This window comes from Mixophyes fleayi, chromosome 2 (genome assembly GCF_038048845.1).
Source record: "Mixophyes fleayi isolate aMixFle1 chromosome 2, aMixFle1.hap1, whole genome shotgun sequence".
Classification (NCBI taxonomy): Eukaryota; Metazoa; Chordata; class Amphibia; order Anura; family Limnodynastidae; genus Mixophyes; species Mixophyes fleayi.
In genome coordinates, this window is record NC_134403.1 from 85,125,742 (window position 1) to 85,188,681 (window position 62,940).

Consider the following 62,940-nt stretch of genomic DNA (forward strand, 5'->3'; position numbering starts at 1 on the left):
TTGTACTATGTGCGGTGCTGCGGAAACCTTGTGGCGCCTAACAAATAAAAGATAATAATAATAACTTTGGCAGAGAAGTGTATTTCCAAACATATGCCAGGGGCAAACACAGGATTTCAAGATGGGGGTTTCCAAAGGTTTGCATGGGAAAGCCTATTTAAGAAGTATTGTGGTGGTACTTTTACCGCCGCCATACCTGTTCTGTTATTGTCATCTCAGTGTGTCGATAAAGATTAATATAATTCGAAAATTATTTATTCTTTGAATAAATCTTTTTTTTAATGAAGGCTTTTAGATATTTTTAGGCTTGTATTTATAATTTTGATCTTTTTTTTTAAAACTTTATTTAATTTTTTCCACATTATTGGAACTGAAAGTCCAATATATTTAGCATAGTTTACAGCTACAACAACTCCTTTTTATCGCTGGAGTAGGGGCCTATAGTCCCCAGAGTCTCTAATATACATCATACTAACAGCCACTCATGTCTCCCCCAGAAATGCTGTCATCTGTGTTGTAGGGGAGTAAGGAGGTCCATCTCTGCATTGTTCAAGCTGTGTCACTTGATAGAGATGAAATCATGTACGTGCCCCATTCTTTCTCAATAAAACTGTCTACGACCGCAGACAGCTTCAGCATATCCATGCAATTGCTGATTTCAAGGTGTGATGATTTGAGTCTGAGGGGGTTCTGGAAAAATTCCCTTAAGTGCGCACTTGGCGCGTAGATGGGACAAGAGGGCGAAAGGAGACTGATGTAAACACAATCTATGGGTGAGTGCTGGGAAGGATAAGTGGTCAATTTAGGTAACCGGGGTCTGTAGTGAAGGAATTTAAAGAGTGATGTGGCAGAGGGGGGACCTCAGGGATTGCTTTTATAGGGGAAGGGGGGGTTGGAAGAATATGGGCAGATAGGGTGTGTGTGTTTTAAAGTGTGTTTAGGCAGGAAGGTATGGTGAGTGTGATGTTTTTGAGTAGCATGATATAGGAGAGGATAGGGGTGTTGAGGGTGAGTGGGTGGTGGGTGTGTTTGGTGTGTCGGTTGGAGTATTATCGGTCTGTGAGGTGGTAACCGGTAAGACTTGGTGTAAGGGGTTCTAGTTGTGTGGAGGTAGATGGATTATCCCAGATTGAAGGAGTTAGGAGTGTGATGCAATGGATAGAAAGGTGAGAGTGTGAGTGCCTTAGAGTGAAGTGTAAATATGGGGAAGGGACAGCTAAGAGGTAAGTAGAGACAGTAGGAGTATGTGAGAGGTGACGGGGGCAGAAGGTTGTGTAACCAGGAACAGGTAAATATTGGATGGGAGAACAAACAACAAATGGATATGGTAGATAAACAGTATGCACAGTTGTAAGTTCCGATGAAAATGTGTGCAAGAGGATAGAGATTAGGTCCAATCATCCAATTAGAACAATGGGAAGCTAGGTGCATGAAAGCACAGTTTTAGGGAGAATGTGAACAGGTAATATAAGGGATATAGATAGTGGTACAGGGTGTATAGGTGGAAGGACAGAGTAGGAGGGAACTGAGAAAAGGGTGACTAAAAGGGCGATAGAGGAGAAAATATGGGAAAGAAGGAAAGTGGAAATGGGGATAGAGAAACTAGATAAGAGTCTATATATGGTGGAAAGAACCTGATATTGTAGGTAAATAAATATAGGTAGGGTAAAAATAGAAACTCCAGGCCCATGGTCCTGACCACAGACACACTGTCACCTGCAAATGAGTGGCGGACTGGAGCATCTCAGCTGGTTATGAACAGAGTGTGCCATGCCTAATCTGCGGGACCATCAGTTAAACAAAGCACTGGAGCGGCAGGTGGACCACCATACAGAACCCCTTGACTCTTTGTGTCTTCCTCAGAACCGCACACTAAGTGCCGCCTCGCCCATCCAGATACACGGAGCCTTCTCCTCCAACCCAGGGACCCACTCCCAACCAGGTCAATAACGCACCGGTGTGACACCACCTGCAGGAAACTTCTGCGCACAGGCAACGAAACTAACTTCCAGTTCCACATAATAAACAAATACTTGCCAACTCTCCCTGAATGTCATGGAGACTCCCTGAAATAGGGGTGATCTCCCTCACTCCCTGAAGAGTCTGGCATTCTCCCTGATGCTGAGCCAGTACAAGACGTGATTGGCTTCGCCATCTGTGGCATGATGACACAGTTCAGAAATTCTGTCCTATGTCCATGTATTGATGCCTATGGAGGTGGCATTTTCATGGAGACCAAGATTTAATCAAAGACTGACAGGTAAGACAACATGACTTGAGTAATGGAGACAGAAATGTAAAAGACACTTCAGTTTGTAGAGATTCATTAGCTGATTTTCTTTAACGCATAGTTGCCTACACTCCCAGAATGTCTGGGAGACTCCTGCATTTCTGGGAGACCTCCCAGGGTCCCGGGAGAGCAGGGAAGCCTCCCGGTTCTCTCACCAGCAATAGATTAGTGGTGGGGGCAGGGCTTAATGATGCAAATATCACATCATCTTAGCCCCCTGCTGTAATTGGCCAAAATTGTGACAATCGTTTAGGGGACGGGGCCAAAAAGATGTGATTTGTCAAGCCCCACCCCAGCACACCCATCTCCCCTGGGATCTCCCTGAAGCCAACGAGAGAAAGTTGGCAAGTATGAATAAACAGTGAACATTGCCCACAGAGCTGCCGCAGTTCCTAGTCCCCCGGGAGGTGCTTGGATCCAGCTCCTCTCTCTGCATCCTTCACCGGCCTGAGAATGCATTAATACCGTTCCCCATCCGCACAGACGCTTGCACAAATCCCGCATAACTCTCTCCACTACTCACTGGATCAACATTTAACTTTACTAACAACAGGCAACGAACTGTACCAAAGATATAAATACTGGGTGAAAGACTGTCTAGCCCAGGTGTTGGGGATCTAAAGTGATTGCTATATTGACAGTTTGCAGACTGTCTAAATCTCCACTACCAATTACCCCATTGAGTCGGAATCCTTCACGATATTATAAGGATATATTGACGTGAGCTTTGCCTTCACAATATTATAAGGATATATTGATGTGAGTTTTGCCTTGAGTCTGTTTTGACCAGGAATACTTGAATTAGACACAGTCTATACCATCATTATCTTTGGAGGAGCTTATTTAATGTTTTATTATAGGTGCACCTATTTAATACTGTTTCTCCTCTTATAGATGGCCACTTATGTACATGGATATTGAGTATTATATATATTTTATGATATTTGTTTTAATAAAAGGTTTTTTATATATCCACATTGCAATACCAGTTTTTTGGATGAACTGAATAACTACTGCAATTTGGTTGTTAAATTCCCTAAGATACATATACACACAGACAAAGAAAGAGAGAGACTAGGGTCAATTTGATAGCAGCCAATTAGCCTACTAGTATGTTTTTGGCATGTGGGAGGAAACCGGAGCACTCGGAGTAAACCCACGCAAACACGGAGAGAATATACAAACTCCACACAGACAAGGTATTGGTTGGGAATCGAACTCATGACCCCATTTCTGTGAGACAGAAGTGCTAACCACTGAGCCACCGTACTGCCTGTATAGGACCACTGACACGTTGGATCAGTTGTAGGATATTTTCCTCATTATCTCTCTGGACACTTTAGCTGATATCGGGACGGATAGGTATTTTACATATCTTTTACTCTCATGGTTTGTTTGCTGCAGTATATTTCCGTATGCTAATTAGGTTTCTATAAAATATGCACATTTCCCCCTGAATCAGCATATGAGAGTTTGGAAAGAACTATATTCCCAGTGGATTTGTTGACTCAACTTTACCCCGCAAAAGACGGTTATGAACTATAATTCATATGAGATTGATTTTAGGGGCTAGATTTACTAAGCTGTGGGTTTGAAAAAGTGGGGATGTTGCCTATAGCAACCAATCAGATTCATTTTGTAGAAAGTACTAAATAAATGAAAGCTAGAATCTGATTGGTTGCTATAGGCAACATCTCCACTTTTTCAAACCCGCAGCTTAGTAAATCTAGCCCTAGCAATCTGTTCATGAACTTGTTCAGTTGATTAATTATTACTATTTTGGACAGACATTCAATATTGTCAGCTCTATTTGTATATTCAGTGACCTTTACTATATTTTTAATTACTTTTAATCATTTTTAGTAAATCTGTTGTTTGGAAACAGTGCTCTCTATTTCTTTTTCTCTATCTTCATAAAAGACTGCAGCCTCTACACCGTCCTCTACTGTCACCATGTGGTAGAATTTTATATTGCTGCTACACCTACAGTTCTCTATCAACCTGCAGCACAGTTGTTTTTCTGCCAACCAGCTATCTTAACAATATACGATTTTCTCCATCTGGACATCTTCTCTTATCAGATATGCCTGCCATGTAACAGCAGGTCAATGTTAGGATTACAGAAGCATTCTTTCTACACTCACTCTACCGACCGCTTGTCACTGACTTTATTCTAAAAGCCCTGTTTGGGACGTCATCTAAACATTGAGCTTTTCTCATATTTATGCTGATACAACCTGTCTATCATGGCTGCCAAGGCAAAGTGGTACTCCTCTTTAGAAACAAGTGATATCTTTGAAAGGGGCAAGAAACACCTTAAACGGCAACCGTCCCCTTCGATCCTGCCCTCTGTCAACTCCAGGCCAACAGCCCCGGGATTTAATTCTACATATGCACTTTTACCACGTTAAGGAAAAAATCATGTAAGCTGCAAGGAACCGCAACTCGATCTCATATCACGATAATCCAGCTATTTTCAGACTTAGCCCCTCTCACAATTCAAAATCGCTGGGAGCTCCGGGATGTCACCAAAGTCCTCCACCAACATGGCTACAGCTACCGATGGTGCTTCCCCCTCCGCCTCCAGGTTTTCACTGAAACTAGGCCTTCATTTTCTAAAATCCCCACGGAAGACACAATCGTCCTGGAGAACTGGATAAACTGGGACTTTCCACTGGTTCCTCCCCTTCATCAATTTCAACCACATCCTCTTGCTCCCCGCAGGGCCCTTCACTCCCAGAATGGGAAAAAGTATGACGGAGACTGCCACAGTAGGCGCTTAACAAGTTGAGTCCCCTGATTTCATTACCTTGGTTATCCTATGGACCTGGCAATGAGAAGGTGCATTCTCTTTTAGATTCAAGGCGGGTAGTCAATGGCACTGATAGAGGACACACTTTCTACTCCCACCCCCATGGGATTTACATATGTATAGATTACTTCCTTGTATGGCTGCTGCCCGATATAGAGATGAAAGAGAGCTTATTGCTACCCAGAAAATCCGACTTCTCTTGCTTCTTTTGCAAACACCAATGTTCCCTTAACCCGATCCTCTCCAAGAGTTGCTGTCTGTGAGGGGCCAACTCTACTCGGTTTTGTCAAAAGCACCTGGAAACAAGCGCTAAGAAAACAGCGAGATCTCTCAAATGGACTAAGCGGTTCTTCTATGGGAAGAGTGATAAGGCAGATTCCCTCCTGGCACAGAGGCTGCGGCAGAGGTACACCCACAACGCAATCTCTTCCATAAAGGGTTCGAAGGGTCATACCATTTATCACCCTGACAAGATTGATTGAATTTTACAATATTTACTCTACCCTCTATGAACTAGGTGCCTCTTGTCTGCCACCTCCTGATCTTGAGGGACAACCTGTGCTCCTGTCACCTACTTAACATCTCAGTTCTGATATCAAAGAAGAAGACACCATCGCCACCTTACGCTCAATAAAGGTTGCCTCTGCACCAGGTAACCAACGGCTTCCCAGCAGTATATAAGCTGGTATCTTAGGCCCCAAACTTACCTCATGGTTTAAATCCATCTTGGATGGGGACTCTTTTAAACCTGTCATTACTCATGCTCGGATCACTGTCATCCCTAAGGAGGGCAAGGATCTCTCCCTCTGCAGCAGTTATCGCCCCATCTCATTGTTAAATGTCGACCTCAAGATTTTCGCTAAAATTCTGGTGAATTGCGTCAGTACAGTGACCCAACCCTTATCACCTTGTCCAAGTCAGTTTTGTATCAGGCAGACAGGCTGTGGACAACACCAGACAGATCATTGACTTGGTCTACCATATTAATGAGTACAGGTTGTCCTCACTCCTTCTTTCTCTTGATGCTGAAAGGGCCTTTGACTCATTAGGGTGGCCCTTCATGATGAGACCTCTTGATTCCTATGGATTTCTGGACCACTTTCTCTCTGGGGTCTCCAGTCTGTACCACAATCCTACCGTCTCTGTCCAGGTGAACGGATGCTCTTCTCCCTCCTTTCATATATGAAACAGGACTTGACAGGGGTGTCCATTATCCCTATCCTCTTTGCCCTCATCATAGAACCACTAGCCACTAAAATTCATCTCAACCCAGTTATCCCCAGCATAACTCTACATTCCTCCTCACAGTTACTAATCCCTTGATCTCTTTTCCTAAACTATTCAAAAAGATTAATTTATTCTCAATTCTTTCCAATTTCAAAATTAAGGATGCCAAAACTGATATCCTAGACTTCCATATCCAACCTAAACAAAACCACTCCTGGAAATTACTTTCCCCTTCCACTGGAACTCCTCCCACATTCGATACTTGGGCATTGCTATCACCAGAGAGGTGGAACACCTCTATCAGGCCAACTACCCTCCCACCTGATTAATTGCATTAAGAATGACTTAGCTTGCTGGGACAAACTCATGATCTTGCGGGTTGGCCTGGTTAAAATAAACTTGCTCCCCAGGATAATGTACCCTTTTCACACCCTTCCCATCCGGATCCCCCCTCTAACCCTCTCCATGTTGCAAAAATCCTTGATGCCCTTCATCTGGTCCAATAAACACCTTAGAATCCCGACCCACATCCTCCAGCGCTCCCCCATGGCAGGTGACCTTGACATTACCAACCTACAAAACTACTACTATGCAGCTCAACTAGCTTAATGTGTCCAGTGACACTCTCCCCCTGGGACCAGAGATTGGGTAGACATATAATCAGGTTTGCTAGGAGGCTTTTCGGTTTGCTCTACCCTTTATCTACCCTGGTTACAACGGGCAGTTTTCTCTCATTCACACTCAGCCTTTGCCCTTCCCCTATCCATATGGTCGCAATATGATAGGATGGCCTCCCTCTACCCCGACCATGACCCTCCTCTGGTCCAACCCTGTCCTCCTCCTTAATTACATCTCCAAAACAGCCTCCTTTCCCAGTTCCCCGACCTCACTAACCTTCTTGCCTCCTACAGCATTTGAGAATCTCTGCCTCTCTGGTCCGTCTTCAAATGGTTTCATATCCACACTCTATAACATACTACATGGCCAATACCAAGGACCGTTTCCAACTGAACTGGGAGACGGACCTGGGAGAGTCTTTTGAACAGAAGATTGGTCAGACATCTTTGAATGGACAGCGCAATGTTCTATCAATGTCCACAGTAAAGAAAATGTGTGTAAATTGCTCCACAGGTGGTACTATGTCCTCACTAGGCTGCATAGCATCTATCCACAGGTGAACGATGCCTGCTTGTATTGTGGAGCTGTCCCAAGCTCTGTCCCTTCTGGTCCGCTATCATTTCATTTACCTCTGCTGTTCTTGGTGTCTCCATTTCTTCTGATACCAAGCATGTGTTCCTCCCTTTGCCTGTCCCTGATCTTCACTCTCACACCCATATATTATTCAGACACTTTAAGAATGAACCATTTCTTAGAAGAACCCTCCTTGCAGACACTACATTTGGTCTTCAACCATTTGGTCTGACAATTTTACAAAATGGAACACATTATTAGCATTCTGAGGGGCTCCTCAATTTCCTTTAATAGAATCTGGGACCTATGGGCCTCTTATCATAATCAACCACTGCTTCATTACTAGACGTGTTTCTGCCTCAGGCATACACAACTCATTGCTACTCCTCTTACTGTTCTTTACACCTCTCGAGATTTTCCCTCTCTTTTCTCTCCAACCTTCACAATATTTTACATACTCTTTGTCCATCTTTCCCTCTGCCCCCCTCCTCCCCTCTCTCTTTTTCTCTCTTCACTTACTTTTCTTTTCCTAATACATAATAAAATATACATCGCTACTATCGCTACTTTCCTCTAGTCTTCAAACCTTCAAGCGTTCACTGAAAACCCACCTCTTCAGACAAGGTTATGATATTCCTCAACCTTCATCTTAATTTCTCTAGATTACCCTATTACCATCCTCTACACTGCTAACGCAAGACAACAACCCTCTGACCAACATTGCCACACACACAGCACACTCAATACTTTTACCTTTGCAGTCTAGCTGGTCCATTGTGCAATATGATGTAGCACATGCCCTTGTGTTTCTAACTCCCATTGTCCCATAGATTGTAAGCTTTCGAGCAGGGTTCTCTTACCTCTCTGTCTGTATGTATTACCCAGTATTGTCTTATCAATGTTTGTTCCCAATTGTAAAGCACTATGGAATTTGATGGCGCTATATAAATAAATGTTGATGATGATGATGATACTATTTGTCCCCGGAAAACTGCTATCATTTTATGTATGTACATTTCTACGGCATAACCATTGTGGCCACTGTATGTAATTTTCACGACATTACTTGCCCTTTGCTAGTCAGATATCACCATTTCTGGACTTTCTTTGTATCTCCAATTTCTTTCTTTTGCTATGTTGCCAATAAATAGTATTTAAAACAAAAACAAAGAATAACTGACCATTGACCAGGGCCCTGCTGGCAAGCTCTTAATCTATAGGTCAATGGGAGTCAGATACTTGAGGTTAAAGCTACATATTGCATAATGGTCCAGCCAGATTGAAAAGTAATTCATATGCTATGTGATCCAGTCACATAGCAATATTGGTTTGGGGTCAGAGGGTTGTTGGCTTGTGTGAAATGTGTAAAGGGTGGTAACAGAGTAACCTAGTGATATTAAGAGGGTGGTTTAGGAATATTATAAGCTTGCCTGAATAGGTGAATTTTTAGAGAACACTTGAAAGTTTGTAGATCAGAGGAAAGTCTTATTGTGCGAGGGAGGGAATTCCACAGAGTGGGTGCAGCTAAAAAAAAAAGTCCTGTAAATGGGAATGGGAGGATGAATGAGAGTGGATGCGAGTCAGATCTTGTGCAGAACGAAGTTGTCGAGTTGGGAGATATTTTGAGACAAGTGAGGAGATGTATGTTGGTGCAGTTTGTTGATGGCCTTGTATGTTAGTAGAATAATTTTAGATTGGATTCTGTAAAAAACAGGCAACAAATGTAGAGAGTGACAGAGTGGCTCAGCAGAGGAAGAACGAGTTGCAAGGAAAATCTGTCTGGCTGCTGCGTGCAAAATAGATTGTAAGGGTTTGAGTCTGTTTAGGGGAAAACCAGTAAGGAGGGAATTGCAATAGTCAATGCGGGAGATGATGAGTGCATGAATTAAAGTTTTTGCAGTGTCTTGTGTAAGATATGTGCGTATTCTGGAAATGTTTTTGAGATGTATGTTGCATGATTTAGATATAGAGTCGATGTGGGGGAACAAAGGATAGTTGCGAGTCAAGGATCACACCTAGGCAGAGAGCTTGCGGGGTGGGATTTGTGGTCATGGTGTCAACAGAAATTCATTATATGGACACAAGTATTTGGACACTTGACCATTACACCAATAGGGACTGTAGTGACATTGTATTCAAATTCATATACTTTAATATGGAGTTGGTGCCCCTTTTGCAGCGGTAAAAGCTTCCACCCTTCTTGGAAGGCTTTCCACAACATGTTGGAGTGTTTTGGTGGGAATTTGTGCACATTTATTCTGTAGAGCATTTATGAGATCAGGCACTGGTGTTGGACAAGAAGGCCTGGCTTGCAATCTCCATTCTAGTTCATCCCAAAGATGTTCGATGGGGTTGAGGCCAGGGCTCTGTGTGGGCCACTCAAGTTCTTTTACACTAAACTCATCAAACCATGTATTTGTAGTCCTTACTTTGTGCACTGCGGCACAATCATTTTGGAATAGAAAAGGGCCTTCCCAAAACTGTGGCCACAAATTTGGAAGCATAACATTGTCCAAAATGGTTTGGTATGCTGAAGCATTAAGATTGCCCTTCACTGGAAATAAGTGGCCTAGCCTAAACCCTGATAAACAGCCCCATACCATTATCCCTCCTCCACCAAACTTCACAGTTGGTATAATGCAGTCAGGTAACGTTCTTCCAGCATCCGCCAAACCCACACTCGCCCATCTGACTGCCAAACAGAGAAGCGTGATTCGTCACTCCACAGAACTCGTTTCCACTGCTCCACAGTCCAGTGTCGGTGTGCTTTACACCAATCCATCCGACGCTTGACATTGGTCTTGGTGATGTGAGGCTTGCATGCAGCTGCTTGGCCGTATAAACCCATTGCATTAAGCTCCCGCTGCACAGTCTTTGTGCTTACATTAGTGCCAGTCAGGGCTGGACTGGGACTAAAAATCAGCCCTGGCATTTCAAGCATACAGGCCCATCTCTGTTGATGAGCATGAAAAAAACTGGGTGCCGCTAAGGGCGTGGCCACATTATGTTGGGGGCGTGGTCAAGATGGGGCATTCATACATACATTACATACATTATAATAAAACATTACATTTATCAGGCCCTCCCTATCATGCCACCCCTCCACCCCAGAAGCACATTACAACACCCCCAGTCCACTGTACTTATCTATGCTTCTGATGCTGCTGACATCCATCAGGATGGGAACTTCCTGTAGAATGAGCAGGGAAACTCTTAGTCTCACAAGATTAATAAATCTCATGAGACTTAGAGCTCCTCGGCTTGCTCTGCAGGCTGTGTCCTATCCAGGGACTGGGAGTAGCTATCCGCTCCCTCCTGCTAACCAGAGCTGGACTTAGTCTCAGGGGGCCCTAGGCACTTAAGACAGGGGGCTCCTATGATGTAATATGGTTATTAGACACATTTTCAACAAATACATAGGCAATACTGTGAGCACTACTATTAGGTGCACACAGTTCTGCCTTCACAAGCAGTACAATGGGAAGTAGGACATACCTCCCAACTGTCTTTGCAGTCAGACCAAATCCTGACTAAGCGGGACAGTCACCCACCAAATTCAGGACAGTTGATAGACTGTCCTGGTCTCTCTTACTTGTCTTGTCATTGTCACCACTTGTGGCTGCTGGTGTCTTTAGATCAGTTGCTGCTTGTCTGGATCCTGGAATGTTGGGGGCCCTATTTGAAAAAAAAAAAATGGGTACATGAAAGTTAGAAGACTCCAAACAGCACCGATGTTAACTCAATATAGCACCCACGTTATAAAATTAGGCCTCACTCCAGCCCCAACATTAAAATAATAGTAATTCCCATTTAATAAATAAATCTATTTCCCTCCCTCCAAACAACCTCAGCAAGAAATTAAATAGCATTTATGTTTAATAAAAATAACCATTTCCCACAAACATCCCAGCCATTAAATAATTCATAATCACATTTAATAATTAGACCTCATTTTCCCCAAACAGCCCCACATTCACTTAATAGCACACATTATAGTCATAAACTGTCCCCCACACACATTATAGTCATATACTGTCCCCACACACATTGGTCATTTTTATTTTCCCCCTCCTACAGCCATTGCCTACCCCACCTGCAGACATTTTCAATCACCCCCTCTTCCCCCTGCAGACATTTTCAATCACCCCCTCTTCCCCCTGCAGACATTTTCAATCACCCCCTCTTCCCCCTGCAGACATTTTCAATCACCCCCTCTATCCCCTGCAGACATTTTCAATCACCCCCTCTTCCCCCTGCAGACATTTTCAATCACCCCCTCTGCCCCTGCAGACATTTTCACTCACCCTCCCCTTCCACTGCAGACATTTTCACTCACCCCCCCTTCCCCCTGCACTTTCACTCACCCCCATCCCCCTGCAGACATTTATTGCCCCTCTCCCCCCCCCCGCAGACATTTATTGCCCCTCTCCCCCCCTGCACACATATTCCATTTCTCTCCCCCCCTCCCTGCACACATATTTTGTTTGTCTCCCCCCCCCTCCCTGCACACATATTCCGTTTGTCTCCCCCCCTCCCTGCACACATATTCCGTTTGTCTCCCCCCCCTCCCTGCACACATATTCCGTTTGTCTCCCCCCCTCCCTGCACACATATTCCGTTTGTCTACCCCCCTCCCTGCACACATATTCCGTTTGTCTCCCCCCCTCCCTGCACACATATTCCGTTTGTCTCCCCCCCCCTCCCTGCACACATATTCTCTACACTTACCTCAACACTGACAGCTGCCTCCACTGCAGCTCATTTTTTTTTTTTATTTAATCGGAGTATCACAGGGAGCCGGACCGGCCCATACTGCCATCGGCCCTTCTGGAAGTGCCAGATGGCCAGTCCGGCCCTGGTGCCAGTGGTTTGGGACTCTTCAGCTATGGAATCAACAGAGATTGTCGACTTTTACACATCATTCCGCTTCGTGGTTGAGTTGCTGTTGTTCCTAAACGCTTCCACTTTCTAATAATATTACTTACAGTTGACCGTGAAATATCCAGCAGTGATGAAATTTCACGAACCGTCTTATAGCAAAGATGGCATCCTATCACAGTACCATGCTTGAAGTCACTGAGCTCAACAGAATGACTCATTTTGTATCACAAATGTTTGCAAATGGAGACTGCATGCTAGGTGCTTGATTTTATACATCTCTGGCAATGGGTCTGATTGAAACATCTCAATTCAATAATTAACAGGTGTGACCAATTACTTTTGTCCGTATAGTCTACATAGAACATAATACACTAGGCAGAGAGAGGGGTAAGGATAAAGGTCAGCATACTTGCCTACATTTATTTTGCCACTTTGGGAGATCTCGCGGGGAGAGGTGGTGTACCTGTTGAGGTGGCAGGAAGCAGTAAATTTTGTCATTTTGGCCCCTCTTCACTTCAAAATGATGTAATTGATTAATCTAGCCCTGAAGGCCCCCATCCATTCCGCTTTAATAGGAAGTGGGAGAATGGCCTGCTCTCCCAGGAGTACTCCCCGGAATTTGGGAGTTTCCTGGACTTTCGGGGTAGTGGCCAAGTAGGAGGTTTAGAGTATATATTTTAGAGAGATGTTGGAGGTCTAATAGTAAACTGTGGATATGGATATGTGACTGAAAGTAGAATATTGACCTATAGGTGGTGGAAAATGTGACTGGTAAGGTGAGTGTTGTATCAGAGTGTAGCAGGGAATATTAGTAATAGAACAAAACTTGAGTATGTAGGATAGAAGTGCATTAAAATGCAATAAAAAAAAAACAAATAAGTGAAAGTGAATATATGATTAAAAAGAAATAAATAATACTGTATTGCAAAATCTTGCACTGTTATTTGTATTCAAAAGCATTTTGCTAACATGTTTTATTCAAAGGTCATTTTGGATGTTGAACCCCCTGAGGATGATGCTATGTGTATACTGTTATTAGTCACTGGTGTACTGGACATGTGAGTCATGGCAGATTTTTTTTTCTTGTATTTATTACTGCTACCACTTTGTGTTTCTGTCCACTCTCCCTTAAGCTGCTTTTCTACAGATCAATACCCTCCCCTTTTTACTTACATTGCTTGGGAGGAAGTAGAAGCTGTAACTAGAGTCATCGGATGAAGCAGCATTCATGTATTATGCAGAGGGAACGACTGAGTAAAGCACATACATATATTCTCTGACCAGTTTTAGTATTGGCTGAATGCTTCTCTCTACACAAAGGTAAGAAAAGATCCATTTGTGTCACACATATATCATAGAACAAGCTGTTACCGCTTTGATGATGATGTGCAGGTGGAATTTTACTGTCTGTGCTTTTCCTTTATTTTGTCATATGTAACACCTACTGCTGAAGAGAAACAACATACTAGTGCCTATGGGACGTGTACGTATTATTGATGGGTGATGAAGGACACAAATGTAAGGAAGACGGGGAGAAGAAAGGGTGGGGGAAATGTGTATCTTTTTTTGTAGACTAGAGGAAAGTTGTAATTTTTTCAAGATTACGATTGTTGTGAAACCTGAAATGGATTCTGTGGTAACAGATAAGTGCTTGTAATACTGTGATGAAGTAGAGTAATTCCATGAGCAATAGGGATGTTCTTCTGACTGAATGAAACCTAAGAGTAAATGTATCAAGCTGAGAGTTTGCCAGCGGGTTTGAAAAGTGGAGATGTTGCCTATAGCAACCAATCAGATTCTAACTATCATTTTGTAGAATGCACTAAATAAATGATAGCTAGAATCTGGAGTCCGGAAAACTCTCAGCTTGTTACATTTACTCCCTGGTGCTTTGTAGTAGTAAAAAAGTTTTATAATGGCAATACCAGCAATAGCAAGTGCATAAAAAAATACTGAACCAAATGAACAATCTAAGCATTGATTTGTAATGAAAAGTGCAGTGTCCTATCCCTGTCCCCTGTAGTCACCCACTCTGCTACCTCTATTGCAATGGAGCCAATGAGAAGTATGGAAGGGAGGTTGCAGTGCAGTGATTTCAACATGTTTTGTCTGCGTAACAAGCTGACTTCATCGATGACAAAAGTCTGTTGAATTACTGATTCTGGGGGGGTGGATATAAATACCCCTCAGTGTTAATGCACATTTCAGGGAATCTTATATTTGTGCAGCAGATTAAGTTCAAGATTAGTTTAGTTACGTTTAAACTTTTATTAAAAGAAATGTCCACTTTGGAAAGCAAGGTGTAGCTGTATAAGAGGAATATTATTATTATTACCATTTATTTATGTAGAGCCACTAATTCCGCAGTGCTGTATAGAGAACTCACTTACATCAGTCCCTGCCCCATTGGTGCTTACAGTCTAAATTCCCTAACACAGGCACAGACAGACAGACAGACTAGGGCTAATTTGTTAGCAGCCAATTAACCTACCAGTATTTTTTTGGGGTGTGGGAGGAAACTGGAGCACCCGGAGGAAACCCACGCAAACACGGGGAGAACATACAAACTCCTCACAGATAAGGCCATTGAATTGAACTCATGACCCCAATGCTGTAAGGCAGAAGTGCTAACCACTTAGCCACCATGCTGCCCATATATAGTATTATTTGTCCAAGTACTTAGCTATTAGCAGAACTTGTTTTATCATGTCATATTCAGATTTTCTCTCAATATATATATAATTAAACTTGTTTTATCATGTCATACTCAGATTTTCTCTATATATATAATTAAGAGTATTCAATGGCTCTTAGTATACTAGATATTGTATTCCTACAGAGAAATAAACTCTCAAAATGTACAATGGTAATTTATGATACTAGACTACTTTCTTTAAATGCGTGGAAACTATTTTATACAGGAGATTCATGACTAATACAGTTTACAGGAACACTTGAATTAATTATTCCCTGTGTGTAGAGAGTAAAAATAGAAAGAGAGATGTATAAAGTTTACAAATGTTTTAGTGAAGTGTGTGTGGCGTTCTGGACTGTCTCCTCAAGGAAGTCTGAAAGTTTGTTTGAATCGGGAGAAATGTGACTTAAAGGAACAAGTCACATTCAGTTACAATTCAGTTCTCATGAATATTGTGTAATCCTTAAATGGTCATTTCTATATATTTTTACTTCTTTACTTTTTAATGACATTAGAACACTGTTTGATATATATATATATATATATATATATATACAAGTTAACCCGTGCATGATACTCATGCATTCTAGTCAAATCAAGCTACTTAAGGTGTTAAAAAGGTTCTTGTCATGCATTTGGGGCTAGGCCAGGCCTCCTCAGGGGAAGAGCGTTACTTCCCGACGAAAGCGCCCTTTTTTAACGTGGTTTTGTCCACATGTCACCACCTCATCATTTTTCTCCATCACCTCATCCTTCATCTTTATCGCCACATCTATCCAGATGTCTATCCAGACACAGGGATCTCTCTCAGCGGTCCTGAGTATCACACTCCTCTCTCTCTGTCACCCCCGGCAACCACCAACCACTCCCCACTGTCACCCCCGGCAACCACCCCACCAACCACTCTCAACTGTCACTTCTCCTTCAAGAAATATATATATATTTTTTTAAAATCTTTATAAACACTTTTAACAATTAACAAATTAAATTAACAAATTAAAAACATATTCCCCACACACACTAAAAATTTATTAGGTCAGTGTATAACTCCGCCCAGCAGGTGGCGCTGCAGCAAATTTCAGCCCTTTCTGAGTTTTTTTTACACACACACTAAGAATTTAGTAGGTCAGTGTATAACTTCGCCCAGCAGGTGGCGCTGCAGCTTGGTTTCATTTTTACACACACAGACACACGCCACTAGGCTTTTATATAGTAGATATATATATATAGATAGATAGATAAATATATATATATATATATATATATATATCTCTAATATATAAAAGCCTAGCGGCGTGTGTTAGTGTGTGTGTGGAAAAAACTATTTTCTCAGAAAAAGCTCATCAAATTGACCTGAAATTTGGTATACTGACATTATTTGACAAAAAAAATTATAATAGTGAAGTCAGTTAACTTCCATCATCCCCCTTTCCCCCCGTGGGAGGGGTAGTAAAGGCTAAATTTATGAGTTGAGGGCTCAAACTCATTTTCGTGAGGTAATTTTACCTCATGAACACACATGCTGTGTTAGTGTGTGTGTGTGTGTGTGTGTGTGTGTGTGTGGAAAAAACTACCGGGTGACAGAGTGCTCAAGCTGCAGCGCCACCTGCTGGGCAGAGTTATATACTACACTGACCTACTAAATTCTTAGTATAATCTAATATATAAAAGCCTAGCGGCGTGTGTGTGTGGCGATGAAGATGACAAGAACCTTTTTAACACCTTAAGTAGCTTGATTTGACTAGAATGCATGAGTATCATGCACGGGTTAACTTGTATGTATATATATATATATATATATATATATATATATATATATATATATATATGCTGCTTGCACCAGGCCTCTGGCTTCTAAACCTCACACACCTCCACACTCTTTAAATGAAATTGCTCCTCAAACAATTTAAATAAGTAATTCCAGGTCATTGGAGGTCTGGAGGTCTGTTACAAGACCATGGATGATGCTTAAACTTCTAGTTCAAACTGTTAAGCAGACTTTACAGTGACCTATAGGTGGTTAGACTTTAAATATTCCCTTAATATTCCCCTGATTACTGCTTCCTGGTAGAGAGATTGTGGTACACCTTGTAATCCTGATAGGACTAGTATCCAGATGGATACGGGCATTGGACTAACATAATACACTATCATAGATTTGTTTTCAATATTGTGGGTGCATACGCCCTTTTGTTATGCAACACTCTAAGGACATACTTCTCCCCCTCCCGTTACCTTCCTCCACACATCCTTTGCTTTTTGTAATGAAAAGATTCCTTCTTTCTTTGGTCTTTGTTGTATTTGTTTATAGAGTTTATATTATATCAGAATACAGCAATAATATAATCTTCAATAAAAGTGATTAAGCAAAAAATATTTGTCTAAAGTTGTCGGGCATGGGGTGATGGGTAGCATATCATAGGGGGCTTATAGTACAAACTCTTTATAGTACAAATAGTACAAAGTCTCCAGAAATGTTTCAAGGTCAAAGTCAATGTTAACTAGAGATGGTCACTGACCCCCGTGTTTTGGTTTTGGATTCGGTTTTGGATCTGGATTACCGTCGTGTTTTGGTTTTGCAAAACCGCCATTGCGTGTTTTGGTTTTGGTTTTGTTTGGTTTTGTTTTGCAATTTGTTATAAAAATTACATTTATTGGTGCTAAAATAACATAATTTAGGTATTATTTTGTAGCTACATTATTATTAACCTCAGTAACACTCATTTCCAGTCATTTTTTATTCAATTTTGAACACCTCCTATGTCACAATATGATTTTCATACACTTGAAAAGAAAAATTGCTGCAGTTCTTGCCAGTGATAACAAAAAGGCCATTGTCATGCCTGGGCATAAGACCAAAAATCCACCTCTTAAGTGTGGAATTATTTTTACACGAATCCTGGCAAGAGTTGTCTATCCATTTGTAACATTTTGAAAGCCACACTCAGTAGAGGTAGGGACCTTAACCATCTGGGATCCTCATCCATGTTTCGTCATTTTTCAGCGAGTTATTGGCAAACTGTTGGGAAAATCAGAAACTTTGGTTAAAAAAAAATTAACAACAAGCATTCCAGCATAATCTACCTCCCTTCTCTCATCTACATCCCAGCACCTGCAATCTTCCCCCCCAACAATTGGCAAGTAAACAATCCTCTGCAAGAGGAAGCAAGAATGAAACCTGTCACCCAGTCGCAAAGCGGATCACAGACGCCCTGGGTACTATGCTAGCGTTAGATCTGTGTCCAATGTCCACTATTAATACAGTTGGTTTAAGACATTTAATTGAGGTGTTATGTCCCTGTTAGCAAATGTCATCACTATACCATTTTACTAGAAAAGCTTATTCTCTCCTGTACCGGAAAGTTCCTAAAAATGTCATTATTGGGTGACAAAATGGTATTCTACCCACTGTACACTTAACCACAGATATGTGTACAAGCGGAACTGGGCAAACAAAAGATTATATGACTGTGAAAGCCCACTGGGTTGGTCTTTCGCCTTCCCCAGCATGGACAGCAGCAGCATGTACCCAGGTACATCACATTTTTGAGAAGTAGGCTACTCTGTGTATCAGCAGCTTCACTAAGAGGCATACAGCTGACAAACTGTTCCAAAAACTAAGGGATGTCATTGAAAGATGGCTAATCCTGCTTGGAGTCTCCTGAGGATATGTCATTTCTGATTACGACCCCAATATTGGTCCAGCATTACAGCGGGGCTGAATTCCATCACATTTCCTGTTTTGCACACACTATCAACTTAGTGTTACAGAACTTTTGAAAAATGACATGCAGGAGATGCTGTTTGTGTCCATAAACATTTAGGGTCAATTTGTGGTTTCTGCAACAGCATGTAGGAGAATACAGCAGCTGCAAGAAGACTAGCATTTGAGGGGAATATACTTTAGTCCAGCGAAGTAGTTACCTGTGAAGAAAGTGCAGACACGGTTAGCTTGAGTCAAGTGATTGCCTTAATAATAGATTTTGAAAAGGTGCTACATAAAATTATAGTGTGCAATAAAACAAAGTAAATGTGCTAACTATATTTTAATTGTAGATGAAATACTTAATTTTCTTTGCAAGGATCCCAGACTTATCAACATCTTGTTGGGACGTCTTCTCCTTCAGTTTCTCTGGCAACTGCTTGTAGTAAAAGAAATTGCTTTCCCAAGACACCCAGTGGTGATGCAGATGAGTCCGCTAAACATTTTGATATTTGCTGTGCTGTAAAAGAATTGCCCAAAAACCGTGACAGCTCTGCCCTAAAATCAACTAGTCATTCCCTTTGGAAGGCCATTATCAGCAATTACATCATACTACACAGACTTCTATGATATTGGGATATTGGGATGAATTAGTATTGTTGGAGGAAGATTATCACTAAACCCTGCCACCTCTCCAGTTTCGCAATGAGCTATGGTACAATAAAATGTAACTGCAGATTTAGACCAAGACTGTCAGCCCTATTATTTCTATTTCAGCAATTACAATTAGCAATGGAGCAATGGAGCTCTTCTCTTTGGGTGTTACCTATATAACGCAGCACAATTTGCCTGCAAATTCTACAGACAAGCCTGCTTGTCTTCCTCTCCATCAATGACTCTTAGCAATTGAGCACTCGTCTTTGGGTGTATATTACACCCAAACATTATTAGTGAAAATTATGAAAAATACAGTTTAATCCCTGATAGGCCCTCCACCATCCTTTGCATGTTAATAGTAGGATTGGTTGGAATTATGGTCAAGGTCAAACATTTTTTTGACAAATCCTTCAAACCAGCCCAGATGTCAAACTGTTGTGGTCTGCCCCCTGCGTCATCCCTGCTTGTGTTTGGAAAGTGCATATTGGTGCCAGAACCTCACATGCCAGAACTGCTCCCACTGGTGCCACACTGCTGCAGGACTTACACAATCAACCGCATCCTCATCGTCGGATACCCAAATCTCCCCCACATCCTCTTCTAAAGACAAAGTGTCATCCTCACTTGGTGTATCACCGGCTACACTCGGGCTGTTCAGGCACACATCAGCAGAACTGCTGAAAGGGCCCTTCTTTATGGGTAGACTAACAGAATGGTCACGATTAGACATCCCACTGTTGGATGGACTCTCCACAGGGATTGTTGTCATTTGTGAATCAGAGCAAATATTCTCCTGTAATGCCTCACTGTTATCTTGCAGCTCGGCTTTGACGCGTAACAGTAGTTGTGCACCAATTGTAGGCTGGGTAACTTTTTGGGATCTGCCACTAATAGCCAAAGGTGAAGGCCTCATTCTCTCTTTGCCACTGCGTGTGTAGAATGGCATGCTTGCAATTTTTTTTTTATCGTCACTTAACTTTTGCTCAGTTACACTTCTTTTTCGCTTCAATACAGTAAAATTTTTTTTGGTTTTTGTTTTTTGCACTAATTTGAAAACACTCTGTTGTTTGACATCGCCTTGGCCAGATGACGTACTGGGAACACTAACATCAGGACTGGTGACAGAACCTGGTTGCTCATTTAGATCATATGTGGACTGCTTTGAATCCATTCTGAGCGCAAACCACTGGGGAGTGCTAAAAATTATTTAGTAGATTCTGCTGACAGTTATGACTTTTGACAGCCAGAAATATTAATGCACAATTAGGGAGGACACCCCAAAAACACTGAGGAGTGCTAAAAATTATTTAGTAGATACTGCTGACAGATATGACTTTTGACAGCCAGAAATATTAATGCACAATTAGGGAGGACACCCCAAAAACACTGAGGAGTGCTAAAAATTATTTAGTAGATACTGCTGACAGATATGACTTTTGACAGCCAGAAATATTAATGCACAATTAGGGAGGACACCCCAAAAACACTGAGGAGTGCTAAAAATTATTTAGTAGATACTGCTGACAGATATGACTTTTGACAGCCAGAAATATTAATGCACAATTAGGGAGGACACCCCAAAAACACTGAGGAGTGCTAAAAATTATTTAGTAGATACTGCTGACAGATATGACTTTTGACAGCCAGAAATATTAATGCACAATTAGGGAGGACACCCCAAAAACACTGAGGAGTGCTAAAAATTATTTAGTAGATACTGCTGACAGATATGACTTTTGACAGCCAGAAATATTAATGCACAATTAGGGAGGACACCCCAAAAACACTGAGGAGTGCTAAAAATTATTTAGTAGATACTGCTGACAGATATGACTTTTGACAGCCAGAAATATTAATGCACAATTATGGGGGACACCCCAAAAGCGCTGGGGAGTGCCAAATATGAAGAAAAAATAATAAACCTCTATCCTCCTCTCTGCACTAGCGATTTTGGTTAGAGCAATTGCAAGAACAATATTGTATTCTCTGTCCCTGCTCTAATTAGCCTATGACTACACCCTGCTCTCTCCCTCTGTCAAATGGCGATGGATTGCTGTGGAGGCGTGTATTTATAAAGTTGAAGTATCGCGAGAACCGAGTCCCGAGATCCGACAACGTCACAATGATGTTCGGCCTCGATTTGGATTCGGAATGGGCGGGAGAGTACCGAGCTACTCAGCTCGGTACTCGGATACCCAAAGTTCGGGTGGGTTTGGTTCTCGGAGAACCGGACCCGCCCATCTCTAATGTTAACACCTTTCAGTGCAAGGTTCCCTAGTTTTTGGATTCCTCTAGCCTGAACTTTTGACATCTGGGAGGTATAGGACCCCCTGCATGATTTTGGGACTAATTTCTCTGAATGATTGCAGAGTATGTCATAATTGTGTTTTTTAACTGAAGTTTTCAGAAATACTATGACTAATACCCTTGTTACTTTTGTTTCTTAAGTGTTTGGAAATACTTGTCTTAACATATTGTAGGCTGGGAGGGCACTATAACAAGTAAACCACCCATTTTGTTTCACATATAAATTTTTCTTTGATGTTTGTTTGTTAAGAGTCAAGGTGAACATTGTTGGTGTAGTGCTGTTTCACCTAGTGGTTTTACAAGTCTTTCATTGAAACTATTTTTTTCGTTTTCCCTATTCAGTTACTATTAATTGTAGTTTTTGTTGGAATGAAGTTGGAAATTAGATTGTTTTTGATGTTGGCTGCTTTTCTATAAACAATTTGTTTTTTTGGAGTGCATACTTTCTTTAATACAATGTTCACCATATACAGTATATCTGCACTATACTTCCCATAGTGGACACATTTTTATAAAACTTCAAGTCTATAATTACTATCCTGACATACCATTGTATCTGAGTCTATAGTAAAATCTATTAATCCATGATTGTGTATATCCTTATTATTTTACAGTGTTACTAAACAAAATGATTCCATAATACATCAAATATATAATGGAATTGAATTCTGCATTCTTATAGCTTTTTCATTGACCACGTCATTTTATCTGACAAGCGAACACAAGATGCCCCAAATGTGCCTTAACACTGATATATGTGTATACCTCTTTTCTAAAAGAAGAACTTCGATATGCACATATATATGTATAAGGCAGATAACTCATACTTACCTACTTCCAGTAAGCGACGTCTGGGAAAGGGGCATGGCTAGAGGGTGGGTGGGAGCGGGGCCAAAATGACGCAATTCCCGGTGAATCGCGTCATTTTAGCAAGTTAATTTCGGGATGCGGAAGAAATGCCAGCTCTCCCGGGAGTCCGGGAGACTTACCCGAATTTCGGGAGTCTCCCGGACTTTCCGGAAGAGTTGGCAAGTATGAGATAACTAGGTGCATTTGCACAGAAGTCAGCCTTTTCTGTCCCCAAGACAATAAACTGTGATCAACTCGACATTGTTCCACTTGACATTGTTTCATTTGATTATCGCATAACAGATGACTTATAACCCAAAAATAGTTATTCATTTGCTTAATATATTAATTTTTAATATTCCTCATGGTGTTTGTAGATCAATGTGCTGCCGTTAGCTCAACAGAACTGACATCACGGACTCTGGTTAGAGAGGTCAAGTATCTTATTACTGTTTGTACCTGTTACTGAGTAAACGTGATTAACATCGCTGCATTGATCCATTGATTTTTCACGAAAAACATTGCTGCAAGCTGGTTGAAATTCAAATGGGAATGGAGAGTGCATTGCATTGCTGGATTGTCTGACAAGTCTAAAAACTTACAAGCTTATACATTGCAAATTTAGCTGGTGCAGAAACAGTTGACAAATCTGATACATAGGATATGATAGGGAATATAGAAAAGATTGCGACATTTTATTACATAAGTTTGAAGAAATATGTCTTTCTATAAAAAAAAAATAACCAACCAAAGATGCTGGCATAAAGATGTGACTTTGGCACCATTATCACTGAACTGATTAGGGATAGAATAATTGTGGAATATATAATGAAACTGTCTGCATGCTGTTATTGCAAGTAAAGGAGATAACTCTTGAAATCAACATCTCTATGCTAAATGAACAATCACAGAGTAGCGCAGGACAGTTACATAAAAATGTGGAAGTGTTTAATGTCCAGTTAACACCACCCCTCTACAGTGTATGAATTGCACTGGGCACCACCATCTTGACCAGCAAAAATGCCCAACCTTTAACAAGCGATGCAATGCATGCAACAAATGGAACCACTTTGCTAAATGTTGTGGGTCTAAGCACATGAAGGTAAATAGGCTGCTAAGTGAAACAGAGAGAATGAGGACACTATACAAAGTCACTCTGGTGAAGACCAAGTCAGAAAAAGAACCTACTAGCCAGTGATGGATCCAAGGGAGGGGGGGGGGGGGGGGGTTGCGATCGGGGTAATCACAGCGCCCCTCCTCCCCCTAGCAGGGGCTTGCTGCCGGCGGCTGCACACTATGTGCAGGTCCGTTCAGCAGTGACAGGCAGGGACAGTGTGCTGCCAGCCTCTCAGAGCGGCCGGGCAGCACATTCTCCCTGCCTGTCACTGCCGAACAGACCTGCACATATTGTGCAGTCGTAGGCAGCCTTAGGTGTCAAAAAAGGGGCAGGGCCTAAATCCCATCCCCTCCTAAATCGCCCCGGGTAGAACTATTTTCTAGATCCGCCCCTGCTACTAGAATGTTATATTGTGAGCGCATTCACCTTATAACTGAGCAAAGTGAATCTGTACTAGCCTCCGAATTAAGCACAATAACAGTATCGGGCCTACCTGATTATGTTAAACTTAATTTAGATCTTGGACTAGAAGTGCACATGGTTGGGCAAAAATACACAGAATAAAAAGAATTTAGTCACCTGTTTCATAATGGCACCATTCGTAAATTACCAGGTATTTACCACATGCTACTAGATGAGTCTACAACCCCCTATCTGGATGCCAAGATGCATCCCATCAGAAAAGAAAATGGGCTGCATGACCAAACTGTGGGTCATCACTCCTGTGGAAGAAGCAACACAGTAGTTTTACACCATGGTAACTGCCATAAAACAGATGGCACAGTCAGAACAGGTATTGATTTAGTGCATATTAATAAGGCCTCATCATCCCCTAAGGACTGTAGAAGAGGTAAACACTGATAATCAAGGTTTTCAGCACTCTTGATGCTAAATTCAGATTCTGACATATCCACTACATACTGAATCATCCTTGCTCCCACCCTTCATGGTGTCCATGTTTCAATTGAGCATGGAACAGTTTCATTGCGGCAGTCAGTGGAAAAATCATTGTCAATATCATTCTAGTCTGGGGACTACATAGTAACATGAGTGCATCCTGTCCTGGAGAGGGTACGTGCATTACACCTGAAGCTCAATCTTCACAACTGTAGTTTCAGGATATCAGAAGTCCCTTATGTCAGTCATCTATTAACCTTTAATCTATTAACATTGGAGTCAAGCATGATCCAGTGAAAACTGCAGCCATCTGTCACTTGCTGCTACCAGAGGACAAGCTTGGACTACAGCGATTCCTGGGTATGACTAATTATCTGTCCAAATGTGTCCCTCATTACAGTGAAGTGACAGCACCCTTACGCCAGTTACTACATCAATATGCAGAATGGTGTTTCAAGGATCACTACAGTGCAGCGATTGTTACACTAACCCCCCATGTTTTACAGTACTTCAATGCACACCAACCTGTTGTGTTGTCTGCAGATGCATCACAACATGGGTTAGGTGCTGTTTTTTACAACAAGGCAAGCCCGTCGCATTTGCCTCCAGGGCTCTGAACAAGACCAAATGTAGATACACACAAATAGAGGAAGAGCTGTTAGCTTTGGTGTTTGTTTGAAGCAAATTTCACCGCTTTATTTATGGTTGTCCGGTTACAGTTAAAACCGATCATTGGCCCCTTATAACCATTCTGTGGAAGCACCTTTTCCCGCATACAGATAATGATGTTGAAACTACAAAGATACAATTTGGAAAAGATTTACAAGCACAGTAAAGAACTATTTATAGCTGACACTCTATTCGTACTCACTTACCACTGGATTACAACACAATTCATGAAGACTAATTTGCTGTTATGGTTGTGCAAGTCCTTTCCTCCAACAGGATTGCAGAGTTCTGGAAACAAACCCTAGCTGATGACCTCTACCAGTGTTTAACACCGACTATATTACAAGGTTGGCCATCATCTTCTAGAGAACTCGAGCAAGACATGTGCCCCTTCTTCGCCATGATACCTCTACCCATACTTCAGAGACACTTGCTGAACATTGCATACCACAACAGCTCATCACAGATAATGCCAGGCAGTTTGTTAGCAGGAATTTCAAAACATTCACATAACACATTGGACTTTAGGAACATGTGTCCCACAGTCAAACACTTGCTTGAAAAATGTTCACGTGATGGCACTGATATCTTTACAGCACTACTCAACTTAAGAAATACACCAAGAGATGATCTTCATCAGCAACTCAGCAATTGTTGTCCAGGCGCACCAGAGCAGCCATTTCTTTAACAAAGCATCAATTACTGCAGAAGGTTGAAACTCAGGCACCCAATTTACTGACTAGTATGTAACTGCATGATAAATCACATTTTAACAAAACAGCACATCATCTTGTTCCAGTTCATACTGATCGCACTGTCCGTATGCAAATCCCATGTATGTATGACAAGTTAGCCACTGTTCAAAGAGCGTCCACCCAACCAAACAGTTACATGTTCCAAGCTAGTTATAAATGGATCAGATGCCACCTGTTAAGTATCCTTTTCCACTTGAATCCACGTGCAAACAATCCCAAGTCATACCTTCAGATTCAGGAGTGTTTTCAGACCCTAATGGAAGCTTGGAGTACAGATTAGACCACCTTCCTTCAAAAATACTCTGCCACTCCAGCAGGGGGTTCCACCTCCTTCTCCTCAGCTGGATGTATCATCTCCTCCTCCATGGCTGGGGGCTCCACCTGGTACTCCATGGTTGGGGGTAAAGGGGAATCTAGCAAAATAAATGCAGGAAATAAAATACTATGTAAATAAACAAAATGATGACAAGACTTGAAGTGCAGGATAAAGGACATGCTAAGAGAACATCACAGATGGATGCACCAGTGGGGGACCTATGGTCCAGCTACTGATGACAAGATTGGGTCAGAGACCATAGCCTGCATTCAGAGACAATTGCATTAACAATTGGACATTATCTCACCTGTAGCTAAACATTTATGTAATAATCAAAAAAATATTAGTAGTGTATAGATTTTTTTTTTTTTTTTCAATTACCTGGCTCGTGTTATTGAGCACAACAATGTGTCAGCATTGGTATCAGATGCCTTTAGCTTCTAATAACATCTTGTGTATTATGTCTAATTTGTTAAGATTATAGCATTTAGGCATCATGAATGTTGACCACTTGTCCTTTGCTTTATTTCTCCCTATTTTTGTTCTAGGCCCTTTTGGATAATCTAAGTTGAGCCTTCAAATTTTGGACCAAATATATATTCCTGACTTTTCAAAGTCACACATCTAGTAAGTGTTCCAACTGTATAATAATGTTTAATTGTTTCTCTCATTTGCATAGATCTGTACATCTAAGTAATTTCAAATGTATTTTAGAATTAAACAGGCATGCTATGCTGCAGGGTGCCAAATGTGCGGTGTCCTTAAAAATATGGAGAGTGGTGTCTGCTACACCATTTAAACAATTAAGTAGCAAATTACAAGTGAACAGGATTTGTAGGCTGTATTCAGTATATGGGCTGTTTGAACTAGTCTTTTATATTGATTGCATTGCTACATATTCAACCATGGTCTCATCAGGAACATAAACTGGTAAACACCAATATTGGGTACACAAATTATATAGACCATAGTGTATGAGGTACATTTATAACATTAAATATGTGGGATTTGACAAAAAGTTAGGGTGTGAAGTGTCCTTGCAAACTTCGGGTGGTGTTTTTTAAGCCTATTAAAGTATTCATTAGCACATACTCAATGAATGCGACTTGTAGGGTACATTCATTATATGGCCATTATCCAATAAATGTATTAATATACTTATTTCACCATGGTGTTCAAGGTCAGCAGGAAGAAACATTTGGTATAAAGTGGTAATCACTCCCTTGTTGGATATACATTTTCTTCTATGCAATTTTATGGTTTACTTACCATTGAAGTACTGTTTAATAAAATGAATACTCATCTTCTGCCCATCTTCCATCTTACTAGGATCAGGGTCAATGTCAAACTGATCTTCCTCCTAAACATCCTCCTTCTCTATAAGCCAAAGTTGCCTACTCTCCCAGAATGTCTGGAAGACTCCTGTATTTCTGTGAGTTCTCCAAGACTACCTGCAGAGCAGGACAACCTTCCGCATACTGCTCAATTCCTTATTGAAGTGGGTGGGGGTGGGGCTTAGTGACGCAATCCACAGAGGTCCTAATGACGTGGTTCCCATGGTCACGCCCCCATGACATGGCTATGAGAACTCCCCTCCCAGAGGGGAGAGCCGAAATGTCGGCAAATATGCAATAGGCACTCCCTTCATAAGGGAAGTGTTATGAAATATAGCATACAGAGCAATTATGTTGCACACAATATTTAGCGTGTGTATGAGGAATCCATCAGAGCAGCGGTCAAGACAATGATAACACCATTCTATGATCGATTTGGTGGAGACATGCACCAAATTATATGCCAATTCTTTCTTTAGGACTGGGTAGTATAGAGGAGTGAGGAGCCATGGTTGCAGAGGGAAAGTGCTGATTAATGCAATTAGAATAAGCACATATTGAGACAAAGGAGCAGGGTGTTGTTGCATCTTATCCTATGTCTGTAAATTGTCAGTCTGTTTAATATGCATGTTTATAAAGCACCATACAATATACTGGTTTGTATCCAAATAAAAATGGAACATGATGTGCAATATTTATACACATTCCTAATATGTTGTGACCAAGAGGATACAATGTTTACACTTACCCAAGAATTGTAATTAAAAAATGAATTGGTGAAGTGGGTTGCAGTATAAATTAACATTCTGTTAAAAGCAAATTGTCAGCACTCTATTTGTATGAAGCATGCAAAAGGATAGAGTCTTTGCTTGGTACCCTGAGGATTAGTACAACTGGTATGAGGGTTTTGAAACAACTTGTTCAGTTATTTTACTGCACTATGTGCTTCTGTGATCTGGGACTACTGATGAGACCATTTTTGGTTGTGTTTTTTTGTTTTCTTTACGACACTCATAGTGCTGTCCATTTGTCATAAGGTAAACTTTTGATTCCATACGTGAAACAATGTTGCAGCAATAGATCTATATGTAGTTTAGTACATACAGGTCCTAATTGTAGCCAAAAAACATGATGACCACTCACTTCTTATACAAACACTGCAATCCATAGGTCTTCAAGACACTGTCCTATCCTGGTTCTCATCCTACCTTTCTAATCTCTCTTTCCATTTTAATTTCTCTGGATCCACCTCTGCTTCACTTCCCTTATCAGTTGGACTACACAAGGCTCAGTACTAGGTCCTCTGCTGTTCTCTATCTACACCACTTCTCTTGGAAAACTAATAAACTTTTGCCTTTCTGACATTTCATCTTGGATGTCCTCCCACCAACTTAAACTCAATCTTTTAAAAACAGAGTTAATATTCCCACCTGCCAACAGAAGTCACCTACCTGACATTTCTATTTCCGTTGACAACATGACCTCAAATTCCACCCCGCAAGTCAGTTCCTAGATGTGATTCTTGACTCAGAACTATCCGTTGTTCCCCACATTGACTCTAAGGGAGGAATTCAATTCCCCCGAAGTAGCACAGCATTAAACCTATTACCATTATTACGGTATATTTAACCCGGCTTTCTCCCTGAGCTGCGAGCAAAAAGCCAGCGTTGAAACTACCGTAATAACGGTATTTAAGTGCATTATTACCGCAATAACGGTAATAGTGCGCAGGCCGCGTTACTTTTTACAGCAACGTGACCAATTGATTCCCCCCTATATCTAAATCATGTTACACACTGTACATCTAAAATACATTTCCAGAATAGGCACATATCTTACACAAGACACTGCAAAAACTCTAATTCATGCACTCATCTCCGGCATTGAATATGCAATTCCCTCCTTACTGGTCTTCCTCTAAATAGACTCTCACCCCTACAATCTACATGGTGCAGCTGGACTGATTTTCCTTGTAAAACGGACTTCCTCTGCTGAGCCACTCTGTCAGTCTTTACATTTTTCGCCTGTTTTTTTTATCAAATACAATATAAAATACTTCTACTAACCTACAAGGCCATCAAAAAGAACTGTGCCTCCATACATCTCCCAACTCGAGACCTCCGTTCTCATCCTCACATTCCTGTTTACAGGACTTTTTTCGAGCTGCACACACTATGGAATTCCCTCCCTATTACCACACTTTACACAATTAACACAAGACAACAGCCCTCTGACCCCCTGACCAACAATTCTATGTTATTGGATCATATAGCATACTAATCACTTTTTACCTTTGCAATCTGGCTGAACCGAAATGCAATATGTAGATTTAACCACATGTATCTAACCCCATTGACCCATAGATTGTAAGCTTGCGAGCAAGGCCTTCTTACCTCTTTGTCTGTTTTACCCAGTATTTTTTTGAGCTGCACCCACTCTGTGGAATTCCCTCCCTCGCACAATAAGACTTTTCTCTGATCTACAAACTTTCAGGTGTTCTCTAAAAATCCACCTATTCAGGCAAGCTTATAATATTCCTAAACCACCCTCTTAAAATCACTAGGTTACCCTGTTACCACCCTTTACACATTTCACACAAGACAACAACCCTCTGACCCCAAAATAACATTGCTATGTGACTGGATCACATAGCATATGAATTACATTTCACCTTTGCAATCTGACTGGACCAATATGCAGTATGTAGATTTAACCTCATGTATCCGACTCCCATTGACCTATAGATTGTGAGCTTGCGAGTAGGCCCCTCTTACCTCTTTGTCTGTTTTACCCAGTTTTGTTTATTACAGTGTTTGTCCCCAATTGTAAAGCACTAGAGAATTTGCTGATGCTATATAAATAAATGATGATGATGATGATGATATTAGCGCATCATTATATTGTTAATTATCTTCTAATATTGATACTGTAAAGTTACTAAAAATTACACCCAGTATACGAAACATCAGATTATATTATCTATACTACATCGAGTTCATTATACTCTTATGAAACTGATGAAGTTGGTTGTGAGATGAGATTCCAAATGCCCTAAATGTGGCATGGATTCAGCTTCTCCTTTGGAGACAGTAAAGAATTGTATTTCATCGACAGGGATTAGTTTACTCTTTTGGTCCCTAGGGGCGACACTATTGGTCATGAACGTTAAATCCATATGGCCAGAGCTTCAATGCCTAAATATTATAAAATATTAGATAAATATTAAATAATAGATGGCTTAAGTCACAATACGCTTTAGCGTCTAAAGCTAAATATTTGACTGAAGAGCCCCCTTAGATACCCAGTCTGACTATTCCTTCATGTATAACTTACATGCATGCTGTATCAACCATGTTTATTTTCTCATATCATATTCGCCTAGCTAAGAAGTTATATAAGTATATGAAGTATAACATTTGTATATATATTGTATGTTGTATATTGTATGTTTTATTATTACTTTTGTTATGTAGGTTATATTTATTTGTACTATGTATTATATAATTGTATATGTATATTAAGATATAGTATAAAATTGCTTTCTGCATTTAATATCATAATACTGTACCTTGGGAAAGTGATGATGGTGGTGGGGGGGGGGGGGTAATTTATGTTTCTTATTATTCTGTTTGTGTTAATTCATTTTGAACAAATTAATAAAAAAAGATTTGATACCGTTATTTTATATAGACCCTAACAGATTATTAAACACTTGATCTATTCTGCTTATTTTTACTTCTATTGCATACATTTTGGCGTCCATAAACTGTTACATTTTTGGTCCATTGCCAGCTGTCTGCATAATGCTGTGTGTAAACAAGATATATAGAACTGTAGTGTAGTGTACAGTATATTGTTTAATTAAATTGCCTGCAGTTTGTGACATTGTATCTCCAGTAAATCCAATTATTCTATTATAAAAAAAGACAGACAAAATGTCAACAACTTGTGACTTATCTTCTGTATATAATGTATGTATAATATGTGTACACTAGATTAGACACAGACACTGTGGCAGCACTTTTGCAATTTGCAGAGAACTTACATACTATAATTTATCCACAACTGTGTGGCATTTTTCACTTCAACTACTTCTTCTAAGGCTAGGTACACAATGGAGAATTTTCCGACTGACATCTTATCCACAATGATTGTACCTACGACTGAAGGTCAGATCGCTCGGGCGATTTATGCGTACACACTAGACCTGTTTTAAACGATTAATGAAAGACCGACCGTCCGAGCAGCGACTGTTCACAGCCATATTGTCATGTTAAAAGATTTTGATTTCCTACACATTGAATCAACATATGACGTCCCTGCAGCAATATTGCCCAGAAATTTAAATAAAAGGCAGAACATCTCCGGTAAGAACCTCCCAAAAACTCTTAAAAGCAAAAAGGAAACACATCTTCTTCATTCATTCTATAACACATCTTTGTGTACAGTGTACGTTCATTTGCAACTGCACAGCAACAATTTATTTTAATATTATGGCTATTGATGAACAGCACGTTACTGCTCTTTTGCTACTCACTATGGCCAGCAGACTGCAAGTACAGACCCGAAGGGAGAGAAGGAGAAAGAATCGGTCTAGTTGGGCCAAAGAGTGGTTCCAGAGGAGAGACTCATTCTCTCATATGCAACTGTTTGGAATATTTGTAGTATACTTCTGGTGATGGGAGAGGTGTGGACGGGAAGATGGGAAAGCTCAATGAATATTTTACAGAATTAAAGGCAAACATCATTGATGTAAAGAAAAAATTCCAAAACCTTGAAAAATATTTCATATAGTTGCTTCAACTGTATGGGAAGGTTATGTCACAAAGCAGTAGCCAGGATAGGCATTAAATTGTTAAAGGTGATAGTGTAAGTAAAATTATATTTTTATATTTTGCTTTTCTATATATTTGTCTTCGGATAATTTTTGGATACTGTCCATATGTGTTGGATTAACAATGTGTTATTTATTTTGTGCACTAAAGAACAGATATATATTGATTAAAAATATGCATTTAGTTACAATAAATGCACAGGTATAAAACATGTTCAACAGACATGCATGGTGTTCCAAAACACATCTAATAATTACATTCCCATCAGCTTTTGTTCATCAATAGATGTTGACAGGTGTATAATTATGCAAGCAAGCAGATCCAATACACAGCCTTAGAAAACATAGGCATGTGCTTTTCTTGTTGACTGCAGACAAAGGTGTAGACATACACAATGTACATCTATATACGAATTTATATAGTACATATACGCAGGTGTATAATTATGGAAGCAGACAGATCCAATACACATCTATAGAAAACATAGGTATGTGCTTTTCCTGTAGACTGTGCAGACAAGGGTGTATAATTAGGCAAGCAGACCTGTGCTATACACATAAATAGTTGGTTGTGGAATCGGTTGTGATTTCATAAGCACTACACGATCGGAAGGTGATTGGAAAGAGATTATTAAACAGTATGACCTAATGAGCCGGTAATTAGCACTTTGGGACCATTGTGTGATTCTACACACTAACGTGACATCCGACCGAACGGTCGTATGTCGGCTGATTGGACGAAACAGATCCAGCATGTACCTAGCCTAAGAAATTGAACTAACTTTAACCATCTCTACTGACTTGTGTTCCCATTGTCAAAGGCCAAGACCGGAACAGACAACCTGCCGAAACCACCAAAGTTAAAAAAAATGCAGTCATTCATGTGACAGACCTTGACTATGTTCCCAAGCCAACCCAGGGCACTATCAAGACTGCAGTTGATAATGGGTCAATCAGCTCAGGATCTGTAACTTGTATTGCTTCACAAATGGATGCAGGCCATCTGCTAAGGGACAATATGGATTACTGTCCGGTGATTACACAATGTAGGAAGAATTGTCTTTCACTGGCCTTAAAATGTTTTCGGTTTCTTGTCAAAGTACCCACGGGCCCAAATTCTCATCTTCTTCCATCGTGTGGCCATAACGCCACCTTAGTATGTGAAGATGTAGGGCATTGGGGACAATGGAAACATTGGAAATTAAAATAAAGGACATGGAGAACCTTATTACCTTGACCGGCAGTGTTGCAAACCGTGTGGGAGATGCTGTCAGAAAAGCACTTACCTCTGTTAACTTAGTCATCAACAGTTTAGATGAATGAGGTTGACATACAAAAGTATGTTCAATAAACAACTCTATTGTGGCCCATGCACATAGAGGAACCACAGCTGCACCAATCAGAGAAGCACGGACCCAGTAGAAGTAAACTACCTGAGCAACAAGGCAATGTCCAGCTCTTACAACTAACTGTGTCACATTGACTGCAACCAGCTCTGGCACCTGACTAGACCACATTAATAGATCTGGACATTTATATGATTAGACGTACATATTTGCCAATAATTCTGTCTTTAAAATAGGACTTTTGCAGTTCCTGATTAAATTCTTTTGGGATGATGTGGAATAGAGATGCCCACTATTGCATTCTGTATGTGCATCAACAACAGATACACTCACAAACTGTTTATTTAGATAAAGTTATGTGTACTATGGGCCTGATCCATTAAGGAATGCAAAACAAATATATTGTGCTTTTTCTGGGGGGTTTTTAATCGCATGTAAAGCGGGCATACTCACGTCTGTATTCAACAAGGAGTGGATCTAAAGATACGTCTGTGGATGTATACAGGTCTAGGTGCACTCTGCTCTAAATGCAATTACATTCCCTGATGAAGTCTGGAAAGTCTACAGATGAAACACATTGGGTATAAACAAAGACACTCCGAACATCTGCTTCAAATGACAGTATTCAGCATTTTACCATCACTAAAGGACCTGTACATCAGAATACAGGCAGAATCGAAGGAGCTCCCAAACGGAGGGAGCAGTGGACTGCCTGTTTCCTATTATCAGTAGACGGTCTAACATCAACAAACCAAACGAGCTGCCAACAGGCTGCCTTACCACATATAAAGAAGGACCTTACCAGTCACTTCAAGTAAAGATGAAACAGGCTTCCAATACAGTAACAAAAGAGAAGATGGAATAAGAACACTAAAGTAATTGAAGTTTGTTGTGGACCGACTTCTGCGCGCAAGGGACTTTCAAATAACCTCCTTTTTTCTTAAACACAGATAATTCATGACACAAACTGTTGCTGTTTACTGACTGATATTAGTAAGCACACTTTAATTCAGGTGTGTAATTATAAGACATCTTTATTTGTTTATTGGAACTAATTTTGTGTGAAAGAGAACAGAGGCTTTGCAATTTTATGACTTGACTGTGTAAACAGCCTTTTTAATTACAGTATACTTTGTGTTTTTAACTATACATTGTATCAGCACCTTTTTTCATCTGACATACTACACTACCGTTACACAATATTTGTAGATACACATCAGATCAAAGGGGAGTGTGCCAGGGTTATTTTTACTGTCCATTTAACCCTTGTTACATCTGCATTACCTAACTAAAGAGTCAAAAGGGTATATTTACTAAACGGTGGGTTTGAAAAAGTGGAGATTTTGCCTATAGCAACCAATCATATTCTAGCTATCATTTATTTAGTGAATTCTGAAAAATGAAAGCTAGAATCTGATTGGTTGCTATAGGCAACATCTCCATTTCTTCAAACCCGCAGTTTAGTAAATCTAGCCCAAAGAGTCAAAAGGAGATAGTCATTAGTGATGTAATATCTGTAAAGTTTGCTACCCTGGTGAGAGTCATTGCTGCTCTTGCAGATTTGCTTTTGTCAGAGGAATTATTTGATTTCTTTTTTGTTGCAAATTATCATAATATTAATTTCTGAATAATCTAATTGGAAAAGAGGCCAATACACCTAAACACCCTATGGGAAAAGCAAAGCGGTAGGTGGCATAAATATATACAGCATAACAGTTAGCATAATTCTGTTTGAGGAACAAAATAGAGAAGAAAGAAAAAGGGGGGAATTGTGTTTTTAGGGACACTCTTTTATTTTCCTTGATGCTTGATTGAAAATAATATATTATGAAAATATGAACAAATAAAATATAATATTATAATAATAATATACATAGTTTAAATTGTGATAAAATTAAATGAAATCACTGAAATCTATATATAAAAAGGTGATAAGTAAAACTAAAAAGTGTTGTATTTGCGATAATTACAAGAATATAAAATTGATAATATCGATATTAATTCAATAATTGTGAACATTTATTTTAAAAGTGTTAAAAGAAAAAAAAAAACTTTTTAGTTTTACTTGTCACCTTTTTATATACAGATTTCAGTGCGGTGTAGATTGACTTTTTATTTAGCATAATTCTGTTATAAGTGCCTAGAACACAAAGAGCAGAAAACTAGGATTGTTTAGTGCTGCAAAGGGGGGCTGTGAAAGGGAGGATCATTCAGAACTGCAAACCTTGCCATTGTGGCTTCGGATTGGTCCTTCAAAACACATAACCTTTCTGCAGCCATTTTAAAGTGGCGAACGAAAATGTTAATCATTTTAGGTGGTAATGCAGCTTTAATAAAGATGAATTGTATAGTATACTGAAATAAACTTATGCATATTTGTATAATTTTTATCTATATTTGCATTGTTGTAGGAATTTTCATCATGTGGCTCTGTCTGCTGGTGGTGTTGGCTCTGATCATCCTGTATAGATGGTACAGACAAAGGCAGATACTGGAGAATCTCACTGATAAATATGTCTTCATCACTGGATGTGATTCTGGATTTGGGAACGTGCTGGCGAGGAATCTGGATAAATGTGGAATGAGTGTTTTGGCTGCTTGTCTGACGGAGACCGGGGCTGAGGAACTGAGAAAGGAGACCTCCAGCAGAGTGCAGACAGTAATCCTGGATGTCACTGACAGTCAGAGTGTAAGCTCTGCTGCAGAGTGGGTCAAAGATATCGTTCATGATAAAGGTTAGATATATAAATACACAAACAGATGTTTTTATAGTTTACAGAAATGAAAAAAATTATAAATTCATAATGTCATGTTATATACAGTGTGTAGCAAAAAGATTCATATACGTTCAGATGTTGCTGGATTACTGTAACATCTTTACCTGTTTAGCTTCTGTTTAGAAGCAGTCATCCATAATCTATCTTTATGTCTTGGTTGCTACCTGCTATGTAAGGTCATGCTGAAGCCAGGTTACATATGTTTCTTTTGTTCATTAGTGATATAGGGCCTGATTCATTAAGGAAAGTTAAGCAAAAAATTTAGTAAGTTTTCTTACTGAAGTTTTCTGGACAAAATGTTGTAATGCAAGGGGTGCAAATGAGTTTATTATTTTGTACATAAGGAAAATACCGTCTATTTTTTCATGTAGCACACAAATACTTGATAGTTTATTTGTACATTGAAATTTAAAGTTGATCTAGGACATGCCCTATCCCAAATATAAATATGCCATCATGTTTTAAATTTACCTCCCCCTCCAATGCAACATGGTTTTGCCTTACTTGCTTACTTTTGCTTAACTTTCCTTATTGAATCAGGTCCATAATCTGCATGTGCCTTGATTGGAGTATATGTCTCCTATATACAGGGGTAAAGGGGAATAAACAGCTGAGAATGTACTTCCTTTATGGTGGTGTAACATGGGTGCTTTAAATACCATCACGTTTAAAGTATAGTATCTAAATATTCCAAAAATCATTCATTTATATGGCAAATCAGAAAGGATGTCACACTAGTAGTTTAATTGCTATTATAGGCTATAAATTCAGTAAAAATTAGGTATGAGTGCTTCCTAAGATGAAAACCTGCGTGCATCTACCCTTAAGTAAGGCCTGGAAACTTAACCAACCAAGGATCACTCCATCGGTGGAAGTTATATTTCTGACGGAAGAAATACCAACACTTATCCTGCCGAAATGAAAGTGCGGACAAGCTAAATGCTGGTATTTTAGTTTCCCTGACATGGATAAAATACTGACATTGTGATTGCCAACAGTAGAAATACAGACAGTCACAATGCCGAAAATAAATCAGCAATACCAGTGGGTACAGCAGCTACACAGATAATCCAAATTGAGCTAATAAAAAAAAGTATCCCCCAAAAATATTCCAAGAGTCTTTAAAAAAAAAAAAAAAAAATCTTGTCTGGCAGCTTGATCCCCCAAAATAATCCAGCCAGAACATGCAAAAAAAAACTGTTCCAGAGACCCTGAAACTGCTTCTGAATACAGAAGTAACCCGCCACAGAATGACATTCTAACAGCCGGCAGGTCTGTTTATAACCTGGGACTTGTGTCTGTGACGGTGTGGGAAAGCGTGGGGACGCTAGCATGATGTACAGCTCTGCATATTGGACTTAGCACCAGATATGGCCAAACTTTATGTACATGGCAGCTGATAAACCTAAGTGATCTGCATCTAGGATAATTTCTAAAAGCACAGAATTGTGGACCTGTAGTACTAAAGATGTTTTCTGTTGCTATGTGCTTTTTTAAATGGATGTGCTTGATTTTCTGTGCAGCATGTAGCTTGTTCTGCTGGGAGGACTCGAGAGGATCTGGTCTTCAAAATCTAATTGTGGGCTAGGCACACAACCTTATGCTACCTGCACATGAAAAAAATACATTTTATTTGAAGGGGAAAAAAATATTTAAATTATATTTTATCGTTGGGAGGGTGCATTTATGTGGGCATTTCCTGGTTTGTGGGCAGGCACAGATTTTTTCTGGTGCACTGAAGAAGAGAAGTGGTTGGAATGTGGTCTAGTGCTAGCCACACCCTCTCCATTGCCCTGGGCCAATTAGTTGGACTATTGAATGGACTAAAAGCTGCCAGCCATCCCCTGCATAGCATCTAGCATTGAGTTCAAAAATCTAATCTTGAACTTGAGAGATAATATAATCTTCCTTCACTGATAAGTAGGTCTCCCACATCCTTTCTGGCAAACTCAAGGTGAGATTTCATTTTGTAACACAAGCTGCAATTCTCTGTCAAGAACCGTGATATCTCAGTAGTTAGAAACAAGATATTTTGAATCTTAAAACATATTTCTCTGATCTCTATTATCTTTTGTACAGGACTGTGGGGTGTGGTGAATAATGCAGGAATTGCTATGCCTACTGCTCCTAATGAATGGCTGGCCAAAGATGATTTTTTAAAAGTTTTGAATGTGAATTTACTGGGACTGATAGATGTTACACTTAAGTTGCTGCCCCTGATCCGGAAAGCAAAGGGCCGAGTGGTAAACATTTCAAGCATTTGTGGGAGAATAACTACCTCTGGTGGAGGATACTGCATCTCCAAATATGGAGTGGAATCCTTCTCGGACAGTCTCCGGTAAGCGATATTTATTTTTATAACAGAATATACAAGATGGTTAAATAAACAATGTGGTACATTTATAAAAACTGCTACACAAGTATCTGTGTAGAAAATGTAGTGTAGTTTTTCATAGCAAAAATAAGTTTTCTTCCGTGTCGTAAATCGTACAAGAAAACTGACAACTGAAATCTGATTTCTATGGGCAGTGCTTTCGTTCTACACAACAACCTGTAGAACAGTTATCATAAGTTGCCCCCATTGTGCAAATAGCAGTAATGTTGTCATATTTGAAGCACTCTTGATGTATTGTACATCGCTGTTTTTATTCTTTTCGTCTTTCTTGATCTGATGTTTCTGGAACCCCTCCCCCCTTGTAAAAATCTTCATAAAAGTAACCAATCCCCATACGACAAATGCTGTTCTCTGCTGCCATCCCCTCAGCCCAAATACAGGCAGAGACACCAAGAGGAATTTCAGGCCCTGTTACATCATGTTCTTTGGGCCCCTTCCGTAGCCCCTGAACGTTGTGTGCCCACACCAGTCTTGTGGCTCCTCCCATTACACATATAGGCCCAGGCCCTGGTACTTTGTACCTGCTTCCCCTCTCTCGATGCCCCTGAATACAGGCAACAGCACTGTGCTTACCAGCCTTAACAGGTTTTCATTATAATAGGCGGACCCCAAGGTGGCTAGTTGAAAATCCTGGAGTAAATTGATAAATTATTTATTTTATTACAGAGTGCACAGTGTATGGGAAGCATTTTGACTCTGTATAGGGTGAGAGCAACCTCTGCCAGCTCTCGGCTAATGCAGAATATTTTTCCATATCTTTTGTAGAATAGGAACGGCTGGGCATGTCAAAGAATGCTTCTGAAAATTAATCCTCTATGCCCATTTCAGGGACAAATGCAGGATTTCTAAAGTGGGGTTTCCATACCACATCACCAGAGTGGGCACGACCAGCAAGCAAGGGTCATGGCTATCATTTTATACAGTGCTAGGCTGCTCTTCAACCCTTCAAATACATGGGCAATGACTGCAGCTCCCTATACATGAGCAGTGCCGAATGAAGCAGGACATACCCCACAACTGTCAATGCAGTAGGGACGAAGTCCTGACTAACTGGGACAGCCACCCAAAATTGGAGCTGTTGGCAGCCTGTCCTGCTCTCTCGCGCCTGTTCTTGCAGCTTGGCTGCTTCTTTGGATCCTGAGGCCCTATTTGGCAGAAGGAAAGGTACATAAAATATGAAAAGCCTAAGAATGATTGCACACTCTAGGTGTCCCTTTCCTAACAAGCCCCAACATTAAATCAAAACCATTCATGTTAATAATTAGGCCTTCTTCCCTGAAACTAACTTCAAAATTACATTAATAGCACTCACATTTAAAAAATATAACTATAATCCCCCAAACAGTTCCAAAATGAAATGATTAATATCCACATTTAATAACTAGACCAGTTTCCTCCCAAACATTAAATAATTAGTGGGGATTGTGTCCTGTTCTTCAACAAATGAGTAGGAGCTAGCTGCAAAAGTACCCTAATAAACTTACCAACCTAAGGGATTTCATTCCAGATAAGCACCTTTATTCAACTTTTCAAAGTACACACTATGTTATTAGTCTCCATATAGGGTATCTAATATACTACACACTTCTTCTGCTGGTTAAGGCCATACAAGTGAAGGAGCAGATTATCCATCTATTAGTCATTGTTGAAATATATGAACTGTGGTGGCAAGTGCGCAGAACTTGAAACTTGTTATACCTTTAGTAAATAATTTACATATTAGAAGTAGCCATACATATAAGAAGTAACCATCTGAAGTTTAAAAATTGTGGCCATCTCCCCAACTTTAAAATACACTACTCAAAATAAGTTATACTTAACCTCTCCAATCCCCTTAAAGTTGTGGAAGAGGTGAAGCATTCCTTTGCTTTCAGATGGCACCCAACAGGAATCAAATATCTGGGGGGGGGATTATCCCATAATAAATAAAATATGCAAGGAATTAAAAGTATTTAAATAAGGATTTGTCATGGATAGAGAGGACTAATATTATTAAAATGAACATACTCCCATGTATCCTATACCTCCTACATACCCTCTCCATACACATTCCCTGTAAATGGTTTTTAGATCGCTGTCGCTTGATGAGAGACTTTGTGTGGGCTGGGAAGAAAGTACGCTTTAAGCATGATATGACTTTCAGATGTAGACATTTGACTGGCCTTCAACTTTCCCATTATAAGACCTACTATGATGCTGTCATGCTTAACAGGATCCTGGATTGGACAAGGCTACAGGAAGACAAACAGTGGGTTGTAATATAGACAGTACATTACAAACCCCATTTAGGTACTACCTGCCTACAAAAGAGCACCAAACAATTAGCCCTACACTGACCCGTTGGATCAAACTGTGAGAACAAAAATATATTTCTTCAAAAGTCTCTCCCTTGACCACAAAGGTTTGCTAACCCTTCCGTTTACCCAAGTAAACAAGAAGCTGCTTTGGTCACAAGTGTGGATCACACATGCCAGCCAAGAGGTGGAAAAGGGTGATCTGTATTTCTAAAAAAAATATGCAAAGTGACTTTCCAGACATTTTTAGCTTCTGGCTGCTAAACCTAACCTTCTTACTGGTCGCTCAATACAAGAAATCCATATTGAAACACTTGAAACAGTGCTTGCATAAGCAGTAATCTCAATTCATTGGAGATTCTCCTCTTCTTTAACAATTAAAGTGTGGTTTGCAAGAAATAAGTTTTATAGGAATATGGATGACTAAATACTCTTGTCCTCCGATAGGTTCACAGATTATTGCACCATTTCAAACAATTGGTTAGAGTTTTAAGGCACAAAAACATATGCCACCCTATCCAAATAGGAGATAATTTAATTTCTTTCATAACAAATATTATCTCTTTCCCAGGCCGCTTTGAAAGGAGTTTAGCCCTCTCCATCATAGATTTGGCCATTGACCCCCTGATATCTCCGATCCTTATTTTTCCCCTCCCCCTCAACCTCACCTTTCCACACACCCTTTTCCTCATGTTTTTTTGTTATATGATTTTATATTATAAATTTGTCTAATTATTATGGAGTATGAACTCTAGATTTTGTAAAGATGTGTTCTTTTTAGAGGGTTTCTTTACTCAATATAGTATCCTTAAAACAATAAGCTTTTCTTTAATTTTTTCGAATTATGCCTAGGGCGTCTGATGTTACATGTGTTGAACCCTGTGTTTTATGTAGTTCATCACTACTTATGTCCTACCATATGACATGTTGTTGTTTTATCTCAATGAAAACTATGTTGTAAAATAAAAAAAGAAGGAAATAGCTCCCACTCACCATTACATGATTAGCCCCACTCTCACTCTATCAGGATATTGATAGCTTAGATCCCCACCCACATTACGAGCCACCATTCCCCCACATTACATTAGAAGCCCATTCCCTACCTACATCACAATACCCTACTCCACACTTAAATTAAAAGCTGCTTCCCCTTAGATGCAAAGTCCCCTACCCCCACATTTACATAACCCCCACACACACACACTTACAATAAAAGTTCCCTCCTCCCATATTTATCTTCTACCTTCCGACACTGTATCTTGTCTCCTGCTGCCTGCACACATGAGACATGTTGGCGGTGGGGAGAAAGGGGTGGGAGACAAACAGTAAGGGAGAGAGGGTAGTAATGGATCAGAAAGATACACAGCCACAGAATATAAGGTGGCTGATCCTGAGTAAGCATACTATGCCTGGCCTGGGGGGGAGAAGCGTTCATTGTGTGGCTGTAACCCAAAGGGATGCGGTGAAGGGGAGGGTTTGGTTGTGGCTGTGAGAAGAATGGAGTAACATCTTGTGATTGGTCCTCCCACAAGTTGCCAATTCTGTAAAATAGAAAAACGCATGCTTAAGCAGCCCCCTGGACTTCAACTAAGGGGAGGAAAATGCTCTGTTCTGTATTATTGGGACCTGTTAGTGGTGCACACAGGCCATTAGAGGCCATTTTTCAGCTACATTATGAACTTGCCCAATAATTATCTAGTCGATTAATGCAGAATCATTTTGGAACCATATACATATCATAAAGGGCCCAAAGCCCAATATCAAAAGCAAGATCATATTGTATGTGGCTAGATAAAGAATAATGAATTCAGTAATGTATCTGAGTAAATTAATGAAGGGGTTGAGAAAGCCAGATTACTGTCTTGCAGAAAAACAGCATTATTCTGTGGCAAACAGGATGATTTGTTTAAAAACATTCATGTGCGTTAATTTCCATTATAAGATATTAGAATTATTTATTATAATAATTTAGAGTTATCGGATTTGAAATTGAGATATAATTGGAAAAATAAAAACTAATGAGGATGGAGGTTCCTGTTAATGTATGAATCTTATTGCATTCTTTAAGAATTTCTGTGTCTTACAGCCGTGAGATAGCCAGATTCGGTGTGAAAGTCTCTGTCGTGGAACCTGGGTTTTTCAAAACACCAGTCAGTAATGCAGATGCAGTATTAGGAAACTTTAAAAAACTTTGGGAGAAGGTCCCAGAAGAAATCCGCACGACTTATGGGCAGAAAAACTATGAAATACGTAAGTGTTCTTTAAACATGCATGTCCTGTTTATCTTAATTTTTTCCTGTTACAAAGAAGCAATGTGATACACTCATTTCACTGTAAGTAACTTATTAACCATAAAATATACATATATTCACCGCATGTAGGGTTATTTTTATTAATATCTGGCAAGAGGGCCATCAGCACAATTTATAATTAAAATATCAGCTGCCTCAGCAATCCAAGGTTAACTTACTGCTTTGCCAGGCCAGTCTGCAGGGATATGCACATGCGTTGCCTGGCTAGCCTTTTCACACATGCACTGTGGAATTGAAAGCCCTTGGGTATTCAGTTCTACCAAGTGAAAAAAAAAATTGTAAAAAAAAGGGGGACACAGAAGTTGTAGCATAGTCTGTAGAGCAGTTGGGCAGCAACATAGGTAGAATAGAATAGAGGAGGGAGTAGAAGTTTTTTCAAACTCTACAGTGACAATCAGGAGAGCTCCATTGCTCCATTGCTAATTGTCATTGCTGAAATAGAATTAATAAGGCAGGCTTGGTCTTCTAAATCTGCAGTCCCATAATGTACAGTGTTATATAGGTAACACACAAAGAGGAGAGCTCCATTGCTCCAATGCCAATTGTCATTGCTGAAATACAAATACTAGGGCTGGCAATCTTTTCTTCTGACTTTGCAGTCAAATTGTACGATGTTTTATAGGTAAAGAGAAAAGCTCCATTGCACCATTGCTAATTGTCATTGCTGAAATAAAAATACTAGGGCTGGCAGTCTTTACTTCTGACTTTGCAGTCAAATTGTACGGTGTGGTATAGATTACACAAAAAGAGAAGCGCTCCACTGCTCCATTGCTAATTGTCATTGCTAAAATACAAATACTAGGCCTGGCAGGCTTTTCTTCTGACTTTGCAGTCAAATTGTATGGTGTTATGTAGGTTACAAACAAAGAGAAGAGCTCCATTGGTCCATTGCTAATTTTCATTGCTGAAATACAAATACTAGGCCTGGCAGGCTTTTCTCTGAATTTGCAGTCAATGTGTACGGTGTTATCAAAATGGATTCACAGCAGTACACAGAAGAGCAGGAGCACCAAGCAGCTGCTGCCACCAGTCATGATGATAGTAATCCCTCTACGTCATCTGGTAAAGCCTATGTAAAAGTGCATAGTGTTTTTAAGTCAGGGAAACAAAAATGTAAAAAAAAACCTTTTACCTTGGTCAAGAAAAAAAGACCTGTAATCCAGGCAAAGTTATATGCATTAAAAAATAAAATTGCCAACATGCCATTCTACACACGTAGTGGCAAAGAAAGAATGAAGCCTTCACCTTTCTCTGTGAGTGCGAGTTCTGTAACTATCACTGAGGCATCTTCTTGTACGGTCAGTCGTGACCAAGCAAGACCTTGTCATTCGGACACCAAAAGTGGTGTCCAAATACTTTTACGTGTAAAAGCTGAGCTGGAAGAAAACAGTAAGGCATTAGAGGAAAATGTATGTTCAGATTTAGAAATGACACAAATCCCTGAGGATCAACGAGTGCTATGTGTAATTGTGACCATTCTGATAGTGTACCCATAAAGAAGGCACCTTTCAGCATTTCTGCAGGTGTGCCTGAACAGCTCAAGTGTAGCTGGTGATACACAAATTGAGGATACCACTTTGGATTTGCAACAGGACGAGGGCGCTAATGAGGATGTTAATGAGGATGATGTTGTTTGTGTAAGTCTTGCACCGGTGGAAGTAGTTCTTGCACGTGAAAAGAAGAAGGCCATTGTCATGCCTGGACATAAGACAAAAAATCAACTTCTTATGTGTGGAATTATTTTTACCCAAATCCTGACAATAGTTGTCTATCCATTTGTAACGTGTGTAAAGCCACACTCAGGTGAGGTAGGGACCTTAACCATCTAGGAACCTTATACATGTTACACCATTTGAAGCGAGTTCATGGCATGATTTTGTGAAAATTAGAAACTTATGCTAAAAAATAACAAGGAGTCCAGCATCAGCTACCTCCCTTCTCTCAGATAGATCCAAGCACCTGCAGTCTACACCCCCAACACCTTCATCATCAATATCCTCAGTAGCGATCGGAGTTAGTCCTGCATCCAAATTGCTAAGGCTAGATGAATCCTCCACTCTCCTGGATTCCTCTGAAGAATTCTTGAGCGTTAGTCCCACTGCCGCTGCTGCTGCTGGGGGTGAATCTTTCTCCCAGAAGCAGACCAAGAAGAAGACTACTAGTAGTTTACAACAATTAACATTTAACAATCTTTTGCAATAGGAAGCAAGTATGAAAGCTGTCACCCAGTCGCAATGCGGATCACAGAAGCCATGGCGACTATGCTAGTATTAGATAAGCGTATAATACCCACTATTAATGCAGCTGGTTTTAGACAGTTACTTGATGTCTTCTGTCCCCGTTACCAAACTCCATCACGACACCATTTTAGTAGAAAAGTTATTTGTCACTTCTACCAAAAGGTTCGTAAAAATGTAATTATTTGGCTACAAAATGCCATTCTTTCCACTGTACACTTAAACATAGATATGTAGACAAGCAGAACTGGGCAAACTAAAGATTATATGACTGTGACAGCCCACTATGTTGGTGATTCGCCTTCACCAGCAGGAGGAGCAGCAGCATGTACCCAAGTACGTCACATTTGTCAGAGGCAGGCTACTTTGTGTATGACCGGCTTCACTAAGAGGCATACAGCTGACAATCTGTTACAAAAACTAAGGGATGTAATTGCAACATGGCTTATCCCGCTTGGACTCTCCTCAGGATATATCACCAATATTGTGAGAGCGTTACAGCTGGATGAATTCCATCACATTCCCTGTTTTGCTCACACAATAAACTTGGTGGTGCAGAGCTTTTTAAAAAATGACAGGGACATGCAGGAGATGCTGTCTCTGGCCCGTAAAATACCTGAACATTTCCGGCATTCAGCAACAGTGTGTAGGAGATTGCAGCAGCTGCAACAGCAATTTAATTTGCCCTGCCACCAACTGAAGCAAGAGGTGGTGACAAGGTATATGCTTCTGCGGATGGAGAAACAGCAAAAAGCTATCCACGCTTACTCCACAAGCCATGACATTGGGAAAGGAGGGGAATGTATTTTAGTCAAGCGCAGTGGAGAATACTTTCCGTGTTGTGCAAGGTGATTCGAAGTAGTCACCTGTGAAGTGAGTTCAAACACTGCTAGCTTGAGTCAAGTGATTCCCTTAATTAGACTTTTGGAAAAGCACCTTGAGAAACTGAAGGAGGAGATGAAACAAAGCAATTACACTTGTAGATCAAGTCCTTTATTCTCTTCGCCAGGAATCAAGAGTTATCAAAATCTTGAAATTGGATCACTGCATTTTGGCAACTGTGTTTGATCCACAGTTTAAGACCTATGTCTTCTCTTTGTTACCAACTGACCCAGATCTGAAGAGATGCAAGGAGCTCCTGGTGAGCAAGAGGACAGCTCAAGTGATACGTGACAGGCTGGCATCTCCTCCTTCAGTTTCTCACTCAACTGCTGCTAGGAAAAAACTTAGCTTTCCTAAGAGACCCAGGAATGATGCAGATGACTCAGCATCAAATTTTGACATCTGGTCTGGTCTAAAAGAATTGACCAAAAAACGTGACACCCCTGCCATAACTCCACCTGATCCTACTATCAGCATCCAAAGGATGGTGAAGGACTATTTTCACGAAAGCATAGAAATATTAATATTATTATTATTTATTTGTTAGGCGCCATAGGGTAATCACAGCGCCACACACAGTACTAACAGTAGACTATACAGGGTGAAACCATACAGAACAATGGACAAAAAGAACCAATACTTCAGAAACTCCGGCCAGTCATATGCAGTAAAGACAGAGCGGAAGAACAGGTATGGAGACAGGAGGGGAGGGGGCCCTTCTCATACGAGCTTACATCCTAAGGGAGGGTAAACAGACCAGGCACAAGAGGAGCCAGATGAGGCAAGAGGAGAGAAGGTAGGATGAGCTAAAGGGAGGAGATGGGGGTTAAGTAGATGGTTGGTAGGCTTTGAGGAAGAGGTGAGTTTTGATTGCACGTTTGAAGGAGCACAGAGTAGGAGAGAGACGGATGGAATGAGGGAGGTCGTTCCAGAGAAGGGGGGCTGGAAGGGAAAAGTCTTGGATTTTGGAGTGGGAAGAGGTGATAAGAGTGGAGGAGAGGTGGCGGTCGTTGGCCGAGCGCAGGGAGCAGGCAGGAGTGTGAATGGAGAGGAGGTTAGAGATATAAGGGGCAGTAGAGTTGGAGAGAGCCTTGTAGGTGGTGGTGAGGAGTTTGAAAAGGATTCTGTAGGGGAAGGGGAGCCAGTGTAAGGCAAGGCAGAGAGGGAGGCAGAGGAGGAGCGGCGTGAGAGGAAGATGAGTCTTGCGGCCGCATTGAGTATAGAGCGGAGGGAGGAGAGACGGGAGTGGGGGAGGCCAGTGAGGAGGAGGTTACAATAATCGAGGCGGGAGATGATGAGTGCGTGGATGATAGTTTTGGTGGCATCCTGAGAGAAAAAAGGACGGATGCGGGCGATGTTGCGTAGTTGGAAGCGACAGGGTTGGGCAAGGGAATGAATGTGGGGGGCAAAAGAAAGAGAGGAGTCGAGGGTGACACCCAGGCAGCGAAGTTGGGTGACAGAGGAGATGGTGGTGTTATTGATGACAATAGAGAGGTCATGGTGGGATGGGAGTCTGGGCTGAGGAAAGACAATGAGTTCAGTTTTAGAGATATTGAAATAGATCATTAGACAGTCCCTTTACATACTGGGAGGATAAAAGGGAATTTGAAGACCCATGTACCAACTTGCTTTGCACTGCCTAAGCTGCCCACCCTCCAGTGTGTACTCGGAAAGAGTTTTCAGCACAGCCGGGAACCTTGTCAGCGATCGGCGTAGGAGGCTCCTTCCTCAAAATGTGGAAAAGATGATGTTCATAAAAATGAACTTCAAGTTCTATGAGGAAGGCCTTTCCCGCCAATTACATCAAAATACAGAGACTTCTGTAATGGTGGATTCCATAGGTGATGAATTAATAATGTGTGAGGTTGATGTACACACTGATGAGGGTGAGGATGAGGCTCAGGATGATGACAACAACATCTTGCCACAGTAGAGTTCATTAACAACAATGTTACCTTAGGTGCCTTAAGCCCATTGTTAGCTTGTTTTGTGGGGGCCCAAACAAACCAAGTACTTCAGCCACAAGGAGTGGCACTTTTGTGGCTGAAGTGCTTGGTTTGTTAAAGTGTGCATGTCCTTTTTAAGATCCAACATAAGGGTGGGTGGGAGGGCCCAAGGACAATTCCGTCTTGCACCACTTTTCTTTTCTGCCACTGCTGTGTGCCAATGTGTCCTAGATGTGCTAGGAACTGCTGTGTGTTTGAGTCATTGCTCTGTCGCTTAGCATTAAGCCAGGTTGCTGCAGTGTTTGTCTGAAAGTGTATGAAAATAATATTGTGACCTGTGAGGTGGTCAAACTTAACTGCAAATTACTTGAAATTAGTGTTACTGAGGTTAACAATAATGTAGGAACAAAAAAAGAGCAAAATTTTGTGATTTTAGCATATTTTAGTAGGTTTTCTAAAAAATAGAGATCCAAAACCAAAACCAAAACACACGAGGGTGATTTTGCCAAAACTAAAACCAAAACACACAAGGGCGGTTTTGCCAAAACCAAAACACAAAGCTAATCCAGATCCAAAACCAAAACCAAATCCAGTTCTCGGGGGTCAGTGAGCATCTCTAGTCCAGATGCGATGTGTGTACCAGAGAAAATTTAAATATAATTTTAAAATCCTACGTGCTATCACTTATGGATCATTTCCTTAATACAAACTTTATTAAAAATCCTACTCACACAAGCAGCATTTAGGACTTCAATAAGTCATGAGAATAAGGTAATATCGGGAATGTCTTCATTTCATGAGTCGCATTTGTTGCATTGGTAGATTTCCTCCTAATTATGATCCTTCCAATAAAAGGTGCAAAAGGTATCCAAATTAAATTATAGACCAAAGTCCTGTTACCACAACCTTCAGGGGGAGAAATCAAGTTACTTTGTGGGGGTGACAAAGGCTCTGTGGTCACCTGGTTACTCAAGAAAGCCTGCTAGAAGCACAATCTCAACCCCTTGAAGCTCATTTAAATATATTATCCCACAACACCGTGGCTAAGTGGTTAGCACTTCTGCCTTACAGCATTGGGGTCATGCGTTCAATTCCCAACCAAGGCCTTATCAAGATGTGGATTCTCTGAGCAACAAGCTAAAACAGTGCACAGACTTTTGTTCATTGCAGCAACTGTAACCATTAAACCACTGCTCCAGACTAGGGCGTATCTACGAAAATGCTGCTTTACAAGTTATTTTAGCCACCTTCTTAGCTATATTTTGCCAAAGGCATTTAGCACCTTGTACACATGTCCTGATCTGTTACAGGCATAGTTCACCTGTGCCACATGACCTTTGTAGGTGCTCCATGATAGAATGCGTAACAGAGTGCAGAGAAAACACGATAACACCTTGTATGAGAAATTCATCCAACCTTGACTTTTGAATTACTATAATGATTCCCACTTTTTATTATCACAGAGCGCAAGAAGATTCTCAACGGCCTTTCAAAGACAAGTTCAAAGATTCACCTGGTCACAGATTGTATAGAGCATGCTCTGACTGCTGTCTACCCACAGACACGCTACTCTGCTGGCTGGGATGCTAAATTCATCTTCATACCTCTTTCCTACTTCCCATCGGCTTTGGTGGATTTTATTCTTACAAGGTCCTAGCTTGTCACTTTTAAATGAGCACTTTACTATATTTTGCCCCAATGTAGATAATATGAGTCCCTCTCTTGCACAGAAAACCATGAATGACCTTGTAGGTATGTTTTATCAATGTTCACAATAAACTAATATTGAGATTGTGCTTCTGTAATATATGTCTTGTTTTACGAATTTCTGAAATACGTTTTCAAGGGAACTGTTTTTATGAGAGGATTGAGCTGTTGACAGTCTAGCTTTATTCCTGCATGAAATAAATTATATTATTTTATTTGGATACAGTGTCCTGTATTTATCTTCATTTATTAACAATTGATAAGCTTCAATTTTGTACAGGTAGCATAGTGATTCTGTCTATAATTCTATAATTTGATTGAGTCCTACATATCAAAATTATATTAAAGTGAACGTTCACCTATAAAATAAACATAGCTTATCAAACATAATATAAATAAACATGTAATATTTTATAATTTCTTTGTGCTACAAAGCTATTATTATTTATTTTATTTTTCGGCTTGTATGTTTGCAAAAAGGTATGTGTCCCTTCCAGGTATTGGCAGACATGCTCAGTGTGGCCTGAGAAACCATTGTGATAATATGAAAGAAAAGCATGCTTGCCAAAATTTTAAACCTGTCCTGGATAAGATCCCAGAGGACAGGTCATGTGACAGGAGGTAGGAGTGGACGTGTAAAGGTAGGCGGGGCTTAATGGTGCCATCAAGGAGGCTTGATGGCACCATTAAGCCCCGCCCCGCTATTCAATGCCCCAAATTTCTGCATTTTATAGTAGGGGCGGGGCTGTGGTAGAGCAACAACGTCGCCATGTCCCCCCGCCACAAGGATCTGGAAGGTTTGCCTACTCTTCCTTACTCTTCCTCCCAGACTCCCCGAAATTTGGGAGCCTCCCGAAAATTCCAGGAGAGTAGGCTAGTATGAAGAAAAGACACAATCCCTTTCCCTCGCCTTCCATTCCGTATACAAATATTATGTTACCACTAATAGTTACCTGAAATTCTAATAACTTTTACAGTAACAATAGCATCAAATGTAAACTGTTCAGACTCACATTATTACATTAGTACAAATATTACTTTCCTGTATCTAACTATTCGTGTTTATTGCCATGTTTGAGAAAAAAATAGATTTTTATTTTACTGAAAATATCTATTTTTTTTTGCACAGTAACAGTATTTACTTTTTACTGTGTTGCATAAAGTGTATTTACTTTTACGTTGCTTTAAGTACATCAGGTTGATACTACTTTGCACCGCATAGTGCAAAAAAACTATTTGACATGTTTATCTTTTAAGGACAGAAAAGCAGAATGTTATTAAACATGATTTAATATGAGAAGCAATGGACACAATGCTTATTGATGAAAAAAATAGTTATCCAGGGTATGAAGAGTGCTTGAAATTGAGGAGAGAATCTCAAATACATCAGACACAGAATAAAAAAAAAGATAAATTAGAGTATGAAATAAAATAAAAATAAAAAATACAATTCAGAGTTCAGGGTTATTAGACTATAGTATAATCACTGCTGTTAAGGGATAGTTCAAGTCTCCAATAGATTAAATTTAATAGAGAAAACCCATATCATTTGCACATTATAATATTTCAGTAGTTAACATCATTTAGATAATAACCATTGTCCGCAACAAGACTGATGGTTCAGCCTGGCTGCAATGTTTCCTGTTCTGCATCTTGGATGACACAATTGCCTTCTTCCACAGATAACAGAACAATGTAACTGGAATAGAACACAGAAGCTTTTATAATTCCCAGGAAATTGGTCTGTGCAATCATTAACAATATAACAATTTAATGTTTATAATTAATGTGTGAGTAATGTATATCCGGCATAAAAAATAAATCAGAACAGAAGAGCAGTAATATCTGTAAAAGACACGTTGCAAATACTGTGCTATAACGGAATGCATTATCACCATCTTCAAACAAACAAGTCAATCAAACCTTTTATTCATTGATTAAACAAATGTGAATTAATTTTAATATGTATTATCCTTTATTTATATATAAATATACAATCCAAAGGATGTACTGCATGACACGCACACTAGGGTTAATTTTGTAACATGCCAATTAAGCTACTAGTATGTTTTTGGAATCTGGAAGGAATCTGGAGCACCTGGAGGAAACCCATAGAAACATGGGGAGAACATGCAACTACACACAGATAATGCCCTGGTCTGAATCAAACCTATGGACCAGCCCTGTGAAGCCGCATTGAAAATGTAAGCTGCTGTAGCCATACTTGCTAAAATTTAGGACCTACCCCCCAAAAAAACTCCCCGTACACCCCAAAGAAAGGGTGTCCAAGAAGCTGCCTTACAGTGGCCCGAGCTCCTTCTCCACGGCCCTGATTCAGTGTAAGGAACACAATGACTGATCCGGAAGTATAGGGGAGGAAGGACACAGTGACTGTCAACTGAGGTTCAGGAGACAGGAAGAGGCATTTGGAGATACAGTCATGGCCAAAAGTTTTGAGAATGACACAAATATTGGTTTTCACAAGGTTTGCTGCTTCAGTGCTTTTAGACCTTTTTGCCAGATGTTGCTATGGTATGCTGCAGTAAAAAATTACAAGCATTTCATAAGTGTCAAAGGATTTTATTGAATATAAGTGAAATGGGACAAATTTGAGAAAGAATTTACCTCAGAGTGTGGCAGCACATAAAGAGGGGAACGAGTCCCCAAGTTCACAAGAAGGAGAATGAGTCCACATGATAGTAAAGAAGAGCCCTTGAGATAGAAAAAAAAAAGCAGGGACCCCAATAATGAAGGCAGGTTGCTGCCAAAGTAGTATGGAGTCAATAGTGACAGCATTGAGAATTTGCCATATAGAGTCCCCATGTCTAGAGAGGGGAGAGCATTTAAAGACACCCTACAGTGAGGGTTGCTGCAAGACGCAGTGTAGCGGTATTTAATGTGATCTGGAGGGGAAGAGAGGACACTAGAGATGGTCTTATAGCCCAAGGGGTGAGGGAAGAGGCTGCAAGAGGACACTAGTGAGAGTGTCAGATCTACCAAGCGAGGCTGAGAGTGCACTAGACGGAGAGTATGTCGCAGCCTGCACAAATTCAAGGAGTGCCAGAGAGATCACAGCAAGCATGTGTTATAGTTCAAGGGATAAGGCCCCCACAGAGGAATGGTTATTTAACTGTTGTGGAGTGAGAAAGGAAACATACAAATTTATTTTAGTTTTACTTGCAACTCAAGAGATTGTAAATCAAAGTTTTATTTTTATAGAGACGGCCCGGCACCCAAATTATTGAGACATCCGTTTGCACTGCACCCTAAGTTTCCACACCTATGTCCCAACACTTGAAAGAGACTTTGATAAAAAAAAACCTGCATGTGCAGGAGGGACCCACTTGTCATTTACACCCATGTCCAGGAGCTAGCCAGGGCTAGAGATGCACATTACCTTAGCAGATGTTAATTGCTCATAAGTACACTGCTTTACTTCACCCGCACAGTTCTTACTCCAACTCCACCTGCACAGTTCTTAGGTGATTTTCTTATACTGGAGCTTTCATGTTACAGCAGATCGCGTCATTACATGGTGCAGCCTCTCTGGTGACGTCACCGGTGCCTTCCTCTGATATAAGGCCCGCGCCTCCTCCTACAGTGTTCCCCCCATTGATTTTACCTGCCATCCCCAGGGGGTGGGGCTACCCAGTAAGATTGACTCTTGTTACAGGTCTACCATTCTATGTCATAGTCAAGTCTCTCCCCGTGGTTTGGGGACATGGTCGAAGTTTCTCCTAGGGTGCTTATTATCCTAGCACTGACCCTGGATATGTGTGACACTGTATAAATGTCTACATGAATAGGTCTGGAAAGGAGCAAAAATATAGCAAGGAGCAGGCAAAGAAATGGCAAGCATAACATATATATATATATATATATATAATATATATATATATATATATATATAGAAAGATAATAAGCAAAAGGCGCTTAGTGCAATATTAGAAAAACACCAAATGTGTGACAATGATTTACATATATATATGTGTGTACCTCATACACCACATAAATATAAAGAACATACAAATTTATGCAGCAGGCAGCTCCTCAAAAAGACAAGCACTCATTTGCAAGTGCTCAAATAATTCTAAAAGACAAAAAAAGAGAAGCGCCACGCATAGTGTATTAAATGACCAACAATTAGTCTTCTCAATGTGGCAAACAGGTGAATTGGCCTCGTACCAAAAAACAAATAGTAAACAGCTTATCTGTAATTAGATTCCCGACATCCTATATAGACTCCTTGATGTCCAGTCTTTATGGTTCCAGAAGTTCAGATCACTATGGACTCAGAGCAAAACTATTATGGTGTAGTATGCCAAACAAGGCTACCAACAATTCCTCAAAACTGGGTACCAACACAAGCTCATAACATTATGATCCATAAAAGTGTTTTATTACAAAGATAAAATCCTTAATATATATAAAATGCGCCCGTACATCATATAAAACAAATATAGGCTTATCTGCAGTCTTTCCTGATGGTAGTCACGGATCCCTCAAAACCACCTGGCCGGGGTAGATGTGGTGATCCACGGAAAACAACACACAGAAAACGCCTTATCCCCCTCAACGCGTTTCGTCACTCGACTTTTTCAAGAGGATTCTGGATATGTAGTATGATATGTTAGTCCAAATGTCCAGTTTATATGGTCCCACAAAACACAAACACCTGTAACAGTCATTATCCAAAGATCCGGCCGGACTGAGTGATGTGACCTCACTTCCGGTAACGTACCCTCCATCACTTCCGGTATCGGAAGATCTATCATTTAACTATGCAGAAACCTTATTTCATTATTAGATATATATTGTTTGTTTCCACGTTATACCTATAACATAGCTTTGTAGATATGCAACACTAAAACATAATAACTTTCTCGGAAAAAACGGGCCTCCTTATACTTATCAACAGAACATTCGTAAACTTGTCCTCCTTTTTGAACAGTAGAGAGCGCCATTTTCTCGTGGATTATAACCCTTAGACATATCAACGCCATTTTCAAGTGGATCCCCTCCTTATTAATAGGGCATTTAACAATATATGCTGATATCTACAAATATCAGGTTATAAACAATTTAACCAAGAGTTAACAATTCAAATTACATACATAAATTAGATATGAAAGATGTATAACATCCCATATAAAGTATGTCTTCACATATTCATTAACATCAATTCATATACAATCCGACCAAGAATTAACAACAGATCAAATTACATATATAAATTACATGTACAGGATACATAATACAGTATATAATATACCCACACATATCAGTTAATATATAACACTTGCAAGGTACATAATCCCCCTGTCAAATAAACAATGAGGAAAAGAGAAAAGGAACAGAAAAAACAGTAATTAGTATTCCAAATTATGTCATATAAAAGCAGCCAACTCAAAGGCTTCATTTAATCCCCTTGGTGCAAGTGTATCCAGTTTGTAAATCCAAAACATCTCTCTACGTGATAATTTATTGGCCAAGTCTCCACCTCTACTACATATCCAGAATCCTCTTGAAAAAGTCGAGTGACGAAACGCGTTGAGGGGGATAAGGCGTTTTCTGTGTGTTGTTTTCCGTGGATCACCACATCTACCCCGGCCAGGTGGTTTTGAGGGATCCGTGACTACCATCAGGAAAGACTGCAGATAAGCCTATATTTGTTTTATATGATGTACGGGCGCATTTTATATATATTAAGGATTTTATCTTTGTAATAAAACACTTTTATGGATCATAATGTTATGAGCTTGTGTTGGTACCCAGTTTTGAGGAATTGTTGGTAGCCTTGTTTGGCATACTACACCATAATAGTTTTGCTCTGAGTCCATAGTGATCTGAACTTCTGGAACCATAAAGACTGGACATCAAGGAGTCTATATAGGATGTCGGGAATCTAATTACAGATAAGCTGTTTACTATTTGTTTTTTGGTACGAGGCCAATTCACCTGTTTGCCACATTGAGAAGACTAATTGTTGGTCATTTAATACACTATGCGTGGCGCTTCTCTTTTTTTGTCTTTTATATATATATATATATATATATATATATATATATATGTAGATATATAGATATATATATATATATATATATATATATATATATATATATAGATAGATATATATATATATATATAGATATATATATATCTATATATAGATATATATAGATATATATAGATACAGATATATATAAAACAGCTGGTGAAGCTATGGTGCCTTTAATCATGTACCTGTATGATAGAGCACACCATAATGACAAATAGAGCGTTGTCTTTAAGACATAAAGCCACTTATTATAATTTCAAAGTTAGTGAGACATAGCTGTCACCACCACTGCTGGTGGTGTTTGCTCTGATTCTGTATATAGATGGTACAGAGAGTCAGATCCTGGATAATATGTCAGATAAATATGTTTTCATCACCAGATGTGCCTTGGATTTGGGAAACTGCTGGAGAAACACCTGAACATATGTGGAATGAAGCTTTTAGCTTATGAAATGCTTGTAAAATGCTTGTAATTTTACTTCAGTATACCATAGCAACATCTGACAAAAAGGTCTAAAAACACCACTGAAGCATCAAAGTTTGTGAAAACCAATACTTGTGTCATTCTCAAAACTTTTGGCCATGACTTTAGAGGTACACAACGGAGAAGGCTACATAGACCACTGTTTGGGCTCCTGAATTGCTCCAATTATTTTACTTCTCACCACTGAAGCTCATTAGTAAGCTAAATTAGGAGAACTCCATATCCCAACAGGAATTCTCCTGCTTCCCTAACTAGCAAAATATATGGTTACCCCATACCTGCCAACTCTCTCCCGGGAGAGTATGGCAGTCTCGTATATCTGCCCACTTCCCAGTGAAGTGGGCAAATTTCGATCCGAAACGGAGAATCGCGGCATTTGGCCCCGTCCCCCGCTGTAAAATGACGCGCTTGTGTCATTACGTCACAGTGGGCGTTTGCAAAATGACACGATTTTTGAAGCCCCGCCCACTGCATGCCCACCTCCCCCTGGCAGCTCCCGGATGCCAACTAGAAGAAGTTGGCAAGTATGGGTGACCCTTGTTGATTAAAGGGGGTTTCCTGCTTGATGTACTTCCTTAAAGATCTGGGACAGACTTTCTAGATTTGCTGTATTTGACAGCCAGTGCCAGGGCCGCCATCAGAAATCGTGGGGCCCAGTACAATGAAGCAGGCAGGCAGGGCCCCCCGATGACCCCCCAATGAAAAAACCTTACCTTTTGTGGTCACGATCCGGCTTCCTCCCTGGTCCCCTTTTCCGTGAAGGAGGTCGGACTTAGGCGATTGAAAGGTAAGTTGAGGGGGCCTCTAATATATATATATATATATATATATATATATATATATCTAATATATATAAGCCTAGTGGCGTGTGTTAGTCTGTGTGTGGAAAAGAAAAAAAACAAGCTGCAGCGCCACCTGCTAGGCAGAGTTATACACTGACCTACTAAATTCTTAGCATTATCTAATATATATATATATATAAAAGTAAAAGTCTAGCGGCGTGTGTTAGGGTGTGTGTGTGTGTGTGTGTGTGTGTGTGTGTGTGTGTGTAAAAAACTATTTTCTCAGAAAGGGCACATCCAATTGACCTGAAATTTGGTATACTGACATTATTTGACAAAAAAATTAGAATAGTGAAGTCAGTTAACTTCCATCATTCCCCCTTCCCCCCGTGGGAGGGGTAGTAAAAGCTAAATTTACGAGTTGAGGGATCAAACTCATTATCGTGAGGTAATTTTACCTCATGAACACACATTAAAAAGGGCGCTTGCGTCGGGAAGTAAAGCTCTTCCCCTGAGGAGGCCTGGGCTAGGCCCAAATGCATGACAAGAACCTTTTTAAGACCTTAGTAGCTTGATTTGACTAGAATGCATGAGTATCATGCACGGGTTAACTTGTATATATATATATATATATATATATATATATATATATATATATATAAATGACAAACAACCATTCATACAGCTCTCTATGATCCTAAATGCAGCCAAAATCCTAATATTAGGATATACAACCTAGAAATATCAACAGCAACAATGTTAAATCAAGACATTCAGTGCATAAAGATTCTCATGAATGACAACATCAAAAATCAACATGGAATATCGGGAGGAGTGCTTCTGATACCCTATATGCCTATGTAATCAGATTTCTGGTAGGAATCCATTTTCACTATTTCCACGAAGGTGATGGGAAGGTGTATATTACATTGAAGCACAACATTCGTGTTATGGTACAAATTACCTTCCACATTTCATAGGAGTGGGACTTTTATTATGGACATGTTTGATATTCCATGTTGATTTTTGATATTGTCATTCATGAGAACCTTTATGCGCTGAATATATATATATATATATATATATATATATATATATATATATATATATATATATGAGAGAGAGATAGACCTACTTCATCCATCCATCCCTTAACTTCCGCAGTGGAACGCATGTGCGTTCCAAAAGCCGAACTTCCTGTTAGTGGAACAAACATGCGCTCCACTGCGGAAATTAAGGCTTGAAGGTACAGAGTTATGGCTCTGCCCGCTGTCCTCCAGTCCCAGCGTCTCCGCTGCTGTCTTCAGCCTGGCTGTCACTGTGACAGCCAGGCTGAGGAAAGCAGCGGAGACGCCGGGCCCCCTGGTATGTGTGTGTGCCGCCGGGCCCCCTGGTGAGCCTGGGCCCGGTACATGGGAACCCCATGTACCCTACTGATGGCGGCCCTGGCCAGTGCAGAGCATGAAGCGGATTCTATAGTCAGAGCAAAGCACATTTCAAGAGATCCTCTGGTCTGCTGTTAAAATGGGAATTTGTATCAATTATTTCATTAATACCTATGAATGAGTGTACACTATATGCACATGCCTAGGGAAAAACTATTAAATGGACAACATAGATATAACTTAATGTTAATTGAAGTTACTTTCTGCATTTTAATGTTCTTATGTTGCTACTTTAACAACTACATATTTTCCAGGCTAAAAATAATGATGTATGGGGTATTGGCAGGAGCATGTGGGATGCACAATTGCTTATGTATGCCTAGGACTGCATCAATTCTAAATTCAGACCTGTTAGTAATGTTTGTGTCTAAAAAAACAATAATTTAAAAAATTGTATAATATATATAGTATAATATTTTATAAGGCCATTATCCTAGAGTGCTTACATTGTTAACCTAATCTTTATTTTTGGAGGACTCTGAGGTTTGGTGAACAATGCTGGAATTGCTGGTCAAGTTGTTCCTAAGGGATGGCTGAAAAAGCATGATTTTTTTAAAATGTGAATTTACTGGGATTGACTGATGTGACACTGATATTGCTACCCTTGAGAACTATATTGTAAATATCAATTGTGAGTGTTTAACAGAAGATTCCACGGAGCCTTTCACCAGATTTAGGGCTTCTCCTACTTAAAGTCCTGAGGCCATTAAAGATTATTGCTGGGTATCGCCAGAGATTCTGCCTGATTCTGCCTGATGCACATCGTAAAAAGCTTTATAAAACAAACAAAAAGAAGGTGAGCAGAGATAGAGGGCAGCCTTGTCTGACCCCAGACATGACTAAAAAGGGGTAAATCTTCCAGCCGTTCACAAACACTGAGCTGTGAATGTCAAGGTACATCAGGTTAACATATGAACAAAACATTTCTCCCAAGCCAAGCCTGCGCAAAACCCAGTGCATAAATTCAAGAGAAACATGATCAGGCCTTCTCCTGGTCAAGAGCAACCAGGACCACGAGTGCATGGCGATATTTGATGTAATGAACAGTGTCCCTCAGGAGCGTAAGGCTGTCTGCTATCATGCGACCAAGAATGCCTCAAGTCTGATCTGTATGAACAATCTGCCCAACGACAACCTTTAGCCTGTTTGCTAGTTCCTTGGCGAGGATCTTGTAGTCCATGTTCAGAAGAGAGATGGGGCACCAATTTAGAAGGTCACATCTCTCCCCCTTGCACTTATACAGGATTGTGATCAGTCCCTTTCTCAGAGTAGGAGGCATTCTGCCCTTCACCACCATCTCCTCGTACAGCTCTAGCAGGCTCAGGCCAATGAGGTCGCCCAGCGCTACAAAGAGCTCCGCTGGGAGACCATCACTGCCCGGGTTCCTACCCGTGCTAAATAATTTTGTGGCAGAGAGCAGTTCCCCGAAAGCCAGGGGGACATCCATGGCCTCTTTACCTACAGGAGCAATAGTATTAGTGATACCTGACAGGATTGAATCAGCTGCTTCTTTGTCAATAGTCTTAGGGGAGTAGAGGTTGTTGTAGTAGTCTGTGACAACTCCCATGACGCCCTCTTTACCCTTTCTGGGAATGCCGATCTCATATCGCAATCTAGCAGCTCAGTTAGGGGTGTGTGGCTGGAGTGAAGTTTTCTGAAAGAGAAAGAGTTACATTTATCACCATTCTCCAGATTCTCCACCTTAGAAAAGAAGATTATGTTTCTGGATTCTTCCCCAAAGTGCCTTTGCAGGCCCACCTTGGCCTCCATCAGATCATCCTTCACATCTCAGCTGCAAATTCGGAGACCCAGAAGAGACTGTAGTTGTCTTTGCAGCCTCCTGAAGTTTCTCTTCTCTTTACCTTTAGCCTAAAAGAAACTGAAAAATTTGACCTTAACATATTCCCACCAGTCAGACATACAATCAAAATAACATTTGCCATTCTTCCATGTAATGTAGTCAGCTCCTCCAACACATTCTCCTTTTCCAGCAGAGCACAATTCAATTTCCAGGAACCTGGGCCAGGAGGGAAACCCTGTCCCAGAACCCACTCGAAGAGAATTGCTGTGTGGTCTGAGAAGAAGCAGAGAACCATGACGTGCCTATTCTGCCTGACTGCTCTAGAGATAAACACAAAGTCAATCCAGGAATGTACTGAGCCATCGGGGCGCCTCCAAGTATAATTAACAGAGCCAGTCCCCATGGATAATACTGCATCCTGCAACAATGCTTCCACTACCATTTCCTACAGCAAACTAGAAGTAATATCTAGCTTAGCAGTGCTGCTAGTACTATGCCATCACTTTCTCTATAGGACAGTTAAAATCCCTGGCCATCAGTGCTACTTTTGACACTGTTGACCACTCTCTTCTCATACAAATGCTACAGTCACTAGGTCTTGAAGGCACTGTCCTATCCTGGTTCTCATCCTACCTATCTAATCGCTCTTGCAGTATTTATTTCTCTGGATCCACCTCTGCTCCGCTTCCTTTATCAGCTGGAGTACCACAAGGCTCAGTCCTAGGTCCTCTGCTATTCTCTATCTACACCACTTCTCTAGGAAAACTACTAAGCTCCTTTGGATTTCAGTATCATCTTTATGCGGATGATACACACATTTATCTATCCTCTTCTGATCTCTCACCATCTGTGTTGTCTTGCATTACTGACTGTCTTTCTGCCATTTCATCTTGGATTTCTTCTCGCCAACTCAAACTCAATCTTTCAAAAACTGAATTAATAATATTCCCACCTTAAAACAGAAGCTTCCTGCCTGACATTTCTATTTCTGTTGATAACATGACCAAAAATCCCACCCCGCAAGCTCGTTGAATAGGTGTAATCCTTGACTCACAACTATCGCTTATTCCCCACATCAACTCTATATCTAAATCATGTTACATTCACCTGAAGAACATTTCCAGAATATGCACATATCTCACACAAGACACCGCCAAAAACTTAATTCATGCACTCATCATCTCCTGCACCGACTATTGCAATTCCCTCCTTACTGGTCTTCCCAAAGTCAGACTTGAACCTCACAATCTCTTTTGCACGCAGCGGCTAGATTGATTTTCCTTGCAAACCACTCTTCCTCTGCTGAGTCACTCTGTCAATCTCTACATTGGTTGCCTGTATTTCAACAAATCCAATATAAAATTCTTCTACTAACATACAAGGCCGTCAACAAAATTGCACCGACATACATTTCCTCACTCGTCTCAAAATATCTCCCTACTTCTGCACAAGATCTACGTCTCACTTACACTCTCATCATATACTCCCATTCTCGGTTACAGGACTTTTTTCGGGCTGCACCCACTTTGTGGAATTCCCTCCCTCGCACAGTAAGACTATCCTCTAGTCTTCAAACCTTCAAGCGTTGTCTGAAAACCCACCTCTTCAGACAAGTTTATGATATTCCTCAACCACCATCTTAATCTCCCTAGATTATCCTTTTACCACCCTCTACACAGCTAACACAAGATAACAACCCTCTGACCAACATTGCCACACACACAGCCCACTCAATACTTTTACCTTTGCATTCCACTTTCCTGCAGGCCTTTCCCAGCTGCTGCAACATAGGTTATTGCCCTCTGGGGGCAATCCCTGTAGATGTAGCTGGTCAGTCTATTTGACTACTATATGAATTGCCATCCACAAATAAGATCTTGGGGCACTGCAACCATATATGAAAAAAAAATCTCCTCTATGTCCACATCCCCGCCAGTAAA

General features: G+C 40.4%; 1 protein-coding gene across 2 annotated transcripts; it reads left to right on the top strand.

The window, feature by feature from the left end:
• The first annotated feature begins 13,507 nt into the window (after positions 1 to 13,507).
• LOC142141214 (retinol dehydrogenase 16-like) lies at positions 13,508 to 50,651 on the top strand. 2 transcript variants are annotated; one of them, XM_075199436.1, is made up of 6 exons: positions 13,508 to 13,721; positions 26,915 to 26,993; positions 36,292 to 36,615; positions 38,737 to 38,995; positions 43,433 to 43,596; positions 50,187 to 50,651. In XM_075199436.1, the coding sequence occupies exons 3-6, from the start codon at positions 36,303 to 36,305 to the stop codon at positions 50,378 to 50,380; spliced, it is 930 nt and encodes a 309-aa protein (XP_075055537.1). In that variant the 5' UTR covers positions 13,508 to 13,721; positions 26,915 to 26,993; positions 36,292 to 36,302; the 3' UTR covers positions 50,381 to 50,651. The 2 variants fall into 2 exon arrangements, with proteins under 2 accessions (XP_075055537.1, XP_075055538.1); XM_075199437.1 differs by lacking the exon at positions 26,915 to 26,993.
• The last annotated feature ends 12,289 nt before the right edge of the window (positions 50,652 to 62,940 follow it).

Bases quoted from the DNA above. Each gene is read 5' to 3' on its own strand.
- LOC142141214 (XM_075199436.1), top strand. From the start codon at position 36,303: ATGTGGCTCTGTCTGCTGGTGGTGTTGGCTCTGATCATCCTGTATAGA. The intron at 36,616-38,736 runs GTTAGATATATA...TCTTTTGTACAG, and splicing joins AGATATCGTTCATGATAAAG to GACTGTGGGGTGTGGTGAAT. The intron at 38,996-43,432 runs GTAAGCGATATT...TGTGTCTTACAG, and splicing joins TCCTTCTCGGACAGTCTCCG to CCGTGAGATAGCCAGATTCG.